Here is a 72,089-nt window from a genome sequence, read left to right as displayed (position 1 = left end):
TTGCAAGAAAGCTTGTTTTCCACTTCATTAACGCTGTTTTAGAAAGGCAAGTCAAGGCAAGAAGGAAGCAAATGCAGACTCTTTTTCTTTGGGGGTATTGCAAATTATCTCTTATTCCAATTTCTACTACAGAGACCGTCAGTGTGCTATGGAGATAGTACTGTGCACCACCTTGTGTATACAAGTCATGGGACATATAGAAGACAATCTCCCAGAAAAATCCAGCTTTGCAACTGTTCAGTAATACTAGTATCACCTGATTGAAGGCTGTTCTTTTTTGTTTGGTTTTGAATGAAATGTTTTGCAGGTTGTTACCTGGGCACATTTTGGTGAGGTTACTGCAAGATTTTTCAATGAAAAATCGTGAGTTTTCTTTCTAGAAGCCCAAGCCACCATTATAGAAGCTCTGCCACCATTGTTAAGATTTGTATCCATGTCTGTATAGTGCAGATAAAAATGCACAACCCTTCAGGGAGTCTTTATGTTGGTCTGTTGTTTGCCATGCAATATACTGACAAAAATCTTTAAATGAGAGAGCTTTATTAGTGGTTATATTACCTTATATCTTTACCTATATATTACCATATATATATTTTTATATATTACCCTATATATATACCTTTATATTATTTTTTATTACCTTACCACAGAGAAGACATTTAAACTTCAGTTTGGATAATGAATTTGGTAAAGTATGGTGTCCTGCTAAAAGGTATGTAAGGACCAGCCTTCCTTCCTGTCCACAGTGAGTAGCAGTTCCTGGTGAGACAAGTAGTCATATATTGCTGAGTCCAGAGAGTACATGGCAATATTCAGTACTGTCAAAAGTTTGTCAAATTATGTCTAGGTTATCAGAGAATTATAAGAGAGGGGGAAGAAAAATGAAGACATCACAATTGGGAGTAAGGACAGCTAGACAAGAGATCAATTTGGATATATTCATTGCCTGTCAAGAGAATAACAAAAACTAGAAATCTATTTATGGAGAGGAATACTGTGTCTTGTTTTATGCCTGCATGCAGTGGACAAATCTGGTGGACACACATTTCATACCTGCCAAGGATTGCAATGCGTACAAGACTACTGCTTAGTTTTCTCTCTTCCTTGGGGAGCCAAAGGAAGAACAAATCTTCCTGGAAGGTTTTGATCATGTGTTCAAGCACTTAAAGCTTGAACCTAAAATTACAGTGACATTTTGTTCATGGGTAGTTGTCTCAGCTCAATATTATTAACACTATGATATTCAAAGCACTTCTGTTCATAAACGTCATAATTGCTGGTAGCTTTTTAATGGTGGATCCATCGCCTCATTTGTTAGCATAGATATTAACTTGGATAGCCTGGCAGCATCCTAGTGCATTCAGAAAAGGAAAGAACATCAAGGCATCTGTGTAATTAAGAGTGATGGTCTTATATTGCAGGAGGGCTACTATTCCAGTCAGTTTGCTAAAGACTGGATAGGGAGTGCAGCTCTGTGTTTGTTTACCCAATGAACATCTGCAGAGAAATCTGATGTCATGGTTTGCCAAGAATTTTTACTGGAAGGGAGCTGAAATATTTAGCAGTTTGATCAGTCTGTTCCTCTGCCCCAAACAGTATATGAAAGTGTGTCAGTTCTTGTTGTTTCGGTTATGGTTCTTGTATATCCTTATCTAAGTGCTGATTTGGCAATTCAGACAAACTTCTATGTAGCCTAAATAAGGTGCTGATTTGGCAGTTCAAACTCATACATATGGTAAATGGGACCCTGAGAATGTCCTAAAGTTTACTGATGGTTAAAAGCTTAGCTGCTAGTAAAGGGGTTTAGAAAAAACTCTCTTCCCACAAAAGCCACTGGCAATTTTGCCACAAAATTCAATCAGCAGAAAACTGAAAACTGTCTCTGTTGGTGTATGTTCCTGTATGGCCTTACATTATCTAGATCAATGATGTTTGTTTCTGATTTAAGTCACTGAGAAGGGTCTTCATACATCAAAAGGTTATTTGCTTATTCAAATCCATGTATATTTTTGGTAGATGAATCCTGAAGAAACACCACTTTTGGCTTCCTTCTCTCACTTCTCTCACTTTTTAAGGGAGGCGAGCATGTCTCTGCACAGTTCATCACTGGCTTAAGCACATAAAATCCTCAGGAATGGATATGTCTCCATTTGTGAAGAAGGACAGCGCAAAAACACCACCACCACACTACAGCACTGAGGATATAGCATTTGTGATGTCCCTTTCTACTATTTCACCTCTCCCCAGATTGAGGTTTGTCACTGTGACCATGGTGTAAATCCATGTAGATCTTCCGTTCTGCTTTTGCACCAGCTCTGTGTCTGGCCCAGGGATCAGTGTTGGGACTTGATCAGGGAAGTGGGAGAAAAAAGCATCAGACAATTTTATCTTCACAGAACACAACAATCTTCAGCTGTTCAGCCAGCTACAAGGAAAACATCTGTAATTGTGTAGGATTTCAGCACAAAGTATTTGTCACGTCCTTCAAGTGCAATGTCATTTTAACAAGCCTCAGTAACTCTTTTCTAATACAAATCAAAGCAGTTAGTTAGAAAAGCAAGCAGAACGATACTGGAAACTGTAAATGTTTACAACTCCTACTTACTAACACACAAGGAGACCCTCCAGTTTCCATGCTGGTTGGAAAACACTTGCTACTGCTGTCCCCAGATCTCATAAACCACATGGTAACAGTTAGGTTTCATGGTGGACAGAATCTATCTGAAACTTCAAAACAGGCAGATGGAGCTTAGTTCCCCGCAGCGAAAATTAATATAATTATGTTGACTTTAAAGTTATTTACTCTAGCTAAGCATTTTGCCCTACACTAATCTTGGTAATACTTTTTTTTAAAGTTATATATATCAGTACAGAATAAAAAAACAAGATCTCATCACAATCTTTCTAAGTTTAAACCAAAATGTTCATGATCATGGAAAAACTAATCCTAGAGCCATTTTCTGGATTACCAGGGCTCCACATCAGCCCAACAAATTGGTTGCCAACCCAATTTGAATAGGGATCACTGGAACACCTGTCATCAGGTAACTGACCCAAAAATTTTTATTAGTCATATTTTTAGCTATTTGATACAGTTTTGTCACATTTCAGAGATGTTTTCTCTTTCAGATTATCCATCTGGTTTACAGTAGTGGACCTTGTATATTGGTATTGCATGGGAAAGACTGGAGGGATGGTGGTGCCACCTGGAAAAGAAAACACAAGACATTAACTGGCAAACCATGCCCTTCCCTGAGAGGTTTGTGCTGACCCGTCTCTGTTGGAAATGTGACCGAGGCCCACCGAGCCATTAGGATATAAGCACGCTATTACAAATTAAAAGATTCCATCTTGCCATTTCATCTTGATTCTGACTTTCGTTTTAAATTACTTTGTCTCTTGTGCCCTGTTAAATTGATTTGTTATGCTAAATTTGTGCCAAATAAATAATGAGCTTCCTAATTAACTTATGCTGAAGCAAGGCAAGGATGAAATTATATCCAACTGTCTTAGTGTCTGGGGCCCTATGAAAAAAACACACTGAAGATACTAGAAACTGTGCAACTCCTCAACACATTAGTTGCCACCATGTTGATTTCCAGTGCTTTGATGCTGTAGGGAAGCAATTGCTTTGAATGCTTCTGAGAGCACAGAGCTTAGCTCTCATCACAGCAGTCTTACAGATAGCTGCAAACTACAATTGAACATTCTGGTAAGTAGTGGAAGAAAAATGTGCCTTCATATATATCTCATGAATAAATAACTGACACACCCCTCTGAATTAATAATTATTACTTTATTTTATTTTTACCCTGAATAATCCATAACCTAAGCCTAAGCCAATAAATAACCTAGGAACTCTGACACTTTTTCAAGCTTTGAGGGGGACCTGAGCTCCTATCCCATTTTTGACATAGGGTCTCAGCCTTGTATAGCACATAAACAGATTGGAAAATTTTGCCTAAAAAGATCAAGAGGGAATCTCTGCCTCCACCTAAGCCAATGGCAAAATCCTTGTTAACCACAATCAGACCAGTCTTTAGCCCTAAGTTGAAGATCCCATAGATCACCTAACAGAGGAAAGAACCAAAACCAAGACTCCAGTCTGTCTGTCTGCTGTCCTAGGCAAAATGAAACCTGTCATACTGGCTGTTACTATTGTTATCACTAGTATTACTACTTTTCACTATTATTATTACTATTAAAATTGTTAATAAATATTACTGTCAGTATTGACTTCCTAAAGGATTACTGCTCTGTCCAGACAACTTTTGGTATTTTTACATGGTAATATTTCTGACCAGATGTACATACATCTTCTGCTGCTATTTTCAAACATTGTGTTTAATGAGAAATTCAGGAACAACATAAATTTTTGTCAGGAGTTAGATGCTGAAAATAGTGCAGATGAAGCAGAGTAAGTACCAGTAACTTTAATAACTAACCAAAGAACACATCTCATCTATCAGCCATGGCAAGTAGTTTCTTCCTGCATCGGAGAAGTGTCATGGAAATACATTATGAAATGTAATTAGACACATGCATTAACTCTTTTGTCAAGAAAGAGAAATATTTCTTAGCTGTTAGAGTTCACCAAGAGATAAATAACCATATGGCATAGTTAGCAGCAGAATGAATCATAAGAAATGGGACTTGTTCACCAGATTTAGCTAGAAGCTAGTGATGTCTTGCTAATATAAAGAAGACTTCATATTTAAACAGCATCTCTATTCGCACCAGATGAAACAAAGAGAGAAGCACGAATTGTTTACCTAGATAGTAAATACTTTAGTATAAGACTATAAACCTAAGATGCAAGGATTGCCTTGCTAGCCCAGACCAAATGTCCATCTAGTTCAGTGTCACATGTCCAACACATGCCAGAAACAGACCCCAAGGTAAAGAGTAAAAAAAATCAAGGCATGTGGTTTAGATCAGATATTAGAAAAAATTTCTTCACCAGAAGCGTTCCTATCAAGCACTGGAACAGGCTGCCCAGGGAAAAAGTTGAGGTACCCCTAGAAGGTATTTAAAAGACGTGTAGACGTGGTGCTTAGGGACATGGTTTAGTGGGGAACTCAGTAGTGTTATGTTAACAGTTGGAATGGATGATCTTAAGGGTCTTTTCCAACCTAAATGATTCTATGATTCTATTATTTACAATGGTGGATCACCCAGGAGTAAGATACACCTTTCCCCTGTCATACTGAGGCATGATGCCTCAAAATGTGCAATCCTAGCTGGAGCTAGTCCTTGAGGAGCCCTACCTGATGCTATTAACTCTCACATTCAGTGGGATTAACGAAGTCCATTTAAAAATATATTGCTTACAAGTGACGCATCTTTGAGTTAAATTCAGCATAATCTACCAAATATACATATATATGTATGTGTGTGTATATATATATATATAGGGCAATGCCAATGCCACTCAGCTGAGAGAACTCAGACAGCTTCCAGTTTCCTCTTAAGTATGTAATGTTGATGGAGCGTGATAAAAACATGTTTTGAAATATAATTAAACAGGTGCATTTTATGCTTTGTCAAGACAGAAATATGCTGCAGAGCATGATCACAGCACAGCAGGTCCAATAGCAAACTGAAAAAGTTTATACATGTATTAATGCTACGACACAAAGCAGTTTTCTGTGGCACCAATTTCCCTAATGTATTTATTATTATTTTAAAGAAAAAAATCCCAAACAACAATATGTCTCGATGGTTAAATTAGTTTTCTCAAAACAAAAGGAAAAAAGCAGTGGAAGAAAATGCATCTCATCATAAAAATATAAATTACCTCACAACAAATATTCAGCATGTAGTCTTGAGAAATTAACTCATTCCAGGAAGACTAAGACCAAGACCTTGTGTTTAGCTGAAGGAAGATCAACTTTAAATCTATATAAACTAATTTATTTTAACTCAACATGTGTTCATATGTTTGCTGCAATGTTAATATGTAATGTGATTCAGAAAATAAATTGGTATCATTTACAAGTGGGTGCTATGTAAGCCACTTTGCTGTTACTAACCTGGTGTAAAGGAGTCCACTATTCTCAAGGAATTTAGTCACAGTCAAGTCATATTTTTTACTTTTATTTGAATTATTTCTTTCAAGACATAATTTGGACAGTGTCTGGGAATGGGGAAGAAGGGGTGAAATAGAGAACTACAGGAAAGGCAACTTAAGTTTGAAAAAACAGGTGTGCAGAAATCAGAGTCAGAATCAGGTCAGCTGCAAAGATTTAGTTGGGTCCCTTGGTGTGTAAAGCTGTTTGGCTGATAGACAAGGACTGTGTAACAAGACAGATGACCATACGTATAACAGGGAGGTTTCTTCATTTATACTGTTAAACACTGCCCTGAAGAGTTGGATTCCAGCTCTGGCATCTACGTCAGAGTTTGTGCGTGACAGGAGTTACAGATCACTAAGTGTATGACACATTTTTTCAAATGCCACTGAGCAAGGGGGAATGTAGAAGAGCTGAGCCCTCAGAGCTGCAGCTGAAGGCAATAAGAACTGGTCTTTGACATCTTCATGTGGCATATGACAGTGAACCACTTTGTATCATCAAACATTTTAACAGACATATTTTTCCAGTTGCTCTTAAAATCATCCTTCTATCAGTGAAACAGGTATAAATACTCCTTTTAATTCACAGAAATACACGAAGTTTTGTGTTTAAGGCACTCAGACAGTATAGTGACAAACATCTTTAGAAAGCCTGTGAAGAAATTAATTATTCTGTCTTCACAGTAGGGTTTGAAGTGTGTATGATAAAGAAGGAAGATAAAATAAATGTCATATAACTGCTCATATAACCAAGCACCAAACGGGCATGGGTCACTTTAGAGAAAAACAAGTGTGCACGCAATTCCAGTATCAGAAGATATAAAGTGGCAGCTCAAATGAGATTGGAGACATAATTCCAGCACTCTACTGTTTAAGTGCTTGGCTTTGGAACCCTCTAATCATGGTCTTTCATCACCAAGGGTGGAATGAGTTCATTTTTCAAATCAACAGAAGGTCACTATTCAAAATAAAGCTACTGTTTGTCACTGATTAGATATAAAACTACTTTACTCTCACGAAATGTTCATGAAGCTCTTCAGGTGCCTCACAGATAATCTCAAAACACTTCATAATAACACCAGGGTGGTTAAACACAAAATCACCTCACCCCAGCTCAACAGGTGAGATTTGCTAAGAAAACATAAATGTTTCTGCTGCTCTGTTGAGCTGTTTGTGTGTCTTTTGTGAATAAATGGAGATTTCTGCCTGCACCAGGATTCTCTCAGAAACACTGTCTCATGTGCAGGGTCATATTTTTGAACAAAATATTAGAAAACTGGCAAGCAACTGGCTACACTCTGTAAAAAGCTGAACTTGTCTGTTTCTGAGATACAGTTTAGGTTAAGACATATTAGGAGATGATGAAAGACATTCAGGTCTCTTTTTAAAGCTCTGTCCTCCTTTCCCTCTTCCAGCTCTTTTGGAAGCACCAAGCAACATTTTCAGTATCCAGAAGTGAATTACACCCTTTGAAGATGCTGCATGCAAGGCAAGACTATTGATATTTCACTTGAGCTCAGGTCAGTCCCTGCCCCCAGGCAGGATAAGAGAGGGTTTTACAGAAACTTTCAGAATTGCTACTGAGACAGCTGACCCCAGTGCATCCCCCAGTCACCATCCATCGTTGTCCTGGTGACATGACAAGACTCTGCACAGACTATCCTTCAGCCACCTGCATCACCATTGCTCCCACTGTCAGCTGAAAGAAGTTGGTGTCCGTCTCAGCTGGGAGGGCTCAGGCCCTCTGCAGAGCAGGATGCTAGTTTGGAGAGATAGCGGATGGGGTTTTTTTTTGTTTTCTGGCTGTTTTTATCAACAGCATGGGTCCTTGTAAGAATAGCATCTCATTTTCTTGGAGGGTGGCTAACTATAACAACAGTAAAAGGGCTGAAGAATTTAACATGACTCTTTTTCTCCCCCTCATTTCTTATAAAATTACCGTCATTGGGAAAGCTTTTGGCCTTGCCTTCTCTAACACAAAATCTACAGAAAGATCTTAGTTATGAAGTAAAGGAGTGGGGGCAGGGAGGGTGGAGGAAGCCACTCCTTCTAGAGCCTTGTAATTTCTTTCATGAACTACATCAGCTTTGTACACTTCATTGTGTCAGGAGAGCCATGATGTCTGAAAGTATCAGTACTAGGTTAAGGTGAAAAAATGGAAGACTCAGACCTAAGGGCTGTTGCACAGGTACTCACAGACAGTCTGCTGAGAAGGAAAACAAATTTGTTGGGATCTTGGCATGGGGTGATGCTCATGTCTGGAATCAAATCTTTTGAATAGGGTGGTAGCTTGCTATTTGGATGGTGATGGGTGTCTTTGCTGCAAGAATTTTTACAGTAGCACCTCAAGCTGGATAGGGTAATACTTCTGCCCTTCTTAGTCCTTATAGCCCAGATGGCTATAGTCCTATGTGACCACTCAAGCACATGTATAATACATCACTATGTATTATATAAACCAGATACAAAATGACTTAAATATCTCACCGATGTACAAAAGACTGTACTGCATGACCCCTTCTGCATGAGTGGCTTAAAATGCCTATTTACAAGTGTTTTAACTATGTACTATTTGATCAGTTCTGCAGCCAGGACCACCTAGGGTAGTCTTTGGAAGGAAGGATCAGATTGTCCAACCGAGATATTGAGTGAACTTTTAAGCATATGAACTGGACAACACCAAAGTTACCACCGGGAGGGTTCCTGCGCCATACAGTTAAATACCTAATTGTGAAGGTGGCCAGGAGTTTAGTCTATTACCTGTTTCCAAGTGACTCCATTATTTTCAGCCAGTCCATTTTCTCCCTTCTGATGACAACTAGCTGGGGAGTTCTTGCGTCATCCCTGAATTAATGACTCAGGAGCACTGGGTTCACACACGGGCACAGTCCTGACATCCAGCTGCACTATGGTAGATGGGTAGATGGATGGATGGATTTGTTTTATCTCCAGAAAAATTCAAGGTCGGAATTTCAGCATCTCTTAGAAAAATGTCCATTTCATAAATTCAAGTCAGAGCACTTGAGAAGTTCCTGATTGTCTCCAATGTGCTACTTATTGTGGGCTACATCCTTTTTACCCTCTTTCCCATGTGGGCCGTCAAGTTGTGAATGGCATAAAACAAGTTCTGCTACACCCCTATAGCAGACCATTGCAAGGCCTCTGGGCAGACATAGACACAGGTCATGTGAGGGAAATGGCAGGTAGGAAATAACTGGTTTACACAGGGACTGATGCTGAAATTGTAGCAGCAGGCTTAAGCAAAGTCTATTGCTGCTCCACTGTCTCACAACATCTACCGCACGTGTCCTCTTAATAGGAAGCAGGAATGGGGTTTTGCACAAGAAAAAAATCACATCTGAGTGTGCAAGAGTATACTCTACTGCCAAGATAAGATTGCTCAAACTATTTGCACTGAAAGACGGTTCACATTTCCTAAGAGAAGTTTTGTCCTGACAGGAGAAATGAAAATTCAAAACACACTTTTCCTGCAGACTAAATTCAGCTTTGTAAGCCAAAAAACATCACACAGTAACAGTCCACATACAGTGCATGCAACAAAAGAAAGTAGATGCTTTTTACCCATTATTTGGGTTATTTCTAATATTCAGCTTTCCAAGCAAAAGTTGAGTGTTGAGCACTTTTGCTGCCCAGTGGTGAGAAACCCAGTACAGGCCTCTTAGTCAAGAACCATAGCTACTCAGTAGTGCTGGACTATCAGTACAAAAGTTCATCAGTCATATCTTCCGTTTGCCACAGGATCATGAATCAGGACTCTGCAAAAATTTGATAGTCTCCCTAAATCCTCTTCAAACAAGTCTTTCCAGTTTGTCATTTGCTGTGCAAGGGCTCAGGAAGTACAAACCTAGAAGGCAACTGATTTCTGAAAGGGGGAAGTTTATTAATGTGAAAGTTGCCAGAAAGCATATTGTGTTTGTTTACTGCAGGGGCAGACCAAGCACCTTCTGCTAGTTGACGGTAAATAGCTCTAAAAGGTACCAAGAAAATAATTAATGCCTATGCATCAGATATCATGAAATGAGAGGAAGCAAGAGCTAGGCAAGGGGAGAAAAAAGCAAAGGGATGTCAGTGTACCTCTGCAGGTCACTTGTTTTCCACAGATCACTTTTCAAATAGCTTATGATCTCTCCCGTGCAGGAGGAACAATCCTCACAGGCACTGTTGGTAAGGAGCAGGGTGACACGGTTTTGCAGACATAGCATGAGGGAGGCTGTGAGAATCCCCCATACCAACCCTACCATGTGTTTCTGCTCCCTACAGAGCCTTGCCCAGATGCCTCCCCAGCAGGGACTGTTTCCTCTCTCTGGTCCTTTAACAACACTACATGAGACCGAATCTGGAGGTGTCAGCCGTGATAAGGATTTTTGCTGGGATAATGAGAAGTGGCATGTCCTTTCCCGAAGAGGGGGCAAACTGAATAGCTCAGAGAGGTCAGCAACGGAGGAGAGCTCAGATACCTATTTGCTAAGTGGAATAGCAGACAGACTAAAAGGTTTCTCTAAGATGTTGCAGAATATCTGCAAAACATAAGAATTTCATACAAATCTGAGTCTTAGTCAAGTTCTTCACTCCCAACTTCTTAAAGTGACAGAGTGGGACAAAATCTGGCACGCTGAGAGAAAACCGGTTTGCAAAAATACCAGGGGAAGAGCTAGCTTTTCAAATCCCTATTTCTACTCCCTATTTTATGAGACAATCTTCTCTCCAGATGAGCACCTGGAATTTTCCATGACTAGCATTCACATGCAATGACAGTCATTAAAAAGGTCTAATCATTATGCTGACTGTATTCAATAAGTTGTGAGTGTTACCTGCTCCTGGAGTGTTTCCTCTCCAGTGATTCCTTTTTTCTTTTCATTAACTGTCACTATTATTTTATTTTCTCAGTCCCAGGGAAAAGGTGTACAGAATTAAAGTGTTAGATGAAAAGCTTTCATTCTAGTAAGTGCTTAAGGGGAAGCTTGCATAAGCACCAGGAGAAAATAGAAATAACTCATTTCCATTCCTTTATTTCTGAGGAGTGACTGATTTCTCTGTCAACAGCTTAACAAGACTGGACCAGAATTTGTTCCTCAAGTGAATAATAATGAGAAAAGAATGTAATCTGGGGTGTCTATTTAATTCTGAGCTATGTATTGGCCTTTGCTTTAGATCAAGTAGCTTTTACACTAAATAAAAATAATAAATAATAATAAAATTGATAATAATAAAACAGAGGCTTGGCCCAAACAAGTCAGTAGAAAAGTTCCAGCTTTGACTCAGGCCTTAAAAAGACTATATTATTATAGGAAATGGTGAAAAGAGGCTGCTGCTATTTTTCCATCTCGTTAACTTTTCTTATAATCACGATTTTCACTTCAAAGTTTTCTTCTGTCCTTCTAGTAATGACTTTAAAGAACTCAGTATAGCATTTGCAGCATATAAATTTGCAACCAGACAGTGTAACTGAGAAGATTTATTTTCTGTTTTCAAGTTACCAGCATTTCACCTCAAAGACACCTCTCAGGCTTACAGGCTGTCAGTAAAGAGCTGTGACTCTGCTCATAAATCAGTGCAGAAATTAGTAACGATATGTAGTATTGGAGTTGCTATGAATGCTGTTTCTGCCAGTCAGGCACTCTTGATGTCCCCACAGGCCAGACAGTCCATCAGCAGAAGACCCTGCAATCCTCACACCAGCAGGATGGCTAGAAGGCTGTGATATACCACTTATACCTCTTTTTTTTCTGTTAGACTAACAGGAAAAGGCTATAGACATGTCTTAAATACATATATATTTCAAACAAGGGAGAAAAGTCAATGGGCAGCAACCTGACCCAAGATTTATGAAAGGCAAAGTAAGCATGAAGTGAGGCAAAGGATTACCTCATTGCAGTGGATATTTCTTATGGGATATAAAAGATCTGTCTAAAAACTGCTTTGTGGTTACCAGCCAAGAGGTACTGAAAAGATACAGGCAGCATCCCTCACCATCTTGCTTCACACAAGTACCCTAGCCAGACCACCTGAACACAGAACATATCTGAACATACAATTTGGCACTCATGAGTGTGAAAGCCTGAAAGGCTAAAATCAAACTGCTTAAAGATTTTGTATAATAAAATCAGCTTCCTCTTCCTTAAGAACATGCACTAAATTTTGTGACCCTAATTTTGCGCTGAAGTCCTGATCATGGAAGGAAAGAATGCACAGCATCTTGTAGAGGTGAAATCATCCAAGGACTATTGTGATAAGGACAACCTTACAGTGGTTACTATAAATCACAGAAACTCAAGCCTCAAAATCCCAGGTACAGGAGATCAGGGGAGCAACTCAAGGCAGCAGCCGAAGCTGTCAGGGCCCTGGCCTAGAAATAAAAGACAAAAGCCTTTTCCTTCGGATAATATGAACCTGTGGGATACAAAAAAAGATGGAAAAATAAACCCTCACAGTCACACATGTGGACAAGAGCTATGCATAGTTTGCCTTGGACAGAAAAAGCTATCTGGCTGTAAAGATGATGGTTGTCTGCAGGGTCGGCCCAGGCCACTTCACCTCCTCTGAATCTGAACAAGAGCCTCCAGCTCCTCCTTCTTCTGGTTTTAACTGGCCACCTCTGAAGACCAGACTGCAACAACAGGACAATGTGAGTTATAGTGGGAAGCAGTATGTGGAAGTACAGAGCAGCTCTCCCCTGAATCCAGAGCTAAATTTAAAACAATAAAAATTAAAAAATCATGACAGCTCTTCTGAAAGATGAGTAATAGCTTCTTTTTGACTATGTAAATATCACATATTGTATCATGCAAGGAAAAATACCCAGCAAAAAGGACATGTAAATCACCATTAAGGTTGCCAAAGAGTAGACTGAGGTGACAGCCAGCCTGGACCAGTAAAGGGGCAACACTGACCTTTTTTGGTTTTGCTTAAAGTCCCTTCAAATAATTCTTATGGGCTTTTTTTCTGCAGAATTATTTATTTTGAGATAAAATACATTATAATCTATTTGTTTATGGGTTTGTGTTTGTTTATTTTTTACAACCTATTAGGTTTATAAACTCTCTTTTATCTGCCTGTTTCATTTATTTGAACTACAATAGATCAGACAGGATTAGTTGCTTAGCAACTTTTCAGTGGCAGAATCTATTTTGGAGAATTTGCAACGCTCATACTAGAGGTCAGAAAAATTTATAATATCATAATCCAACCAGAAAATGTGTTTCAACAACAAAGATTTCTTACAGGGCTTCTATTTCAGTCAGAGAGGATTGCAGATTGCCACCAGAAAGTTCTACTGACAAAGGGATAATGTATAGTTAAAATGGAGAAAGTAATAGCAAGGCAGGAAAATATGGGTAGATTTGGATGAAGTAATATTATATGTTTCTTAAGTATATTCAAGTTCTTCCTGCACTGCAGCTGTGCTCTCTGCTCCTACACAGGCTGGTCTCCTGTATTTGAAGAAAGGATAAACAGAATTAAACCTCTAGCTTTAAGTGAAGGTCTAATAAATATTATTTGTTTCCTACCTGCTAATAACTGCAAAGGAGGCTAACGTATAATGGCACAATTAAACAAATTAAATGTATTCAGGAAATATGGCATCTGTCACAAAATATTTTACGCTGTGCTGAGGATACTGTAGATTGCTTGAAAACAAATTCCCTTAGATGGCAGAATAGATGGTGTCACTTCTGTGATCCTCCCTGAAAACATTCTCAAATATAAGTTTCAACACAACACTTACACTACTGTACTTCGGCACATGTAAACCACACTCTCCTCTAGTCTTTCTCCAGACATATTTTTAACTTTCTCGCTGTGATTACACCATGCAGTGTGTCCCACCTGGATTCTTAAAACCTGGAAATGAATGGCAGCATCTTTTGAGTTGTTTTGTGTTGTTTTTGGTTTTTTTAATGCTTACATTAATATTCTTGGGATCTCTACACTTAACAGAATGAGCTAACACTTGACTGGGTCTCAGCAGCACCCAAGATGTAAGCATATAACATGAACCCAAAATGCTTTATGCACTGGCATTCAGCATACAAAATATATGTTTTAGACATGCTTTTTCCCCCCTCCTCTAAGTATCCTTATGGAAATTATGTACGGTTCTTCCCTTTTAGGACTTTAGAGAACTGAACACCAAAATCAAAAAAATGCAAGCCTTTTTTTAAAAGAGAATTTGCCCAAGTGAAAAGTACAAAGCCTGACCTAAGATTTTTCAGTGACCTTTTTACCTGAATATATCAACAGTAGACTGCATTCCAGACCATTTGGGGGTTAATCTGTTTGCCAAGAGCCTTTGCCTTTCCCTCTGTACTTTAAACCAAATGCAAGTCTTTGTTCTCTTACAGCATGCATTTGCCCCTTCATGAAAAGCCTCTCCCTTAGAGCAGGTAGGTAAATGACTCATGCAATGACCTCTTCTATCACTTTTAACATTTGCAAGGAGCTGTTTTAACTGGACATTTTGTTTGGATACATGCACCCAAGCTGGTTATCTTGGGGCAGAAGAGGATACACACTGATTGAAAATCTGAAAATTGCAGGCAAAATTTAAGAAAATTTTTGTTACTGGAATCAGATATGCTCAGCACAAGCTAAAAAAATATCCCATGCTTTTTTTTTAATTAAAAAAAAATAAAATAGGAGGTTACTTTTCAATATCTCCTATTCCCTATAAATTCTTGCAAACTTTGAAAGTTAATCACCTCCCAGCCAACTTTACAAAACACTGTTCATTTTTCACTGCTTCCTGCTTTATATAATCATTTCCCTTGGGTCAGACAGTTTAATACTTTTTTTGGACTAACATGAATGACTACACAAGACCTCAAGTAAGGGAGAAGACAATCAGTTCTCTTTCGTCTCGTTTTCCAGTATTATCTGCAAAACTTGTTTTAAGGAAGGAAAGGGAACGTCACTGCATTAATACAATGGTCAGATAAAGCCACCAGGCACTGTTTGTCTGCTAACAGGGTATTGAGTAGCAATAGAGAAAAATGAGGTTTAGACATAATTAATTTCCAGGGATATCACACTCTTTATGAATAATAGAATTTACCCCATCTCTCCCAGGCAGCATTTTAGATTGAGATTTACATTATTCAAGGTTTTCTGAGGGAGAGTTCATAGTAATTTTTCAGTAAGAAAACTAGTAATTTCTTCAAAGTAATCACTCATAAGAATAAAAGCCCAAGTTTGATGTTTCACTATTTTAAGTTTAGCTAGCTTTTTGATGACTATTATAACAGAATAAAATAATATGACTGTTGCGTGGTATTAGTGCATTGGCTAGATAGCAAATGCTCTAGTTAACGTTCCAGTGCAGTTTCACATCCTTAAAAATTAATGAAACATTCATCTTTGCAAGTGGAGCTTTCCATGCAGAATGTCACAATTATAGTTTTTGAAAAACTGAGCCAGTTTTCATCTACTGCTTTCAAGTCAGCTAAAGGTGACTCTTACCTTTCCTTCCATTACAGAAGAAAAATTTAAATACACTGCAGCGGTCTTAATGGTGGGCCAATGCCCCTGAGAGGTCTGACAGCAAAACTGCACTTCAGTTGCAGGCTTCATGCCGCTAGTGGCACAGAGGCTGAAGAGACCTTGAGAAGCAAGTATGTCAGGGAAATGGGAAGGCATTGCAGCCCTCCTATCAGGCACTACAAGACAAAAACCTACACTGTCACCTCAAAAACAGTTCAGGTCAATGCCAAGTCCACCTGATGCAGCTGATGGAGAGCTGGCTCTGCAGAGGCTCTGACGTGGCAGGAGGTGAGCCAGCTGTCTTCCAAGAGCTGCATTAAACCAATGAGCATAAGTGGTACCTAAGCAGAAAAGCTGCACAACAAAAAAGCATTTGGACCAGCTTGAAATGATCTGCACTAGACTGTATAGAGAACAGGAGCTTCAGGATGCTCAAGCACAAAGCATATGTGATATCCTCAGAAACAGACAGGTTCATAAGCTGGGAGAGATGGAAATGGACATTGTAAGAGCTTCTTATCTTTACTCTAATGTCATGATTTTCTTCAACTTCTTCAGTTCCTGTCCAATGCAGTAAGTGTAAGTTGGCAATGATAAAAATGCTCAGAAGGTGCCTTATGTGATTTCATAGGCAAACAGTTGGGGTATTTAATGGCTATATTTGTGAACACTCCCTTTTTCTGTGTCCAAAATGCACTGACTGAACAAACCTCATGTTCTTGCCATCTGGTAATCACCCTTGCTCAAAATGTTGTCAAATCGTTATTTCCTTTCATTTATTTGCCAGAACCATTCAAAATTACTAACTGAAACAATAAATAAAAGAAACTGAAAACTTTCAGGCTGACACTTTTTTTCATATGCTTAAATCAAAAGCCAAAGGAGCTCAAAGCCAGTGAAGAGTCTTCTTAAATCCAATGAGTTCAGTGTTTGCCACACTCATGGAGCATGGTCTGAACCAGCACATTCAAGCTTCCAGAAGAATAGTGCCACCTTGGAGCTACATGATCATTTTACCAGCTGGAGGCAGATTTCTAAACACTGACTGATCTGGAAAAGCAACAACCATGCACACCCAAATTGACAAAGTACCTTCTCCAGTAGTTCTCTCAGTTCAGCCCACTGCCTCATTACAATTGCCAAAAACCTGGGAACTTCAGAAATTTGTCCCCCAAAACTTTTTCCAAGCACTACTTTTATTATTTGGTTCATGTTTTAGCAACATCCAGTGAATTCAGCTCAACTTAGCAAATAGTTTTTCTCACCCATATATATTTTCAGCACATGGTGATTTACCAAAAAAGTGGGCAGACACATTAGCAAACCAAAATAAGAACAGTATGATTTTAGATGCATAAATGAAGGAGAAAAAACTCTTTGAGACTGTCAACAAGCTGTTATATAAGTCTAGGGGGAGAAACTTTTTTTCATTATTCACAGCCATTCCTGCCTTTTTCCAGAGTAGCAAGAATTTGTACCTTGTTTCTGCTCACTAGCTTGATGTAAATTGGCATAAGTTCATGGAAGCAGATGGCGTAATATGTGTAGAGGCTGAGGAACTACTGACTTCTCTCTGAACTGTACAGAGACTTACAGTTCTAAAAAGTGATGACACTGACTGTAGTCCTCAGTTACTAACATGTTGCATTCATGCAAGGCCTAAAAAATGCGACAAGAATGAGTTAGAGGGACTTTAGGGCAATATTAAGTCGGTAAAAAAGAGGCTTTGAATTGACATTAATTGCACTTGTCACAAACAATAAAAAGGTGAAAAGAAGAAAACTGCATAAATAAATGGCAGAAAATTGGTATAGCAGTAGTGCTTTCATCTGGAAAAGCTGATCACATCCTGGTCCCACTCAATGAATGTACATGGTCAAAGCATGTTGCTTGATCCTCAGTATGAGCCTTCATTCAGATTTGGCATACGATTGTTGAGGAAATGCATTAAACTCAGAGACACAAGACAAAGACACACATGATCTTTCAGAAGCAAGGTCAGATCCAGGGCTGCTCCAGGCAAGGTCAGACTTTGTTTTGTGTTGTCTGTGCAGCATACAGCACCTGTCTACACCTGCATTACTGAAGTTGCAAGACTCATGCATAGGTCCCAGAAAAAGCATAGTCTGACTATTTTTTATCTCATCTTGGCTCAGGGAAGACAGGATGCCAACTTTTAATCTCCCTTGGCATTAGTTGATATCCCGATAGAAATTAAGTAAGAATCTGTCCCATGGACACTTAACTAAAATTAAGCTATCACAGCAAACTTCAGATTTTATTTAGAGTTGACATAATGTCTGGATAATTCTTGAGCATACTGAAGGCCATGTTAACAGCATTTAATAGTTGCACTATTTTGTTTAACTTCTCAAACTGAACTGTAGCAACCAGTGAGGAAAAGGAGTATTTCCCAATAGTGAGATGCTGGGTTAAGAAATGGTAAAAGTCCTAGACTGCTATAGACACCCTACAGGATCTAGCCTTAGCCTCGTCATCCATCAGAGCTGGTGGTGATAGAAGGTCCCCATCTCCTTTGAGCAGAAACATAATTAAGAATGTGAGGCAGAAAAATAATTAAGACATGTCATTTCTAACATGGGGCGAGATGTAAAGAAGAGGTAGGTAAAGGAAGTGATCAAGATTGGTGTTGCAAAGGAAAACAGAGCTCCATGGAATGGGGTCCTATGTCCTGCCTCCTTGGAAAATTTGGAGTGTTATCAACAAAATTTTGTAAACCATAGAGTGTCTGGGGATTTTCATTCATCTGGGAAGTTTTGAATTGGTGGAGAAGGAAAAAAGAGATTTGACAACTGGCAACCACACAGGTCATTCATTAGGAGATGGCACACCCTGCATTGCCTGTGAGTAGTACTGCTATACTTGGGTTGACTGTGCCTGGACAGACGATGCATATCTGGAGCCACTGGGCTGAACCAGCTGAATGAGGAGACGCTATGGCAGAACGTGATTCCCTACTGAGAGCAGAGATCTGTGCTAAGACCAGGGGTTTAAACGAGAAACTGAAATGGCATCATGCTTCAGTCATCTATGCCTTTTAATTGTATGTATGCTTCCTTTCAAGATCTATTATGTTTTTCATGTCTGAAAGGTTTTGGCAGCTATTACTGATATTTCTCCATTCCCATAAGCCTGTAGTTCCCACTCAGACAAAATTTCCCATTTAATAAATTTGAAGTACATGTAATATTTGATCCAGTGTAAACAAGTGAAAATAAACTTCCAAGGGTTCAGAGGTAGAGAGTCTTCCTGTGTTTTTCCAAGAGTGTTACTGAGGTGTAAAACAGCTTGAAGTCACCACATTGTCACTAGAAAACTATCTTTGCTGTGTTTTGAAGAAGATGGAAGCAGTACACTAATTATCAGCCATCTGTGATGGGAGCTAGGGACTCTCCATCTCTCTCTCTTCCCTTCCTGCTTTTATACATAGACAGATTCAGATCAGAATCCCTGGAGCATCAGCCAAGGGATAAAAGCACATGCGGAAGATCCCTGTTGTGAGCTGATATGTGTCCCACAAATGAACATCAAAAAAAGGATTGGCTAATCATCATTTTCTTTTAAATAATAAGGACAGCAAAAGAGAAAAAGCCTGCCTGCCTGATCCTATGATGCTTATACTGAACAAACAGTATAATCCAGCCACAGGCCAAATACCCAACTCTCACACAGCGTAACACTGAAACCCACTTCGCATCTGCAGGAACCAAGGAGGCTTGTGCAGGGCTGCCGACATGCTGACACCTCCAGCCACCAACATGACTGTGGGCTACAGTCAGGCTGTGCACGCAGATGTTTTCCAACCCTGCGTGCTCTGGGGTGGTCAGAGATGGGGCCCGCTGTTTAGACAACCCTTGTCACCAAAGCAGGGACTGTCCTTCCTGGTAGGTGGACAGAAATCAGAAGAAACCCAGAAGAACACACGTCAGCTGAATTCTCCTAGCAGCAGGAACATCCCTTTGCCAGACATTGCTCTACCTAGGACCTCCTAATCTCTGCAGATTTACATAAGATAAAAATTGTCCTGGACTCATAAGTCACACACCGAATGTTACTGCACTACTAGACAGAAAACCTGAAGAAGAAATTCTCCTCTGGAAAATGCCAGACTCTTAAGCTATAGACATTATGAAATGACATTTCGGTACCTGTAATGTTTGGAGAAGCTAACTTCATCTATGAACTGTCTTGCGTCATGTGCCTTTGCCTTTAGGAATAACTTGAACTGATTTTTTTGAGATTATTGCTGATGCAGCTCAGCAGCATTTGGCCTTAGTGCAGAACTGGCTGTGATACACACAGCAACTTTCTCTCTTTTCCAGATTAAACAAGCTGAAAATAATTACTTCTACAAGATAAAGTAGAAATTACACTGATTGTTTCAATAAAATATTTCCAAACTAAAATGTCATTAAAGACTAGACTCCCCAAAAGTTTTAAGCATTTACATTTTCCTAGATAATAAAAGGTGCCGGTGATGGGCAATTTTAGGAAAGAAGAATGACAGAAGAAATGGGAGAAAGATAGCATATAACATTAATTGTCTGAATTTGTTTCCCAGCAAAAAGTAACCTGAAGAAAATCATAAGAGTAGCAGTAAAAGCTTCTTTTTCCAGCAATAACTTTGTGATTTGATGTTTGGGGAACTCAGCTTAGTTTCAAGTTCATTGGGAACAGCCTTTCCAAGGTAGATTTATCAGATGATGTAAGGGAAATTGGGGCACCCTCTCCACCTTTTCCTCTATCAGCATGAATTATCACAGAACAAACTTCCATGCTGTGTGATAGTTAGTCCACACATGCACAAACTCACATTTCTTTCTGCTTCATCTGCTTCTATTCTGATCCTGAATTCTACTGGAACCAGTAAGATTTTGCCTGGAAAAAACGTAAGATTAGGTCCACTGCGTTTCTGCAAGGCAGGTGGAACATCAGGCTCCAGGGCACCATATTTCAGCATCATGCTGCTGAACAAAAGCAAGGAATTTTGGTATGTGGAAAGAAAAAAAAAAAAAAAAACAACAATCAAGCTCTCTGCATTGCTGGAACCTGAAAAATAGTCTCTTTGGGAGTTGTGAGGGATGAAAAGAGATATAGATCTTCTCTAACTTTTTTTCTAAGCTGATTCACTCCTCAGAGGTATAAATTGTGTTGGGAAGTGCAATTGCTATCTCTTAAATAGATCTTGCTGTGGATATAATAGGAAACTTTAACTTGCTTCTAAAAACATAATTACGGGTGAGAATGCAGTGAGCAGCCTGATATTACAAACTGATAATGCCATTCCCTGTCCCTACCCTAGTGCTATAAATCACAGTTAATGACATAAAAATCAGTAAAAATTCAGTGACATAAAACAAGTTAGAGGAGTATCAGGATCACTGCAGTTTGAGAGTACTGACACTACTGCGTGCTTAACTTTGAGACAGTGTTTTTATTTTTTGTGTTCAGTTTCCTCTTGACATTCTTTGTTCCAGAATGACATTGCTTCTCATAAGAAGAGGAATCCATGGAAAGTTGGAAGCTGTTCCATTTCACCCTTGTTTTAGGCACACCATCCTACCTAGTCCTGCCCAGAGTCCTAGGGAGCCAAGTTTGCGCTTTGCTATAAGGAGATGGCTTATGCTGAGACAGTGCCCTGCTGTAAAATTCTGGTTTTGCAGCCAACTGTACCAACTCTCAATATAAGACAAGTCATTGTTGGGAAAAAAAAAACTTTGAATTGCAAGAAAATTAAAAGCAAACAAATCAACACATACCAAAACAAACCACCCAACTTCACTGAACTTGTTCTTTGTGTAACAGCTACTCTCTTTCGGTAAATTAACAAGGAAAACAAAAAAATTCTCCTTAAATTTTGCGTTAAGCTCTTCCTTCCCTGGAATCCAAGCATTGGCTCAGAATTATTTACACTCTTGATTTTCTTTTGCTTCTGTTTCTTATAACTGCCTTTCCTCTGTTCCCATACTGAGCTTTCATCTTTTGTACTATTTTCCAGAGAACAATTCTGTCCAACAGAGGGAGGCCAAGATTTAGTGACACGGGTAATGATTTCATCAGCCCTCCCTATGGAAGCTTGAATGAAAATATAAAAGGTTGTATGGCAACAAGGGAGAGACAAGTCCCAAACCTGCCACTGCCTACCAGGTAGCTTTAGGGAGGTCAGTTCACCTGTCTGGTCTGTCTCAGCTTTCTGTCTGTAAAATAAGAATGAAGACATGTCCCTACTCTCAAAAGATCCTGATTTTTAAAGTGATTTCTGAAACTTGTGCCATTTATCAGATATTCAAGGACAGAAACCAGTGAAGAGGGGTTTTCAGAAACCACTAGATGCTTTGCCTGATGGAAAAGAATGTCATATAGTAAATCTCAAAAAAAGAGCTGGTTGGCTGAGACAGTATTCGTCCAGGTCTTTGCCACTGAAGTCAATACCAATTCTGCCATGGTTTTCAATATTAATATGTCTTGAAATGATGCTTGTAATAAGGACAGCAGCATACAGTTGAATCTGCATGGTTCTCCATTGGATCTTTGAAAGTATGTTGGAGAAATATTTAAATAACTGACTGGTTTATTTGGGGGCTTACCTTCCTATACAACACCCGAGAAAATGCAGATAGAAGAGAAAATTTATTCAAGAAATTATCATTTTGTTCCACAAATATGGATTCAAAAATGCTAGGAAGGACAATATTTTATCACGTGAAGCAAAAGCTGTAGCAGGTTTTTTGAACACAATGTCCCCTTAAATATTTGAAAGGGCCCTGCATTTTTAACTTCTGAAATACATGTTTTTAAGTATGGAAATTTAGAAACCTACTAAGAAGTCTGTCTGCTGACCTCTTTTCTGCACTGCACACATTTCACCCCCAGTCTTCCCAAAGAGAAGTCAATGTAAAGCTGTCATTGGCTGTGGCAGATGCAATGCTGTCCTCTTCCAGTTGGTCTCTGCCAACCTGAATCCATGCAATTTTGCAATCTAAGTACCTTACGAGGGCACATTCTACCAGGCAGTGAAACACTGCAGAGGCACCCTGAGCCTGCAGAATAGGTACACACAGACAAGGCTGGGTACAGCTGCTTCCGGGGGAACAAGGGCACAGCCACTCCAGACACAGAATGTGGTAGGAATGTACTAATATAACAATATAGCAGGTGTGGTTTCCTTGCAGAGGGGAGAAATCTTGGTCCTGTGAGATGCCCTGCAGTCTCCTCCCTGAGAGCTGAACTTGTCAGATCTATCCAGAGTCTTTCCCCACCAGGAGGTACAACCATGGTTGACTTCCCAAGCAGAAAAGCTATAAAAACCTAATGGGGGAGCTGGAGGAAAGGAGAGGTGACAGCACTGTTAGCGGAGCTTAATTGCAGGGAATTTTGCCCTCCAGCCCTCATACACTTTTCTGCATCACTGCCACTATGATGTGGGAATGTTCTTGAGAGAAGAAGCAAAGCTCTAAATGCATGTTTTTATATATATATATGCATAGATATACCTTTTTAAATATGTGTGTGTGTGTGTGTGACTGTGTAAAATTATTCTTATTAAAAAATGCAACCACATCCTGCAGTCTGAGAGGTTCAGCATATCTAATTTCTCTTCAGAGCAAACACACAGAGGCACAGAGCAATGAACATCCCCTGCTGTTAGCTGTTTTTTAAAAGAGCCCCACTTTGCTTTTCAGGCAGCTCTTCCTCACAGCAGTATTGCCATGTAATTTCAAGTCATAAAGCTAATACCAAGCGCAAGCTAGAGTAAATACAGCTGTCACAATTTCCCCCCACCCCAGCCATACCCCCTCCACCTTTCTGGAGTGAGTCCCTTTAGGGGCTCGCCCATGCGTACTTCATCTGCCTCCATCCTGCCTGACACAGCTGTGGGATTATTTTCCTCAGGCAGGGATGAGGAGGGTTCAGAAGAGCTGGTGTACTACCTGCATTGCTGGTTTCCACCTCGTGTCAACTATCTGGTTTTGTACATTGAAAAGGCCCTGGTAATGTCCCAATTAAATGATGCAGTCACAGCAAGGGCCTTTGTATGCTTGGGAAGGAACATTACAATGGAGGAGGTGGGAGGAAAAAATCCATCAGGTTGGCTGGAGGGGCTATATAAGCACTTTTGTAAGAGGTCTGGTCTGGTGTGAAACCCAGGGCAAGCAAAGCAAGAAGATGGCTGGGCCACTGTATCACTGCCCAGATGCATCCTCCCAGGAGCAGGGAGGAAAGGGCAGCATTGCAGCTCTGCACAGCATGGGTCTGCTTCTTCCCTCTGGCTCACACTGCTAACAGCAACAATGCAGGGGAAGAGGATTATTTACCTGTATGTAGCTCTGCCAACAGCCACAGAGGAGGGCAAAGAGAAGAGGAAAATAAGAGGGACAGTGGCTTTATGCACTGTGACAGAGAGTGATCCACTAAATCAGAAAGGAGGGAGCAGCTACCCTATCTGTCCCAAGTAAGTGGGAACCAGTGGTGATGAATGCACCAACAGAAGACGTACCTGCATGGTCCCCAGTAACACAGCATCAGCTGGAGCCTTGTGGCTGGCGCCACTGGTGTCTGCAGCAAGTGCATGCAGGTGGCCCTGACTTCCAGCAAGTCCCTGAATGTCAGGGGACCTGTGAGCTGCTGAAATGCAATCTCCTTTGGAAGGGGCAAACCCTATCCAATGAGACCAGCTCAGGGGAATGCTCCTAGAGGAGCCACCATGTACCACAGGTATCTTCATGGGCTCTCCCAATGGTCAGAGCAATTCAAAGCATGAGGGTAAATCTCTGTGGCTTGCTCAGGAGGAACTTGAAAATTTAGTGAAAGGAAAGGGTGAGTTTACTGTAGGTCTTTCTGCCTGCTAAGTGTGAGTCAGCATCGCTGTGGATCTTTATATGGGGCAGGCCTTTTGTGTTTTTTATTTCTCCATTTTCTACAAAACACAGACACAGACGCCAGAGTCATAATCCAGCTACCACCAGTACTGGGTGCCCAGTTTCTATGTTATCCATGAATGTGAATGTCTGCCTAAAAGATGCTGGTGCCTCATGTAAGAATAATGCAGGCTCAACCAAAAGGAATCAATTCTAAATGGAAGCAAATGAACTGGACTGGTAGATATATAAGGTGAAAAGTGAATTTATATACACAAAACAAGCAAAAGAAGAGTTAAATTGCAGACAAAGTCCACTCTTTTTAAATGGGTCATACTGATTTTGTCCAGTCCTTCCAAAAAAAAAAGGAAAGTAGAAAGCAGTACAGTTCTAGAATAAGTTACACAGAGGTGCTGTGGCATCTCGTCCTTGGAGGTTTTGAAGGCTCGGCTAGACAAAGACACAGACATCATGCTGGCAGCAGTCCTGCTTTGAGCGGGAGGCTATACTGCAGAGCTTCAGAGGTCTCTTTCCACCACCATTTCTATGATTTTATGAAAAACACTGCAAGCTTCTCCCTGAAGAGGGCTGAATGAGCATCCTAAAATCACATGGATTTGAGAGTATTCAGCCGTCTTGATATCAGACCTGAAATTCAATGTTTATTTAGCATAACCTTCTCAAACTATGCCTGCTAGTAAAGCTGCCATTCTCAGCCAACTAGTGTTAACTAAAAATCCATGAAAACCAACTATCTTAACTTGTTATACCACTAATCTTCTATAGGTAAAAAAGAGACTCATGTGCTGATGCCCTTAAATGACCACTTCCAGGGAGCTGATCGGTTCAGCATGAAGCAAAGGAACACCTTTAAAAATGGACAATTATTTCTGCAATCAATAGCTGTCAGTAATAGATTGAGTACTCTCTAAATGCGTAATTTAATTTCACAGTCCATTAATTTTCCCCCTTCTTAGCCTGCCATTGTACTGGCATCATGTTGTAATCTTTAATCCAGTGTGGGAATACTTCAACCTTTAACCTTTAGGTTTCTTATTATTTCTTACCTGATACTTTATGTTCTCTGTGCTTGAATAAAATGAAGCTGAAAAGAAAAATCAAATTAATCTATTCTTTTTGATTGACAGCCAAAAAATAACTGAACTTTGAGAGCAGGAAGAAAACATTCTGTATCAAAGCCCATAGGTTTCCCAGAAAGACTGTAATTAAATTGCAGTTCATAGAACCATATGAACACAAGATTTGTCAAAATGGCTCTCACTAGCATCCTAAATTCTGTAAGAACCAAAGAATGCTGCTTCAGAGGAAAAGAAAAATTACACTACAACAAAATATGTGATTATATGTACTACGATGAGGAACAAGCTAGTTCCTCACCTAACTGATGGTCAACACACATTTCCATAAAACAAGAATAATAAAATAAATAAATGCAAATAGATAAAAGCAAACTCTATAAAAAGCTTTTTAGAAAGAGATAGTATAAAGGGCTTTAATTGGGGGAAAAAATAAAGTTGTCTTTGGCACCTCTTTTCTCAGATATTATGCCCCAGATGAAGTTTGTCTCTCATAGCTGATGGCACTGAATTTGGGCATACTTGTCCGCTTCAGCCATGAGTCTGGTTTTCCATTCTTGGTCACAGGGTAGGTCATGTCACTACAAAGCTGGCTACAGACTGAAGCTGTATGGGTCCTTCCTACACTGGTTGTGAAAAAATGGCCCCCAAACAACTTTTCCTTGGATGGCAACTAACAATCTTGCCAATTTTTGTTTCTTGTCCAGGGATCTCTCTTTGATTTCTGCTCAGGAGTTTGACTTTTTCTGGGTTTTAGGGTGTCAATGGGAGGGGTCTAAAATAGACCTGTAACCAAAGCAGCAGGGCCCCATTCAGAAAATATGTAGTGCAGAACATTGCTGCTGTCGTATTCCCTAGCCTCAGTTTAAAGCTGTTGAGCAGCTTATTAATTTCTGACTGATGCTGCAAATTGAGCAGACGTCTTCATTGAGCTTCCACAATGCAACCTATAGTTTATTTTTTCTGAAGGATGACAACTAATTCAGAAGCCATCGATGTATATAAGGAGATTAATTTGTTCCATCCGATTTGTATTCCCTTGCAGCCATCAACAATGAATGTAATTTACCATCATGTTGCCCAACTGTCTCCAGCTACCTGCAGTAGTCTTTTCATCCAAGTTTGGCCACTTTGCTATTTAAACGCCTTCACTCAGTAATAGCATAAACCATTGTAAATTTAGGAAGCAAATTCCCCTCCAGGTAAATTAATCCAGAGCTCCTGGTAGCAGCCAGTACATGAAATGGGGCATAGGAGATAAATTATTATGTGGGTTGCATATGGCATTCTTACATATTTATGCACATGAAATTAACTGTGACTGCCTTCTTCCCCATCAACGTAGCAACACATTTCTAAGGTGCAGGACTGTTATTATCCTTTTCTTACTGTTGGGTGAGCAAACAGATTAAGGACTCAAATGCCTGAACATGCTTCTGCTATTCTGTGGTATTGACAAGTCAAGTGTTTGCTTTTACCATGTGGAAACGAGGAGGTCTTTCAGGTTCAACTAGCCCTTAGCGAAGAAAAATCAATGTCAGCTGATCAGTCAGTTAAGACTGACTCACATTCATGGCCAGGAAATTATTGTGGACAGGCAAATGTCCCGTAACTCAGTGATGAGCTGTGTGACCTGCCCAGGGCCAAACAAGGATTCAGCAATGGAACTCATAGCATGACTCAGACCTACAATAATTCTCTAAGTATCCTTCTGCTCAGGAAGGGAACTAGTCTGTAAAGTGATATGAAGTACTCCCAGTGCCTTTTGTAATCCATGTATTGTATGTATACTCTGCCTTCCAGAAGATTTACCCCATCCTTAAGGATCTGAACTGCACTAATGCACCCTACACGGGGTCACTGCTCAAGATCATGCTGGTACCACAGTCACCATTACAATGGCTGCACTTTCCAAAGGCATGCAGAGCATGATAGATTAGACAGTTAAAATTAAACCTAAGCAAATGGTTAATATGGAACATCTGAAAGCCTCAGGATTCTGCTGTGAGTGTGATTTATAAATATGGTATTGCAATAATGTCAGAAAACATACCAACCTGCCAATTTCATTTCAGAAAGTCAGTGAACTTCATAATCCTCTTAATTCCAACTTCCCTCTGCTTCTGTCCAGCTCCCTTTCAGCTTTTAACACACCACAGTTCAAGTCACTCTGCAAGGAAGCAGAATGAATCAGGCAGCGAGTGTCACTTGTGATTGACTTTAACAAGCTTCTCCCAAGAGGAGCTCAGAGAGGCCCCCAGGACGAGTCTGTAGTCCCACCAGGAACAGGAGAATGAGTGAGAGAAAGGGCAAGGGGCAGGTGGGAGGCTATTGTGGGGAGGTTTACTTACTGATGTGAGCATGACAAGAAAAAAGAAAACAGGGGTTGTGCCTCCAAACCACTCTACACCAATAGCATCCCAACACTTAAAAATTAAGAGAATTTCATATTCCTGAAGGCTGTCAGTCAATTCACAGGTTGGAGATGTATGTCCAAATGTCTGTAGCCACAGCTGATAGCTACAAGGCCCACATTGTCTTTACTACAGGTCTTGCCAGTGTGCCTCAGTCCTGACTTAAAGTGTTACCTCTAGGTGTGTCAAGGTCACCTACTCTGTAGCAATAAGTCTTTATTTTCAATGTCTGCTTCAAGGAGTAACCCTCTGAAGCACAAGGCACAGCAGCGTTTAAGGAGGCATCAACCACTTTGGTTTGAAGTGACAACAGGAGCTGACAGAGGAGCTGTCTAGCACCTCCCCATGGGTTTTTTTGGCTAGAGGAGAAGGGCATAGCTGCACACAACTTTGTGATGACCAGCAGAGTAGCAACAGTGAACCAGCTGTGTGTCTTTTGTGCTCCTATATAATGATTCCAAGACAAGAGAGTCTGATGCTGAGAATTTATCAAACTACTCGGAGGGATCAGAAGGGACACAAGGATGACTGACTGCAAAATAAAGTTATTAAATTTGCAGGGGCTGAAAGAAGACCTGCTACAATCTTGCCCATGCATGAAAGAGGATGTATATGACTAAAACTCATCATGAAGTATATCCAAACTTTGTCTACACTTAAAGTATATTCTGTCCTAATATGCATGAAAAAACAGCAAACACTTCCCCCAGTGCAGTGCTCTTTGTGTGAAATGCAGCACTAGGCTGGCAGATGACATTCAAGAAGCAACGGAGAAGGAGAATTTCATGCTCTGTGGGATCTCTGGCTTTCATAGTCAGTATTAGCTTTGATTTACCTAGAAAAACTGCACATCAATTCTCTCAGGCCATCAGCAAGTTATCTACTAATAGGGAAGAGACACAAAAACAATTTCCTGAATCTTAAAAGGAACAAAGTCACTGTAGGAAGGAGGTCAGAGTGGTGAGGAACAGAGACGCAACCAAGTATGCTGCTGTCGCACACCACCATGCCTTCAGGAATTAGCAGCCCAGCTAGGTTTCCTAAACAACCTCATGCTCAGAAAAGTACAAACAATAATTGTACAAAGGTAAGTCACCACGGCCAAATAAAATTCACCAGAAAGAATAAGAACAGACTGAAACAGAAACCCACAGACTGATCATCCTGGAGAACTCAGTCAATTCCAAGGAGGTCTCTAGAGTTTTCCCACATTAATATTCAAAAGTCATTACTTTGAGGCTTCAAGCTTTGTGAAATGATGAATACCTGCAGGCAAGACAGAGAAGACACTGCAGTGATGGACAGTATATACCTCTAAATTATATACTTTGACCTCCTTTTGAGGAGCAGAGAGTTAAGGCTGGAGAGGCAACGAACAGGTATCATCTGCCAGGACTTCAGAAAGTTGCACCATGAATGGGTTTTGCTTCCTGCAGTAATCCAAAGTGCACTAAATGAGTCAAAAACCTAAGGTTACTATATGGGACAGCAGGTTTTCATGGAGGTAGGAATCCAGTGACCACAGCCATGGTCTTACCAAGCTGTCTGGGCTGCAGCCACAGGAGACAAATACTCCATGAATGTCCTGTGCAACACAAGACTGAGTAACACTCCTCTTCCAGCAGACAGAGGGATCTAACAGATAACCTGTTCTTGTCTCCACTGCACCAGAGCCACTGCTGCCCTTCAGTTTCCACAGTTTCTATTTAAAGAGTCTATGAGTTAATACTTGCACTGTACTTGCAAGTCATCAGAGAAAGAGGATTAGGTCTGATGTGTCTGTAAAGGATATAAAGACAAAGTGTGTCCCTTAAGAAAAGATGTTAAAGGCGCATAAGGTGAAAAACAAACCAGGCTTTTTAGTAAAGATAAAGAATTATTTACCTTCTGGCAGATTAGAAGCAAACTGTATTGCTGACTGGGGTATGTCTATGCAAACAGTGTCTTTCCTTGTTCTCAGACTCTCAGACTAATTACTGTGTCCAATACCTGCATTTTTGTTAGGTGAAATACACACTTAAATAGAGATAGAAGTTCATAACAAGATACAGGTATCATTTATGTCACATTTAGATAAAGCCTTCATCCAAATAACAAATTATTCACTGCAGCTGTGAAATCAAAACAACACAGTTAAAGATGAGTTTGCCTTGCACTGAGGTAAATGTATATTTTCCAGCAGTCTTTTCCCCATATATATCTGAAATACAACAATCATTCATTATGCTTTTGATACTGGTAAGGCTATGAAGAGTTAAATGCACAGTTCTGTCCTCTTATGCAAGAATACCAAGAATGTGGCTACTTTTCTTCTTGTGTGCAAGATGGTTTCCCAGCCTGACCACCACAAGCATATCAGTCTCAGCATACTTTTCTGACTCTTGTTTAAAATATACTACACAGTAATGATATAAACCCCTTCATACACCCATGTCCTGAAATGTTTTATGTGGTATAAAGAAAGGAGGTACAATATCATTACTGAGGAAAATGACATAATACATTCTCCATAAATCATTTCAAAACCAATTGCCACAGTTTTGAACCTGTCTTAATTTTGTGGATTAATCTTAATCTTGTAATACAAATGCCATCCTGCAGCCTGTAACACAAGCTATCAGCACTTACGTGACCTGAACTGTACATTTAGCATTGCAAAATACGTTATATAATTAACTGGCTATATGCACATGCAGTAGACCGATATCTGCCAAATTACATACTGTGGTTTGCCCTTTAGTGCCTTAAGTATAAATATAATGAGTAAAAATGATCAACACCCCATTTTGGCATGAAATTGATTTTCAAGGTATGCCATTTTCATACATAAAGTTGCATTCATGTATTACACTGAAATGTCTCACCTCAACAGCTACACAGCATGAGATTGATTTATTTTGTAGCTGGAAAAGACAAACTTGGAATCAACAAATAAGATTCTGTCCCTCCAGAAAGACTCTATTTCAGCAGTTGCCATTCTTGCCCATACGAAAGATTTCTCCTCATATCCACCCAGTTACTGAAACGCACTCCCAGGGAGGGAAGGGGGCAGGCAAGAACACACAGATGAAAGAAAAGAAGTGGGTTTTTAAACAGATAAGGTAAAAAGGAAGGTCCTAGCTTTTTATGTACAAGCCACTGTCAGAGTAACATGATTTCCCTAAGATGTTCCCAGCCACCCCTGGAAGAATTAATAAGCACAGTCAGATGTGCTGTTCCTGGCACAGCTTGTCCAGGTAAAGAAGTTTCTCCCCAGCTGCTTGTGCCTCCCACACATCACAGACTATTGCCCCCTCACAGCTACAGCATAACATCACATATGATCACTGCCTTTTTCAGTTCAACCAGGTTTGAGCATTAGCAGAAGTACTTAGTAGCAGTCCTCTTCCAAACCACTTTCACCAGCCTGGTCATAAATTATACTGCAACAACAAACTATTGCTACTGCTAAGCAGAGAAGCTTGCTCATTCTCAGACTCCACAGAGTGCTTCAGCGTGGTTTGCACCCACCTTCAAGGGCTCTGACTTTTGTGAAGACCATTTCCAATGCCTCAGGGAACATCAGGCTAGTGTTCAAGACAGGGATCCTGCCATATCACATAGGGATCCTTAAATATAAAATGTAAGCCAAGATTCAGATTCATAATCCAAAGCATCTCTTGCTGATACTATGCTCAAAAAAGGGAGAGGGGCAAATAAACTCTGCTGGGTTTTCCCCCTCAAATACAAGAGGCTAAGCATTTCAAGATCTATACCTCCCCATTGCTGCTCCTTTCTCCCTCCCTTCCACCACAGGAGCCCTGGTGTAAGAAGGTTCACCTACTTATAGAGTGTACTCTGCAGTCTCAAGGGTGAGCAGGCAAAACTGCTTGCAACTACAGTGCCATGAGTCTGCTGCAGACTAAAGATGCAGAATAATTTTTTAAGTGCTTGGGTTTTTTAAGTAAGTTGATGTATTTTTCTTTTTTCCACTCTCCCACTAGCATATCAACATGAATTGAAAGCTGCTTCATGGGAAGATGTGAAGGGAAGGCATAAAGGTTGGCATCTATAGAGTACCACCTGCCAGGCTTAATACAGGAAGACATCAGGTTTGCATGCAGATTTTGGGTGCCTAACCTTCACAGCCCAGTCTCAGCTATGACTGGTGTCCTCTGGACACAGCCAAGGAGATGCAGAACAGCTGATGATAGCATCAGTTGCAGGAGTGTGCCAGCTAGTCTGGTAGCTAATCCTGTGTACATCACCCAACTCTTTCTCCTTTTCATAAGCAGCTCTGCCCATTTTCTCAGTCCCTGTTCATATGCCAGAATATAGCAGTGATCTATCTATTTGCACTTTAGACATCCTCATACTTCCTGCTGGGGCTGCAAGGGCTTGATGGGGTTATTTATGGATCAGAGAAATTAAATCCTGTTTTCCAGCCCTTTATGCACTTGGAATGAACCGGGAAATTTTACCTGTGATGTTCTGGACAATAACTGTGAAATTTCATAGAGTGTAGTATTTTCTTAAGATCTAGGGATGGAATTTTTTATTATTGCTTTTGAAATAAAATTCTTGTTGGTGCCTCAGAAAGCCTTCCTATATCTATCAATGACATCAGGAAGAAAGTATTAGCCTTCTGTGCAGTAGCAATTCTCTGTTGAATTAACCACTAGGTGGGAAAATCATTGTGCTGGGGAGCAGGGAAATTTCCACAGATGTCAGGGTTGTTCCTACTGAAATACTCCATAGCTGTTCTTTGAAGTGAATGTAGTCAGCAACTTGAGATTAATACGCTACTAATGACACTATGAACATGAAATACAATGAAAGAGGTTTCTGTGTTTTCTGAACCATATAGTTGCTGTTTGAAAGGTAGCATTCAATATGGAAATGTAACTAGCAGTCCTTGTCCATGGCAGGGATTTTCTTGTAATCTGTTTTGCAATCCATTATTAAGAGCTTTCCTAGGGACTTCATGCAATATAGATTTTAGTGCATGTTTTAGTGTTAGCAAGGGTGAGGTCTTGTTGTTTTACAAGTCCCTGATATCCCTATGACAAATTTCCAATAACGTGTAAGAAGATGGCCATTTCTTGATGACTGACCCCCACATTACCATCATTTCATATGACAGATCAGAGACAATCCCTTCTGTTGCTTACTTTTAATACTGCTCTCTTGTTCTCAGTTGCTTTAACCCCAATTTGCTTTTGTGGAAACAGAAGCCATCCCACTCCCTGCAGAGTGAGAAGTCATCTTCTCTGCTGTTTTCACAAACAACTCAGTGACATTTCAAGCCCAGGTGATGAGGGGAATTTACCAGTATCTGATTAATAACGTGGTGGCCATTTCCCACTGTGTTTAATTGCAGCCTGGCCTCCTTAGTCTGTTGAGAGCTCATAGGATGCACATGAGTTTAACCACCATACAGCTCATGTTTTGGGTCTCTCTTCGCACACGGTTCCTAGGCACTCTCCCTACCTGAAAAAAACCTGTCATTTCAGGTATGATGTTCCTTTCCCACCACTGCCAGGAAACAGCCTTCTCCAACACATCATGTCTAAATGAAAAGCTCTTACCACCCATGCAGCTGCACAGGCGTGAAAGCATTTGGTTGGTGCTTGGTGGCCATCTCCACCTCACCCAGGTTTCTTCCCAGTGTTCCCAGCCTATTTCTCATCTTAGAACAGTAAAGACACTGTATAACAGAGCCATCAAACAAGGCGGTTGGGAAGAGACCTCTAGAGGGCATCTGGGCTAGCCCTCTCAAAAGCAGCATCAACTTTGGAGACAGATCCAGGATAGGGGGAAAGAAGAGAGAGGGGGAAAAAAGCTGTGAAGAAAAAAGGGCAAGGAGGGACAGACACGACAAACACAGAGAAAAGCTCACTTCCATTCCTATTTCTAGACACACCTCTAAGAAACAAAAAGTTTAAATAGAAGAGCAAGAAAAATCTCAAATATCCCTAGTCTTTTTATTAGCTCAAATTTTCTGACAATGACCTGTAACCTCTGGCCTGACAGCCAGTCAGGCAGAACCCTTCCAGTTCCCACAGCAGATGCGCTCTTTCTCAAACACATGTTTAAGATTCACAGTACCACTTCTGCTTAAACATAGACAGCTTCTAGAAACTGCCACTGACTTTCCCTACTGCCCCACTGCTGCTTTTTCCCTCTGGCAAGGTGTAACTTCATGGCTGTCTCTTGTATGCCCCTTAATGCATGGTCTTACAAAGGCAGCTGTGAAACTCAAGATTTCTGTTTGTATGCTGGATTCATCACACCAAGCAGAAGAGAGCACTGCATGCTCTTATTTGCAGCGCAGAATGGGAGATCTAAGGTGAGAAAAACACTGAAGGCAGAGATACACAGATATGCAGGTCCAGCCTTGCAGGGCGGACTACCATCCATGCAGAGGGCCAAAACATGACCTTTTCTGAATTTGAATCAGTCTTCTACAAACCTACTAATAGCTTAATGGGTTGAGAATTAGATCGAACTTTGTATCCTGTGGGTTTCTGTATTGTTGTTGGGCTGTTAAGTGCAAACTCCACTTAAAGAGGTTTATTTTCTTATTTTCTTTTTCTTAAGGAATTGATTTGCTTTGTTACCAGTATCTGTCTGTCAACTCAAAGTTCCTTAATGAGTCTAAAGTTACTGGGGAAAGGACGGACAAACAGCTCATTATACCTATTTGCATAAGACAAAAGACAAACAACTTTAAACTGAAGGTATTTTGTAGTGCTCAGTAAGTGTCAAAATAAAATAACTGCCTGAGAGTAAACTACTGCAACACTATGACTATTCAAAATGAATCAGTGCACTATCATGCAACTATTTTCTTCAAGTAATACTGAGGAGGATGCCCTCACCCACAACATGGCTTACACCTAATCAGCCAGAAATTCAATGTGACAGGTAACTCTAGTTCACGACAAAATCCTCAGGCCTAGATAGGATCTATAACTTACACATACATCTATTTATAAAACTCTTAATTAGTAATGTTAATGATAATTACTGATGATATTTCTGTGGAGAATACCACATCTGCAGAAATGTATTGCAAATGTGATAATAATTTGCGTTGTTTGGACACGTCGAGAGAAGACTAGTTTTCTTCCTTGCCCAGCTGTTCTTCAGTTTCCTAAGTCAAAACAGAGCCTGCATGTGATCTAAATTAATCTGGAGATTTTTTTCAATGTGAAAGGTTGAAAGGTGAGACCAGGTGGTTATATTCTGCACATAGGAAGATTTGGTAGTTTGTAAGACAAAGAAATTGGTTTTCTTTTCCCCAAGATTACTAAGAAGTATTTAACTTAAAGAAAATGCAATCTGCAAAAACACAAGCCTCTTTGGAATATCTCTTCAAAGTAATTTTACTAGTTTTACTTCAGAAAGAGCCTTCTAAGTAAAAACAAAGAAAGTGAAGTTTACAGATTTGGATAGCCAAAGCTATTCTCCTTTTAAAGGCTAATTCCTAAATTCTTTCAGTAAGAAACATTAGGAAGTGAGATAACAGGGATGCCAGACAAAGTCTGGGGATTAAGTTATTTTCCTTTCCCTTCTTACATGAATAAATATTAGCCATCCAGTATATTCCTCTCAGCATATTGCACTCTCCGTCGTTAATAATAAGATACCAATTAAAATACAAAGTCAATGGGAGACAAGAATCATCCTGTGACTAGACTGTGAGGGGGTGCAGGATCACCCAGGTTAATCTGGGTTTGGAGCTTTGACAGAGCTAAATGCTAGGCAAGATCAGATGGCACATGAGATAATTAAAAAACATTAGAAGGAAGGTTTCGCATTTCTGCATTTTGCAAGAAGCTTTAATGACTCCCAGGGCATTAGAACAGAACACGTATCTTGTTGAGAGAATACAAACCCAGTGTTACAACAAAATAATTGTTTGATTAGACAGTGGGGATGAGTGAAGAGGGAGAAGGGGGATTAATATTCATTTTGCTTTGTCTGAATAGCCTAAGGGAAATATAATTTAATTAGGTCTATGTATATTTTTAAGACACACCATGTTCATAGCTAAAGAAGAAAATGTCTGTGTTCTCAGGCAGCTAAGCAAGAAGAGTGCTGACCTTCAGTGTGTTTTCACCAAAATAAATAAATAAAGAGGACCATATAACTGATTTCCTAAAGGCAGCTGAGATCAGTCTGAATGAATTATATGGCGAATAGTAGTTGGAAATGCAAAATAATGAGAATGTAACATCCTGGAGTTAAAGAACATACAGACAATGGGCACAGGAAAATTGATTACACCGGCTTAAATGCATTGAGAAGAGGGACTTCTACTAGAAATTTTTACATCACGTTTTAGAATATATTTGTATGCATTTGTATGTAGATAATGATCTTCAAATTGGCACTGAGGCCCTGCTATAGGAGTAGCTGATGCCCATGCTGTTTTCTTCTCATCCCAGTAGAACACCTTGATGGGATCAGCAGAATAATGCTGAGCACACAGCACGGTCCTAGCAAGATCACAGCCTTGCAGAAGGACAACCACAGAGAGAAAGGTGTGAAGGCTTAGGGTTAAAAATCCATGGGCCCATATCCCCTGTGGATACAGCTGTGCAAACCAAAGCTGCAACTGCCTTGAGGTGCCTGCCCAGTGGCTAACACAAACACTTTCCTGGCCTTTCCAGGTGAGCCACAGAGACCTGAAGTCCTGCAAAGGACTTGGCTCTTTTTCACTGAAAAAAAGCATCTCTGAGACAGAGATATCTTCCTGTGAAAAAGTGGTGAAAAACTAGAGACAACCTGTTAATTAGCTGAGAGAAAACCATGGATGGATGCTTATGGAAGGAGAAAGGGAGGATGCTCAGGAAAAGTGGGTTTTATTCAAAAGTGTATATATGCATCTATGTCTGTATGCATGATGAAAATAAGAAGATTGAGCTAGGACAAGAATGAAAACAATGGCAATTATGTATTTCCTCTCAGAAGGCGAATGCAAGAAAGAAGATGGATGTTTGTATGTCTGCTCAATATATTTTGCCATGAATATTTTGAAGGGCATACATTTCTGTAATGAAAGTTCAGATCTGCTTTACTGGTTTTGTAGGGCAGAGGTTACTAAATAATATGTTGGAAACTAGAAAAAGGTCTCTTTCTGGATTTCTTTGATATTTGAAACAAATAACTGTTTTCCTTTTGCCACATCACTATGAAGATGTCTTAACAAGGGAACTAAGCAGCTTGTTTTGTTTATTCTGCAAAAAACTTATAAATAATCACTTCTTGATGAAGGTGATGATCACAATTAAAACACAGGTCCCTGTAGTCCTTGATCTAAGGGTGATGGTTTGTACACTCAGCCCTGACAGACACCTTAGTGCCTGTGGAGGCTTCTGGGCCATCCTGAAGAACACACTGAATGATGTCAACTACAAATGGACAAAAGTTTCAGCTTCATTTATATCACCTGCCAAAGTTAATTCTCTGCAGATTACTCTCCCATGCACACGTAGACAGACACAGACATTTTTCTGCTGTCACAAGAAAGGGATATTTGAGAGTGCTGTGAGGCAATGGGTTCAGATCCAGGCTTGTTTTCTTCTGGAGGGAAGACAGGGAAGCCAGTTAGTGGAAGGAGAAAAGGCCAAAATTTATCTGGGTGAAAAAAAAAAAAAGGTGTTCCCCATTTCTAAGCCTTATAATAGTATTGTTGTATGACACTAACCCACACCTTCTATGTGTATGTAGACTATCTTTCCTCCGAGAGCAACTCCAAAACTCATGTCTTACTAATCAACTTCACCACTAAGCTTCTCATCTGTACACCATGGTCTTGTCTTTACTCCTAGACGCTCAGCTTCAGGCTTCTCCAACATGACATCCATGGTATCTCCGGAGCTTATTCAGCCTGCCATCATCATCCAAAAGCCACTTTCTGCATCAGCCTGTACCAGCCATTGTGCATGACTGTACATGGTTTTCCCTGAAAGATCCATGTTTCTCCACCAACGACACTTTCCTATCTAACCCATGTGTTGCATAAATATGCTGGGATGCCAGACTGGTGCATCCTGAGGCACTTCCCACCTACTGCATTTGTGAACAGGCTGATATTCCTGGCCAGAAAAGAAAAAATTTGAATTGTGCCTAGTTTCTGCCTTTCTCCATTTATGCTGCAACAACTGCAGAGAAGCAGAAAGGTGCTGTCATGGCTTCTTCTTGGTTTTGATGCCACTGTCTGTCCCAGTTCATGGTATTTTGCTTCACAAACAGAACTAGCTATTTTTTACCTACTAAAACCCTGTATAAACACTGCAGTTGCTAATCCTCATGTTTGTGGAAAGAAAAAACATTGAAGTCTCAGAAATTAAGCCTGAATCTTCCTGAAGTTTTGCAACTTCTGGGAGGTACTGTGGGGGCAGTTCATCCCAGTCCCATTTATAGGGAGCCTGATGCATGATTATTAAGTGCTTGGCCTCAATAACATGCATTGCAAAGTCCCACCTAGCACTAGTGCTCTGAAACGTCTCATGTTAGCTGGTCAAAGAGTGAACTGTGTTCCAAAATCCTTTACAGTCCCCTTTGACAGATGGCCCTTCCCTTATTTTTCCCAGCCTTTCTTGTTTTTCCTACAGGAGCAGAAGATACCAGCTTTATGGATAGTTGGATCTTGATAGGACTAACACAGAGTAGACGTGGTCTGTCAGAAAGAACCTCATGACATTTCTGTGCCTTAGCAACAATTTAAATTACAGATTCAGACAAAGCAGCCTGTTGTCTCTGGTTTAGAATTTATTTGCATTGAAGAGGCAACTTTCAGGAATGAATTATGCATACAAAATAGAAAGCAAAGGGAGGAAAATGGGAGGTTGATCAATATGCAAGTGAATATATATGTCAATACCACACTGCTTTGCCTTAATATATGCTCACCATGGCACATTGGCATGCTGCAATGATCAGCTCACTAAGCTGCTCCAGCCATGTAGGAGGTGCATTTGCTACCCTCTGGCCATGGCCTGCCCCTCAGCCTGTGCTGGGACCTCTCAGAGACAGGCAGTTCAGCAGGTGTAGCACACACACCACAAACAGCAGGTAAGCCTGGCAATCGTTTCACAAACATAAATGTTGTTATTCCCACTTCTGTCAAATTTTGGAAAGGATTTTAGCTTTTTTTCTAATAACTGTGAAATCCTCTTTCCCTTAAGGGAGAATGGGAGAGCAGCAGGACAACCAAACCAGATTTTTTGGCTCTTGTTATAGCCTTTTTCTCCCTGCAGGCAGCAAAAGAAATGGCTAAGAGCCCTCCACGTAGGCAGAGCAAAAGCTGTCATTTTGATTTCTCTCGGATGCGCAACTCAAAATGCTCAGCAAAATGCAGTTTCTCTGTGGCTAACCCCTCCCACCACTCCCTCCCCATTGAATAAAGTCTGCTGACATCCTTCCCAATGATGATGTTTTTCTGGCCAAGGGAGAGACTGGTCACAGCCTCATGGATACCAGGGGACCTGAGACAGGGACCGCCCTGAATCTGGTGGGGAACTTTGCAGGATGGCAGAGAAGTAGCTCCTTCAGGGACACTACATCCTGCCACATCCGCTGCTATTCCAGGCCCTCCATATTCAGAAAAGGGCAGCAGCACAATCCTGTAAGGAGACACAGACTCCTTAGAAGTTAACTTCAGAAGAAGACTTCTTAGAGGACTCCTTAGAAGAAGACTTCATCATTGCTTCTTCCTCTACTACCACCACAATTGCTTCAGTATGGCTGGCTGTCACACAGCAGTCACATAGCAAAAGCCAGCAAGCCAGCCCCAGTGAGCTGACCCACTAAGGCAAACCACGGGATCATAGTAACCCAAGATCCTTCATTCTCTCCAGGCTCAACACGCAGAGGATCAAATACATATCAGGTTCATGGCTCACTCCATGCTCCATCCAACTGCCAAGGAAGATGTGTCTCATAATCGTTCATTGTCTAACTCATGGCTGCACAGCAGGACCTCCTTTGAAAGATATACACAATCCTCACTATAGACAAATAATAACTTTATTAAAGAAGGCAGTTAGAAATGGAGAACGAACCTTGCAGTGTATGGGATATGCTTCACACGGGAAGAGTTACATCCCACGTGCGCAGTGCATTCACCTTCCTCCACAAAACGGGCTCCAATATAAAGTATCAGGATATCTGTGTTCAGATTTCCCTGGAAACAATGGTTTCCAAATAAATTGGATGCTGCATTACATTTCTTTTCCATTGGGGAAGAGGGGGAGACAAATTTAGAAACAACAAATTTAGAAATAAACCAAGAGTGACCCAGAGCACAAAAGAAAATGAAATCAGGGGAGAGCAGGGAAGGTTCATAATAAAAGCATATCCCTTTGAAGACACCTTCACATACATACTTTTCCCTCTAGCTGCAGCCATTTTACAGAGCTTTATTAAAATAGCATCTCTGCAGAGGAATTTCTTAAAAGAGAGAAGTAATAGATTTTTCAGAACCAATGAAAACAAACCCCCTAGAAACAAGAGCGATTTAGTTTCCCAGACAGGAGTTCTTTAATTCCTTTCTCATCTTCATCCATTGTGGGGATGAGGTGGATCAAAACACAGCAGAGGTGTGTGATGACGCTGCCAGTTGTCTTGGGAATGCACTGGCCAGTCAACAACCTAGTTAAACAACTAAAGATACTACTGCTAATGCCCTGCAACACTGAACCAGGAGGTAATAAATATCCTTTTCGAAGTGGGTAACAGGGCCACGCTGAAAAAGCGCTTCAATGACAATTTTCTGTTGTTGGGTTTGGGCAGCATTTCAGCAACTTGAACAGGAGGAGGAGTGGGAGGAGGTGTGGTCTCTATGGGCAGCTTTCTGTCTGTGGGAATAAAGCAGAGCAGGTGCAACCCTTGTATGCAGCCGATCACATTTCCTGGCACGTTTTGATACTTGATTTGCAGATTTATGCTCTTCCAGGTTCTTTTTTTATTTTTTTAGAGTGACAATTCTGGGGAAGGTTTTTTTACTATTTTTTTAATATACTATATAAAAAGGAGGAATGAGATGTAATTATACTGGAGAAGAATGGGGATACTACCTCTGCTTCCAAATATCAGTAAAAATTACAGTTAGTACCTTATAGGGTAACTTCTGCAGGTTTCCTTGCTCTATGAGGCTGTGCATGAAGGAATTTACCTTGTTTCTCCAATGATGAAGTGTTCCATCAGTTGATAGCTATGGCCTTGGCTCTCCATAAACTAAATGCCTTCAAGACCTCTAGGAGCAATGAGGGGATCTCAGCAAAAGCAAAAGTGATCTTAATTCATTGTCTCTCACTCTTTGTGGGCTTTCTCGGAAAAAAAAAAAAAAAAAAAGTTTTGTTTGGTGTTTTTGTTTGTGTGGCGGCATTTTGAGAGGCGGCTACAGGGGTGGCTCCTGTGAGAAGCTGCCAGAAGCTTCCCTGGCTCCAAGTCAGGCCCACCTCTGGCCAAGGCTGAGCCCATCAGTGATGGTGGTAGTGCCTCTGGGAGAACAGATTTCAGAAGGGGAACCTGCAGTGAGTAGCTGGATTGGAATGTGAGAGGAACCCCTCTGCAGATATTGAGGTCAGTTCGGAAGGAGGGGAGGAGGTGTGCCGGAGGAGGTTGATGCCCCCCCAGCCCTGGTGAGACGGCAGGCTGTTCCCCCCCAGCCCGTGGAGGGGAGCGGGGGGGCAGATGCCCACCTGCAGCCCGGGGAGAGCCCACACCAGAGCAGTGCGATGCCCCCGAAGATGGCTGTGACTCCATGGGAAGGCCCACGCTGGAGCAGTCTGTGACTGAAGGACGGCAGTATGCAGAAAGGACCCACACTGGAGCAGTTCATGAAGGACTGCAGCCCGTGGGAAGGACTCACGCTGGAGCAGTTCATGAAGGACTGTCTCCCGCGGGAGGGACCCTGCACTGGAGCAGGGGACGGGTGAGGAGTCCTCCCCCCGAGGAGGAAGGAGCGGCAGAGACAAGGTGTGGGGAGCTGACCCCAACCCCATCCACTGTTTCCCTGTGCTGCTGGGGGGGAGGAGGTAGAGAGAACCCAGAGTGAAGCTGGGCCCGGGAAGGAGGAAGAGGTGGGGGGAAGGTGTTTTAAGATTTGGTTTTATTTCCCAGTATCCTTGTTTTGATTTGATTTGTAACAAATTAAATTGATTTTGTTTCTTCCCCAAGTTGAGTCTGTCTTTAGACTGTGACTGTAACTGGTGAGTGATTCCCTCCCTGTCCTTGTCTCAACCCATGAGGTTTTTTTTATATTTTCTCCTCATCCCACCGGGGCTGGGGGCAGGGGAGTGAGTGAGTGGCTTTGTGGTGCTCTGTTGCTGACTGGGCTCAAACCACAACATTTGGCAATCAGCATTTTCTCTCAGCTTGACATCTGGTTGCCAGACATCAAGACTAGCTGCCCTTTTCAATACCAAAGCAAAGTCCTAACCCCCTGCTATGACTGTACCAATAAACCTATATCCTTGGAAGCTGGGTCCAGTCCTGTACAGTAGATGACCTCTGAGACACAACTCAACAAGCTAGCATGCAAGTCTGGTTTTCTGCCTTTACTGATAAAAAACTTGATATCAGTTCCAGTGATGTATTTGGTCAGAGATTTACTGCTTGAGTTTTCCTTCCCAAAACTGTCTGTCCAAAATCAATGTGAATAACAAGAAGGCATGAAATTTTCTAACACTTTCCAGCTGGACTTTCAGGTTAGGTTTCTGGGAACAGGTACGCGGATATCTAGGGAAAAAGGAACTCTTGCTGAAGGCTGGAGCTGTTGTAGTGTGGTCAGTTAGCACTACTGCTCTGTGCTGCCCCATGACCCTTCATGGGTGTGACAGGCAAAATATAAAATATACCAGCTATTGCTTATCTACAAAATTTAACACATAGGGTGATCTGCAAATGATCTGAGACTGCTTCTAGTCTATTAGGGCCATTAGGGACCACTAGAGACAGGACAGGCTGAGCCTGTAGGACATACTGTGTAGCAGGTCTGTGGGAGCACTTTGAAGACCTTCTGCACCATTTCTTGGGATTGTGAAGAAAGTGATCCCTGAGTGAGACCCCAGTCCTTGACATGCTTATGCCACATGTACACCCCGGGGCACGGGAATGAACTTGAGAACGGAGAAGATCCAAAAAGAGGAAAGCAATTTAGTAAGGCAATTCAGAGTTTCATTTAGTGTTGTCTAGAACTGCTTGGCTGCGGCAGGGACATCAGCCTTAACTTTCCCTGGGGGTGAAAACGGAATTCTTTTGCTCAGAAGCCTGGAGTCAGAGAGGACCCATGGGTTTGCTGTTGACAAGGAGCTCTCCTATCTGAAGAACATACTAAAAATATCCCAGGCAAAAGAGCCTCTGACAAGAGCAAAAAATAGGGAAAAAAATTAAAAAAAAAAAAAAAAAAAAAAAGGACACAGAGCAGCTAGCTATGGTTCAAGCTGAATAACAGAAGCATCAAAACTGAATGTTAAATCTGACATTAATGTTCAATGCAACGCTCATTACTGTAAACAAATTTGTTGTTCTGCTAAATTGGGATACTACATCTTTGAAAGGAAATCTCTTTGCTGGAGTTTCTGGCATTCTGCAAGAGCTCCTTCTAAAAGGTAGTTCATTCCAACATCCTTTGGAAAAAGATTAAGGGATCAGAAAGCAACCTCTGTAACTTTATAACTAAATCCCTTTACCCTAAGTAACAAGCTTTCTACACTGAGCCTGGCTTGTTTGACTTCTGGTCCTGAAAGCTAGAGTCTTGAACTACTTTAAATCTTGTAAGCAGAAGAAAACATATTATTCTTATATTTCCCCTTTATATAATGCCTCCAGACAATCTCTGGGACAGCACTGCACCATGTCTCTGGCTTCACACAATTTAACTAGACAATTACCGATTTTCCTGCAGCTCTCTGGCTAAAAGTACTCACTGCAGGCAGAAGATAAATGCTTTATTGGGGTGGATGGAGGGGGAGAAGAGGAAAGGAAGAAAACAGATAATTTGTCCTGATGAGCTTAATTCTCCCAGCTACCTTTCTGGGTCTGCTTCTCTGCTACCTCCTTTCCTGTGCCATTAACATCTTGCAGCAAGCAGGAGATAATGTACTACAGGAACACATGGACATAGTTTTCACCCTTTTCCACTGAGAAAAATTCTGGCTCCAAATCTGAATGAATGAATCTGCCTCATTAATTATAGCACATAAGAGTGTTGAGAGCTGTTGTAGGCATAGCTGTAATAAATGCTATTCCTGACCAGGAATAGCAGGACTGTAGAAGTACAACATGTAACTGCAGTAACATCTTTCTTATATCTGTATACACACCCGGTAAAGCTATTTATTTATGAACCATGAAAAATATCAGTTCTTGCCTTCATCAAAATGAGCACTCTGAGCTAAGATGAAGCTAAGAAAGCAATAACTATGTCATAGCAAACCACATTCTGTTATCTGTCTGTGTAGAAGTTACTGGCCCAACACATCCATTTTATCTTGAGATTTGACTGGCTGCAACAGAGTTAATCCTGCCTTACAATGGCATAAGTGATAATGATCCCCAGAGTTCTCATAAAAGCTGGTGGTTTAAATTCTGCACATTTTTTTTTAGTACACAGCTGGGACACTCCCAACTGCATTATATCCTAGGCTTTTTATTCCACTTAAGATAGATACCTCTCATGATCTAAAACTGCTCTGAATTGTCCAGGAATGCATTTATTTACCAAGAACAGAATTTCTTTACTCTGTTAAATACCCAAGATATAGAAATAACAAAATATTCTCATATAAAAACATTTCCATAAGACTGTACAAACCCAATTAAAATTAAACTAATAATTTGATAAAATTATTAGTTGATAAAATACTCCAGTTATTAAATAAATATAATTTGTGGAAGCTAGAGGGTTGTTAAATAAGGATCAGCAGCTTAGCCTTAGATTTGGCCCGGCCTTGTATGTGTAATCTACCTATCCCTGATATGATGTCCTGTGAGAAGACACAACACATGATTCAAGCCACATTGTACAAGGCTTAACTTTCATATCCCAGGATGAGTTTTCAAAACTGTCAGGAAATATACATATATATATATATATGTAAAATTATAAATTTATATATATAAAAATATATACATATAGGGGTGGTGTAAATAAATAACACAATGAGCACAGAAAACTGTGGAAGTACAGCCTGACTTTCACGCAACAAAGGCAATGGTCCCCTTGAAAACTACATCACTTGCTTCAGTAGTTTCATGGCTGGATGCCTTTACCTCCCCAGGATGCTCGGCCCCGCATGAAGTGGGAATAGCTGTCACTTCCTGGCACACAAACAGGTTTACAGGCTTAATTAACACTAGAAAGTTTGTTAAGCTAAAGGGCTAATTATAAATGCAGCACAAACTGCTCACACCCATACCCTCCCACTGTCCTTCCCACCAGCTGGATAGTCCATTCCAGCAGAAACTGCTTTTGAAGCTGACACAAATCTGACACTCAGCAAAATACAGTAGTAAAGCTGCTTGTTCACCATGATGTATCCTACAGAAACAATTCCAACCTCTGCAGCCCACCCCCCTTTTAGGATTTCTCAAGGTCCAAAGACAAGAAAGAGGTCCACGACTCAGCAGAATCAATGTGGTGGGTGGAAGGCTGCCCCCACCTACATCCCATGAGTACAGAAACAATGCCAAAGCAGCATCCACACTGCTCTACACAGAGCAAATCCTATGTAAGGAGGAAACCTGAAGAGAGTTACGCTCCCCATTGCTGTCACTTACAGTTAGTGCCACCATTTTTCTATAGGGTTTTTTCACTTTTTTATAAAATATGTCTTTTTAATTCCACTGGATCTCAGACTCTTCAGTAATCAAATGTTTTTGGATTTGGAGAGTGTTATGTCACTTTTTTTTTAAACTTTTCTTCTCTCAGTATAAACACTGAGGAGGTATTTTCTGGCCTCAAGACGCTTCTGTTGTCCTGATGCCTTAGCAGAAGTTAGGCACAGCAGGGACCCCCAAACACCAAGTGAGTAAAGCCCATAAACAGTTGTACAGCACGGAAACCCTTACTGAAAAGTAAAGACAAGAGCTGTGAACATCTGGTATCAGAAGCAGTGCTCTGAATACTCCGCATTTGTATTGCATATATGCACAGCTGTGATTGCTTAACATCCTCCACAGCCTCCTGCCAAGAGCAGTAAAGGGCTTTTGTTGGAGTTTTCCAGGCTGACACTCCCCATGCAAAGGAGCGTTGTTATGGGCAGCTTTTCATCCTGCTCCCCCTGCTTTACTGGTGGGGTCATATTCCTCTCCTCTGGAGAGTACCTCTGGAGCCTGCTTTGGGAATGGAGAGGAGCTGTAGAGGGGATGCAAACAGCCATTCCCATTTCAAGGCTCTTTTCCTGCTGCTACAACAGGAGAGAGAGGTGTTACGGCTGCCCCAGTCCGCTTCCTCAGCTCCCACTCCCTGGAGTGTTATGGGGTGCTCTCCACTCATACCCAACCACAGGGGAGCACCCACTGGGGAGGCGTCTGCCATCGCACACTCATCCTTCAGCTAGGCCAAACAAACACGTATTCCAGCTGGGCATTCAGCTCAGCTGCCTTTCAGCTACCTCCTGTGACTGCCACATGCTCCGCCTGCAGAGAAAATTATGCAAGCAAGCCTGAGAGAGAACACAACAATGATTTTCATATATATATGTAATATTCATTTAATTATAACAAGCACTTTGTTAAATAGCCTGAATTTGAAAACAAGGAGAGAGGAGGCAATCAGCAGATGTTGTGGGATTTTCATCATCTTTATTTAGTTATTTATTTGTTTGAAATATCAACTAAAATTTGAAATCTTTCATGCACTTTGCTGGGATCTGAACTTCTTTTGTATTTGACATACATATTTTTGCTATTGGTTTCCAACCCTTGACTTGGGAAGCCTGTGAATAGATGGCTCAAGGATAAATTTTTATTTTGTTGTTGTTCATGCTGCATGAACATTAGTACCATATCAGCCTATTTCTCTAATATTCCACGCCTGTGTAAAAACCACAAGAAGACACTGCAAAACAAAATTTAATACCCAGAATGTCAGTGGTATGTAGGTACTTCACTTCCACTGATTTCTTTGGAAAATAGGTCATTAATACTTTGGGGATTAGTTCTTACAGTGCAGACTTGAATCCAGTCTAATTTTCTAGTGGTTCAGATGATTTTTTTTCCTTTTATTTTAGACTATAAGCTACAGCTCAGACAGAGTTTGGATGAATGCAAGAGAATTGGAAAGCTTGTTCAAATTTCTCAAATGTGGCAAAGTGAACTTAAAAATGTAATTTGTGCAGGGTCTCCTGTAGGCTTTCCACCCGGGCCTAAGTTAACATAAGAACATCCATATTCACCTCACAGTATTTCTGTGCTGTAATTATATCTTTGCTGAACCTAGCTAGTACAGCAGAGTAATGCCAAAAGTGGGACAGATAAGTAAAAATCTATTTAAAAATATGTAATACACAAGTTATAAATAAGATTTGTTGGTGTTTATGAGGAATTGTCAGATATCCCAGTAAAAAATGTTATTTCAATTTAAATGAAAACACAACTAGGCTGATATTAGAAATTCTGTCTTCATATTTGTCTAGAAGTTTTGGCAAATTCTTGGCAGGAGAAGCATGGAAAAAAGGTTTCCCCCTTTGAGAATAAGGCTGTTGTCATGGTGTGGCCCTTTCTGTTTCTAATAAGGATCAAGGCTGCACTTTCACTGGATCTTGTATAATCTGAAACACTTCTTGAGAGGTGTTTACAGGTGTAAAGCACAGGGGAAAGTCCTTTCTTTCCTTCCTTGGAACAGCTCTTTGACATTAAAAAGATTTGACATTTTTATACTGTTGACTGCCAAATTTACCTGTAGGCTTCTTCTGGGAACTGAATGGATTCTGGGCCTGCAACCCCAAAACACTGCCTCATTCTACACCCTCCCTCCCGTCCTCAGACAGACATCAGCACTAAGACACCTGCTCCGCAAAGGCTGTTAGATAGTAACAGGCTCATCATAATCTACAGTCATCATCATGCAGTTGGGGCCTTCAGGCTCTGCCAGAGAGCAGCATCAAAGCCACAGTGACCATAAAACTTTAAAGCTGAAAAGTTACCCCCCTCCAGAGCTCATGCTCATTTCTGGGACACCTTGAGCCATGTGACTTAATTTAAAGGTGGCGGTGCCCAAGGATTCAGTAGTGAAAGATATTAATTGTAAATTGCTAGTTGAAACCCTTCTGCAGTGCTAGTGTCAGACCAGCGTTGCGATCCAGTGGGTGTTTCACAACCAGGCAGATGTACATTGGTGCTCCCAATGCACAAGCCAATGCTCAAAATGAAGGAGAAAAGTAGCAATGTTTGGTTTTCTTGCTGTGCAGGATGCTGCATCAGAGCAGGCAGTTGTTGCCTACAATCTACACAGCTGTGCCCCACATCTAAAAACAATAAAGTAATGCAGACTTTTTTTTCTGTTGGTTAAAAGGATCTGTGTGATTCAGAGTGAGGATGACACTGTCTCTGTGCCAGACTATCATCTCCTTTGTCATGGGACCATGAAGATGCAGCTTCTCTACAGGGACAAGTACTGATGTCAATGTATTACTGAAGAAAAGCATAGTGTTTTGGCTCAGATGTTGATTCCCATTATAAGGAAAGGCTGTGACAATTTTCTGGTAATACAATGCATTTTGGTAGTGTTTTGCTTCATTGCCCTTTTTAATAAAATAAGGGAAAAAATAGTAATGGCAAATCTGCTTAGTGAATTAACTCAGGTGACAGTCCTGTTTCTCATATCATGACCACAGCAGAGCCCTCTTGACCACCAGACCTTGCATCTGCTCCTACTTTGTGACTTCTGTTCCCTGAGAGACAATCTGATCTGCATTGCAGATGATTCTTTAGTCCTCAGGTCCTACTAGAGCACAGCATTGCTTACAGCTGGCTTGACAGAGGCATGGCCGTTCAGCATGATTTCAGGCTGTGAATGCACATCATCTCCTGGCTATAAGTGTGCCTACATGTTGCTGCCCCTCTGCCACCCCTGCTCTGTGTCACTGCTTTCTTGGACTCTGCCATGTGAGGTATTGTGTGAGCACTTTTTATTTTAAACAAAATTAGCAAAGATCTACTGCTTACACTTGATAACTCTCTTTACTGAACTGCAATAGCTGGGAGGGTGTCTGAAAGTGGCAGAGCCAGCAGAGCTGGGGGAAAAGTCACCTCCCACAGAGAGGTGTACGCAGCAACCCAGGAGAGATGGGCTCCATTCTGCAACAGCATGCACTGCCTGATTGGGAGGAAGGTCTATGTCCCCTTTGTTGGCTGTCTTGGAGTTATCTGGTGAGAAAAGCTGGCCTGTTCAACACTGCAAGCATTTACTACAACTGAGGAGCAAAGTCAGCCCAGAAGACAGAGGCAGAGCCCCACTAATCTGTAGGTGTGGGATTACCACCTGCCATAGAAGAGCACTCCCTCCTTTTCATTTTGGAGTCCCATGTTATGACACTTCTCAAACTGCACAAGAGTTTGGTGCCAACTGCCACTGGGGTCGCTAGTAAGCCTCTGATGCTCAGGCAACAGGGCTTCTGCCCAGTTTATGCCAATACAAATTTAATCCTTATCTATGGCATGTCAGCTAGCATTCCCCCTCAGATGAAGTTCTTAAACAAGAAAAAAAGTGACAGGTCTAAGCCACTCTAAAGAAAAACACCAGATTATATACTCTCAGTTGATTTCAACACCTGCTCTTTTTGCCTCAAACCAATTCATTAAGTTGTTAGTTAAACTGAGTTAGTTCCCCTGCCTAGTAGCTATCCCTGGTGCAAGGCTTTTTTAAAAATCGGGGCACACAGGCAAATTCAACAGCCATTTGTCACTCAGCTGTCCCTCTAGAAAGACAAAACAGGGCTTTGACTTTCTTCCCAGTTTTATGATCTTGTCTTTCCGCTGAAATGGAATTAGACCTCTGGAGGTCAGGACAACAAAAAGCTCACTGAGTCAGTATTTTGGTTCTGCTTCTCTTTGTCACGTATTAGCCCTTTTTTGCAGCTAAGCTCCTGCTCTCCTGTATTCTTTGTCCAGTGGTTGGAGATTTGGCAGTGTAAATTATTTCCTTCCCAGTTCTGAAAGAAGTGCAGAAAAATTTCTTATGCTTTTAGAAAAAACTTGCATATGAATGAAACCCATCTCTAACCACCTGGTTCTCTTGTTTGTGGTCAAATGTACAAGAGAAGGAAAATTAGCAGAGAGATTTTGCATGGATCACCTAGCAACCAAGCACTGAGCACAAAATCAATTTCCATTTGGGACCAAAGTTCAGGTGTTGGAGAAGGAACATGGAAAGAAAGATCCTTTCAAAATTGGGGCAGTTTGGGTTAAAATTGTTGCAGTATGTTCCTGAGATGAAAGAAGGAAAGGGTATTTTTCCCACTTTCTTTTTTTTAAACTTGTGTTAGATTCTGAAATTAGTCCCAGCAGGAAGAACAAAACGCACATCTGAGAAAGAGACAGGTTTCTATACTAACATGGTATTTCTGTTGGTTGTTATGGCTGGGGACTTTGGGTTAGGGTTTTTTTCTGAGAGTCCCAGCATCTTTTCTTGATCTTGGCATTTGGGGCTCACAAGTGGAGCCTCTGTTTGAAGAAAATAAAATTTTAAAAAGCATGGAAGCAGATTTGGTTAGTAAGATGGATAGTAGAGAACAAGAAATGAGAAACATTGTGAGGAGGGGGCACATTCAGAATGCAAAAGGTCCCTCAGAGGAGTTCCTGTGAGCTCCAGGAGATACAGGGCTGCTTCATCCATCCCTGCCTCTCTGCACCCCTGGTGTAGTTCACAAACATCTCTCCCCACTGAAATTTCTGCATTAGTAATTCACACAATATCAAGTGAAGTATGTGAGTGGCACTGCCCTGAAGAGGGGTGGAATATCAGAGGTTGCTCAGTCACACTGAAAAGTTATTTAAAAATGCTGCACATTCACACTTTCTGAATTGCCTTCAAACAGCTACAGCAAGTTGACTTTGGCACTAGCTGTTTTTGAGACCCTGGATGAACCAAAACATCAGCTCTGGGGAAAAAAAGAGATTATATTTACTTCATAGTGACACTTTAACTCACCACTCCCTTGGAAGAAAGCTGATGTGTGTGCTCCGATTCAAATGCCCACCACCATTTTTTAAGATCCACATATCTCTTACTCTGTGTTGTGAAAGAGGAGGATGGGCACTAAAAGAAAAGCTACTTTTAATTCAGTTTTACCAAGATATTCTCATCATCTTTTTAAGCGGCTGTCTGAGTAACTCCTTCCTTTCCATAATCCAAAAGGTCATTTTAATTCATGGCCCCTTTAACATTATTAAGAGGTTTTTCCCTGAAGGAAAATTTTTCCCCCCCCCCCCCCATCATTTATTCCAAAACAAATGGAACTCTTTATACTGAGATTATACTTTGTCATTGGCCTTGCTCTGGTATGGCATTCAACTATACTCTCCATCCCTAATACCCTTAATAAAACTCCTATTTCTGCATTTATTAATACATTTCATTTAGTACTTCCCAAAAAGAGAAGAAAAAGGGGGAGAAAAAAGAAAAATTATTCAGAGAAATGAATGTTAGGGAAAGGCATTTAATTAATATTTTTCAATGTTAATGATACAGAGCCAGTTGAAATTCAGTTAACAACAGGGAATTATTTCTGCCTCACATGATTATCTCCGAGCATAACTTTTATAATTGTGATTGCCAGGAATGTGATTATTAAATCCACAGATCTCATCACCATATCTGAATGAATGAATGAACGTATTACACTGCCAACTTTTAAATACATTTAGCTGTACAATATCCTGCCAACAAATGTATTCGGTTTCTGTAAATATGGTCAAAACCTCACAGACTACTGTGGGTTATAAAACCTGAAGACACTTATAGGATTACTCGTAGCTTATATCTAGGTTTCTACTACTTCTGACTTCAAAGTTTTGTGTGGATTATAGAGAAGCATTGTTTTTAATCACCCTTTTTAAGAGAGATCGCTCCACCATTATCACACCGCTCAGGATTTACCCCAATTATTTTAAAATTTAAGTGTTTCCTTAAAATTAGTTTCACGTAATTCTGCAGTGCCATAAATAGCCTGGATCCTCAAAAAGCACAACATACTCATGTAGTATGCAGGCTGCAGATCACTCAGTCTCACCAAATGCAAACTATTCATTGGAGTCTTAAAAGGGGAATTCAAAAGAAAGATTTGCACTGGCTGTCTCTGAGCATTAATTTAGGTGCAGGATGAAATTATAAATATTTGTAGGGTGCCTCAGTTTAACAAATGTCATTATTAAACACCACCTATCCTAGAACTGCCATTCCCTAGGACAGGAGCAGTAACTTTTTTTCTTTGGCAAAACTTACAGGTGTGTTACCAGCTAAAAAGTTCTGCTTGGAAGATACCCCTTGGCATCCTCAAGTTGTCCATTCTGGAACATCAAAACTTTCAAAGTGAAGTGACCTCATGTCTTCTCCTCTACTTTTACCAGGAAGGTTAACAGCTAGGTAGCAGTTCTCTGGGAAAAAATCAAAATGTTGTAGATTATGCATTTTGACTGATTTTTCCTCTTTTAAATAAAATCCAGCTCTGTTTCAAAGCCAGCAGGTCTTCTGAAATGGCAAGTCTGAACACTGACTTTTCTAGTCTTTTCCTTTTTTTTTTTCCTTCCCAATAACTTCATCCACATAAAATAATTTGACTCAGTTTAGGTCATCCCAAAACTGCTTCTCAGAAAAAGCCAACTGTCTGCAAATTTTTCTCTGGTTCTTTACCAGATCCGACATGAACTTCAGCGTGTTTCTCATTTTCTATCACAACATAACTGCTTGTACATAACTGCTTGCACACTTCAGTAGAGATAGATCGTTCTGTGCATATTTCGCACCTTTGTACAGCCAGTTTTATTTTATATCCCGTAATGAACATGGTGGCAGGTGATGCTTTTAAATGGCAATCCAAATAAACCCCATCAGTTTATGTTTGATTGCGTATGTGCTCTCCCATACCTCTTCTTGTAAATAGAGAAGGAACTATGCAAGCTGGTTCAGGTAACTTTAGCCAGTTACTCTGGGCTAACTCCAGCCAGGGTTTCTTCTATTAAAAATAGATTGATAGAGTTCAGTGTCCCATAGGATCAGCCATTAATTCAAAAGAAATACTTGTTAGGGGAACAAGGAGCAGAATGTAAGACAATATTTTTATGACAGAGGTATGATCAAGAGGTCTGAGTTCAGGGTGGGTAGCCAGACTCTCATGGTAGCCAGTTCAACTTCTTGTGTGGCCAAAACCCCTTTGCTTCAATTTCCCAGCCTTTGAAGCAGAGGTGATACTTGCTCACTGCATCTACCTTACAGGTTTGCTCTGAGATTAATCAATACCTGTAAAGTCCTTTGAAGATCAAAAGAGCCATGAGAAAACTAACAGCTAGAATGACAAACAGACCTTTTCAAATACAGCATTGCAGCTGAAGGTATGCTTGCTGGACCTGGTGGCATTCTTGTTTTCCTCCCCAAATCCATTTCAAGGAGTCAAAGCAACCATTATCATTTAACAGTGGCACTGAGATCAGTGGCACTACAACAGAGATGAGCTTTGCCCAGTGTGTAAATTCCTGGATAAGTCCTCTGAAACAATGTGTAAATCCTATTTTATCAATGTTATCTTTCCTTCGCAGGCACAACCTTAAAGCTTAAGTTTTCTGAGCTTGTGTTTTATGATCTCTCCCTGCCTGGCTTTAAAGCAATAATTTATGCAGCCTTCTCCTATGAGCGGTCTCCGCACCACGCACCTTCCCTGGCTGGAGCTCGCAGCGGGCCTCGTCATGCATTGCCCCATCGTCTAACAAGAGCCCAGACGTGTGAATGTCAGACAACACTGGACAGGAGGTGGCAAGGCAACTGGCAAGTCATCACCCAAAATGGCCATCAACACTGCCATCAAACAGGAACCGAGGAGCTCAGCCTGCTTATTCTGCATTTTGAGTGCCCAGGTCTGCAGTTTTCATTACCGATAGAGACCCAGCACCAGGTGAGAACTGTTTGCTGCTTGGACTGAGTCACGGTCACAGTGCTGGACGTTACATTTGAGAGCCTAACCAGGAAGGCCTAAAATGAAGACAAACCCCAAAAAGCATTTCTGGATCGATTCTCGAAGCAGGGTGAAGCCCTCTCTCTGCTCCTTGCTCCTGTGGCTCATCGCTGCTCACCACCCTCCCAGCTGTGCTCCGCACGGCTCCCCCTGCCCGCCAGCCCCTAGCCCTGCCTGCCACCGCTCTCCTGCCAGCTGCAGCTGCCTCCAGCAGCCCCTGGAAGAGTACGTGCAACGCTGAAACAAGACACAGCCATTTGCTCACAGGAGGCTCTTTGAAAGCTTTTGGTATGTATCTCTCACAAAGCTTGAAGAAGACTCCAACTGCTTTTTCCCCCAGACTTGAAGGTTTGCACTTCAGTTGCTACCAGTTAAGGTGTCCGCTCTCCCCAAGCCCATTCAGAATTAATTGACCAGGATTTGTGTATGCTACTAAAACCACAAACTTTCTCTTTTCTACCGCAACACTTTTCAAATGTAGCAGTACAACACACACAACACAGAGCAGCTGTGCCTTATGCCCATGTTTCTCACCATGGTCTTCTCCCTTTCTCTCCACTTTGCTTTAATCAGGCTGAGCCAAGTGCCGTTTGAGATATGGGACCTGATCCCTGTAGACTGAAAATCTCAGAATGAAGAGAAAAAAAGGGATATTTTTGCCTGTAGTCCTCTGGCATCAGACTTATAAATGTCATGAACTTTTTCAATGGTAAAGCAACAGGGCAGCGTTTTTAATTCAAGACATTAGTCATACAGTTTAGGTGACAAAACAGTGAGCAAATTGTATTTTGCAGAAGAAATGAGGGCATTGGACAACTGATAATGGTGAAATAAATGCTAGCTATTATATCCAGATACCAGATTTAACATTGGTAAGGAAGTCCTTCACTAATCAGTGGAAAACTATTTTATCGCAGTATCCTCATAAAAAGAAAAAGGTTTCTTGCTGCAATGAAATTCCCCATCTCAAAGCCTAACTGAACTGTGCATTTCACTGGCAATGTGAGGAAACTGATCTCTGATTATCCATGACAATAATTTGGCTAATGTTAGCACTTTTAGGAGCCCTCCTGCAAATGGTTTGCCAGCTGCTGACATGCCATACACAGTGAGAAAATTAGCCTAATTGCTTTGTCTGCAGCTGACATAATTCCTGGTTAGTCTATGCAGTTGTGTGAAATGCATGTGTAATTTAGACCATCCAGATAACTGTGAGCACAAGTTCTCTGTCTGTCCAGGCTGACACCCAGGACTTGTGCCCCCTTTGCATATCAAGTCTGTTAACCTTGAGCCTGGGCTCAAGAAGACCAGGCCTTTGCCACACTTCACCCCCTTCGGCAAAAGATCATACCACCTCAGCTAAGACCCTGCAACATAAATTCTGCACAACGTTTACTCCTGGTATTGTGGCAAGCTTGAAGGTGACCTTGTTTCCTTTTTAATTTACTCATTACAAACTTATTATAGAAGGTATTGGTATGCAAGCACAGGCAACTGTCCCTATGCACTGAGGAATGCAAAGAGCTTTATAACATTTTTCAAATAAAAATCTGCACTGTAAATAAATCTGTACTTGGCAAAGGAAAGATATATAGAACAACATGCACAGTGTCCAATATGTATTCTCTTGATGAATGGATAAGCAATTATCAAACACTTTGAAAGCATTACAAACGCTATAAGCAACCCTACCTAACTAGTGAATTTGCTTTCAAATAATGCAGACTACTAATCATGAAGGGTCCCAATCTCCCTCTAGACCAAGGATCTCTGTAAGAAGAGGTCCTGTCACTTGACATATCACACACTTTGTTTTTCCTCCAAGCTCTTTACTGAGCCAGTGACTCAGCATGATGTCAGAGGGCAAATGCTTTCCTGATGAGATTTAAAACTGAGGTCCCGACCTGCTGTGATAATTAAAGATCCTCAAGTGCCTTTTGTAAGTGCAGGTTTGTTTCCTGGCTAAATTGCACTTCAGGTAATGACACAGTACTGGCTTAAATCACCTCTCTGGCTCAAATAGGACAGAATTTCCATCCCAGGCATAGTTCCAATTGGATACAGACACCTTTTCTTTCTGTACCACTGGGCCAAACAGCATCAACATGTTCAGCTTTACACAACACAGCACTTCACCTCACAGGCTGCAAAATTTCAAGCCACCTGGCGCCAATCCCATTTCACAGCTTGTGTATTAATTAATAAGACAGTTTTACTCAGGCCAGACACTGAAGGGTTAGGGGTGGCACTGAGGTGATTCAAAGCTGCATGGACTGCGGGAAGGTCGAGCCAGGCTCTGAATTTCAGGTGACCAGGGAGAAGATCATTTTGTCTTTTTAAGCAGCCAGGAAATTGTATTGTAACACCTACATTAAACTAACTTGGAAGGCTGCAGAGACAAAGTAAATGCCAGAATAAGGTCAGATGATCAGCCCTAACTTCCTGCCACCAGCCCCAAACTATTCTGGGAAGAACAAAATGTAGGATTAATCTCATGATCATACACTGGGCTCCTACAGAGGCCCCCAGCAGTGTCACAAGCAGGGTGAGGGTCTGGAGAGCTATTGTGCAGACTCACATTAATAGAACGCAAAGGGGTATCTGTAGCAGGCTCTGCCATCCATGTCAGCCAACTACTCCAAGACACCAGGGTGTTTAGCTCCCTCTTGTTTCACGCTACAGGGATGCTGGGACTCTGCGTTTCATTCTAGTCTCTACCAATAAGTGCATTATAACAGCTCAATACCACCCCTGCTCCTGTGCCACCAGCATATCTCTGTTTATCTTAATTCCTGCCCTTTCTCTGTCTGGTATCCTTCCTCTCTTCCCTGCCAATCCTCTGCCATGCCATACTTTTTCCTCGGTATCCCTAGGATTTTGTACTTCTGTTCCTCCCCTGCTATGTCCCACATCTACTTGATTTCTTTTCTCAGCATTAAGATTTCCACTAAGCACACTAAATTCCTCCCAGACATTAGCATAGGAAGCATTTCAAAGCACAAAACAATACTTCCACTTCCACAAAGACATGTCCAGAGACTGCCCAGTACAATAAGTATGCTGTCTCTGTATGAATAGCAGAGGACAACACTATCGAAATCCACGGAGGTGATGGACCGTAGAGATCCACTTGTGGCAGAAAGCAGGTCAACCTGCTCCTAAAGGTGGTGCTAACAACCTTTTCTGGCAGCCCTTACAGTAGTTTGCCTGGTATTGCAGATATGAAGGTAACAGCCCTTTCTGTTGAACTCCATGGCCAGCACTGGGGTACATAGGTACAGGCCCTCTCAGTTGCCCCAGTAATGAATAAAAACTACAGTCAACCATCAGTCTATGGCCACTCCTAGCTCTAAATATGAATATCATTTCTTAGCAGTGTTTGTCAGCCAAAAGCTGCAAGTGTGGTCTCACCATTCACTCTTAGCTGGCAAAACTGAAGTGGTAACTTGCTAAACAATTTGGTGCCAGATGAAATAAATCTAGGAAATGTGTCCTTTCGATGTCATCTTCTTTCTCCTTGTTGACTACTTTTACTGTCCTGCCTCATGAAGCCCAGGCAAAAAGATGAATCACAAGGAGAAAACAGAAGAAAATACAGAATTACTCCATTTGATCCTACTCTCCCCATCCCACAGAACTACTTCATTTGCCAGTAGTCTAGAGTGCATTGAGCCAAAAATCTCCAAAGGAAAGTATCAGAGCAGTCTGCCATAGAAAACACACAGCTCATATGTCAAAACATCGCAGGGTGATGTGAGGCTTAAGGAGGAGGGAACAGTGCTGCTGCTTGTGTAAGAGCTGCACGAAACCACTTCATGTAAACAAAGCCAACAAGGAGTTTCAAAAAAGCAAACATGCCTTCATTCACCTGATGTGGGATGCAGGTATTTTCCACTGAAGCTACATCTACAGGAGCATCTCTTACCTGGTGGGAGACAACTGAGCCCAAACAGTGCAGAATGTGCTCTAACTTTGAGATACAGCATTTCTTTCATCTTGTCTCAAATAGCATTCCTTTCTGATTTATGTCCTATATATTAAATAATTTACAACCAGGGGACCTACTGGGCTGTCTGACACTCTCAGGTTTCGTGCCAGGCAAATAGCATAAATTATTTGAGGGTGTTTTCTTCTTTTTAATATTCCGAAAAGAAAGGAGTTGGATTCACTTGAAGATGTTGCACGGTTTCCTGCTTGTGCTTTCATTTGTTTGGAGTATTTGTTTTGTGTTTTTTCTTGTAATTAGGGTAACACAGTTTATATTGCCTTTAATCACAGCATACGCACTCTGTAATTACTCTGTAAATACATGCATATGAACTGTTTATATGTGTGGAGGTGGGAGAGCAAGAAAGTGGATGTAATTATGTGTATAGGGAAATGTAATGATTAATTATCTGGAGTACATAATCTTACCAAGAGGCTTGATAAAGTGCAAGCACAACTGTCTCTCCTGTGTGTTAATTACTTACAGTGAGCTTGATCCAGCTGTTTCTACTCATGCAAATTCCCATTCCAGTCTATCTGAAGGGGAGTCCATAGGCTGAAACATGTGAGTGCTTTTCCTGAGCAAACAGCTCTCATACATACATATTCACCCAGAACACATTAAGTTGTCTTTAGGTTGTGGGGCTCAATCTGCATTTAGACCAGTTTAACCCTTCAGCCTTGAGCCAGCATGAATAAAATAAGGGGTGTCATTGTTGCAGCTGTTCAGGTTCAAAGGAGGCAGAAGAGAGCTGCACCCAGCTGGGAAGAACGGTTTCCCGTGCTGCCTAACCCAGAATATCTGAATCAGCACAGCATTTATGAACTGTCTGTAATAACCAAGTTTGTGAAAGAAATCCTTTTTCTGCAGTGATGACAGAGAGGACAGAGCCAGATTTTCACACCCTCCATAAAAAGCATCAAGGCAGCTTTCCAAAAAAGCCCAGCAGGCAGCAGGGTGTGTGGAGGAAAAGTCTGCTTTTTCCTTCCAGAGTTCAATGCATTAACAAACAATACCTTGCAAAAATTGCAGCAGAACCTAACTTTTGAAATTCTCAAGGGAAATGCCATTGTGTTGATGAACCAGTGTCATGGTTTAACCCCAGCGAGCAACTAAGCACCACACAGCCGCTCACTCACTCCCCCCACCACCCAGTGAGATGGGGGAGAAAATCGGGAAAAGTAAAACTCGTGGGTTGAGATAAGAACGGTTTAATAGAACAGAAAAGAAGAAACTAGTAATGATAATGATAACACTAATAAAATGACAACAGTAATAATAAACGGATTGGAATATACAAATGATGCACAGTGCAATTGCTCACTACCCACCGACCGACACCCAGGTAGTCCCCAAGTGGCAATCCCCCCGTCCCCACTCCCCCCAGTTTATACACTAGAGGTGACGTCCCATGGTATGGAATACCCCTTTGGCCAGTTTGGGTCAGGTGTCCTGGCTGTGTCCCCTCCCAACTTCTTGTGCCCCCTCCAGCCTTCTTGCTGGCTGGGCACGAGAAACTGAAAAATCCTTGACGTTAGTCTAAACACTACCTGGCAACAACTGAAAACATCAATGTTATCAACATTCTTCTCATACCTAACTCAAAAACACAGCACTATACCAGCTACTAGGAAGACAATTAAGTCTATCCCAGCTGAAACCAGGACAACCAGCCACCACTTCACTTGCTCAGGGCAGCTGCAGCAGCAGCATCTGGTCTCCTCTGCCTGGTGACGAGACAAGCAGCACGACTAAACACAGTCTGCAGGTGCTCTGCAGCAGAGAGCAGAGAAGGAGCAGAGAAAGAACCCCTAAACTCACTGAATATAAGGTTGTGCCACCCAGGCATGGTGCAGTGATACCAGACCGACGTGTATGATTTCTTACTACACATGAAAACTACTACAGAGCTTTTCTTTTTGGTTAACTATTTTTAGTGCAAAAGTTTTTCTTTTCCAGTGTTGTGAAAAATGCATTTCCTGAGTCCTCAGATAAGGGTCTCAGGCAGCAATACCTTTTTCTTTCTCGTCCTTGCTGACACCAGAGGCCTCAGTTTGCTACTAGTTGTGGTGACAAGCAGAGCTGGCATGAGGGTGCTTTGACGTGAGCAGAGGAAGTAAGCCCTGGCTTAGTTCATCACTCTTGTAGCTCCTGCTTCTAATGACTCTGGAGTCAATAAGTGGCCATTCATATTGGCCTTTTTTCTCTCCCACTACAGACCTCCAGATTTCCTCTCCAGACGTACTGGTCCCTACGCACCAGCCACACAGCATTGTAAGCCTGCCTCGTCTGCATGCACACGCTTCTTCTGTTTTTCCTTTCAGAGACTAAGCCTGTCTGTCATTTCTTGTATGAACAGATGACATTGGAAAGTATGTTCAAAAAGTTCCACTGATTACTGCAAACCTAGATCTGTGGGGAGGCAAGTGTGAATAACACAGCTTTACCTAACACTCTGCTCCTACTTGCTCATCCTAACATTTTAAGAAAGAGAAAAGACCTGGCAGAAAAAAAAAATGTCATGGGACTTGTCTTGCACAAGGACAGATGTAAGCACGTGCTTGCTGCACCAAGGACATGCTTCTGCACTGCTGCTGCACTGCAGCAGTCTGGTTCAGGAAACACAGTACAGATATTCGGCTTTCTATCACCAATTCTGGATACTAGTGTTTTGTATGAAGATGTCATTGTTTGCTTTGCCTGACTGAATGCAGCTGTCATTTTACAGTGAACTTATTTCACTGGATCACAATTATCTCATTTTGTTGTTTATACTACTCCATTTCTCTCTTAAAACATTCCAGCCTGGCCTAGCTCTTGCAGCTTGTGTACCAGGACACAGTGCAATGCTTGTATGTTTAAAAAGCAACTTGGCATAAAACTGAGATAGAAAATTTTCTTATTTTATTACAATCCCGAGCACAAGTTAATTTCAGTCAAAACTGCTCACCAGACACAAAAGGCTCCCAGAGAAGGTAATCTGAGAACGGTTTGTAAAACAGCAACAGCGATTTGGCTAAGTACAGCTGAAGCTACATTAATCCTTATAATTTCATTCAAATTCTGTATGAAGAGGAACAATTCAATGTCTCAGTCAAGCTGTACTGCAGTATTGCCCTGCCTTTTCATCATTTCATATCTCTCTTGTAGCAGAAAATATGTGGGAAGTTATAGTCTAAGACTTCCATAGTTCTCAGTTAGCTATTGATTACATTGAGGCTAATGACTCTTTTTAAATGTTTCTTCCTTCTTGACAATCTGTCCTGTAAGTCAATAATATGAACATTGGAAAATATCAATAACTATTAAATATTTGAGAGCAATGCTACCCCCTTTTCTTCACAGTGTTAGAGAAGTCATTCATCCTAATGCTGCTGGTGGCATTCAGAGCAATCTCAATCAATAGGTGGAATCTAATTTCACAGCCCTGATACCTCCACGGCCAGATTGTCTCTGCTGCAGTGACACCTATCAAAATGGCGTGAGGACCAGTCTTTGATCAGATGTTCTTTTGCTGAAACCAAGCAGGGCACAACTTCTCTATGCTCCCGCCTCAGAAAAGAGCTACGGGAACACGCACATCTCTGAAAAACACAGCAACATTGATACCAGACTCTCTGTAACTCGCTGAAGTTTGTCTCAGCCTTACAGCAGCAAAAAAAATTGCTGTAAGTTAGTGGTTTGAAGTGAAAGTTGCTGGCACTGTTACCTCGCTTATGCTAAGTACATACCTACACTTCAAGGAACTGGACCACAGTGACAACCATATGCAAAGTGTCCAAATACCTGTGAAACAGATTATCTAAAAGATAGTGTGGCAACAAAATATAAACTAAATTTTACTTTACTTTTCTATAAAAAATAGCTAACTGCAATTCTTCCATAATCGGTGATAATTCATGGTATCTTTGCCATGATGTAAGTTACAGGACTCAAACATAGTACAATCACTCAGGCTTTAGGGGTGAAAGATAGCAGAACTACATCAGGAACACTTGAAAAATGCAGATAACTTGTACAAACATGACAAGTTCTTCAAGTGGAAATTTAGAAACTTTACCTTCACCAAGGACTTCCTTCCACTCCCAGAAGAGTACACTAGATAAAGATATGGTAAGGGTCTACAGATATTGTCACCAGATTTTCAAATTTCCCCTTCCCCAGTCAGAGAGCACAGGCAGCTCACAGGGTAAACAGGTACTAGGTATGAAAGTCTTTCAGGCTTTTTGCAACAGTGTGCAAAAACACATTGCAAAAATCGAAGTACAAGCTTTAATTGTGTGAGTCCAAGTGAAAGTTTGTTCAACTAGCCATCATTAGAGTTCAGGCTTCATAACTCCCCCTGCTACCAAAGACTTGGCACACAAAGCCAACACAAAGGTACAGTGTTCTTTGTTCCTTAGTGTTATTGCATTAAAAAGTAGCACCATTTTTTAAAGAAACTTGGATTATTTAATGAATTCAGTACATCCATCTGATTACTAATAACTTAATACAGTGCATGATTCAATAGATGTCAGAAGCATTGATAGTACTGCAGAAATGTTGAGGCGCTCACAGCAGTCAGAGGCTCACCAGAGATCTCTTGCCTTCAGAGCCAAGCTAGGTATCTCTCTGGGGAAAAAACAGAGGAGACCTCTAACACGGAAAACCATGAAGACTATTCCTCCCATGGCTCCTTCAGTGGGCAAAGGACACATTGATCAGTCCCATTTTTACAAAAACTCCTCAACAGGGAGCAACTGTAGCATTTTGGGGAGCCACACCAATCTCTGGAGTAAAACCAATATTTCCACTGTTACAGTGCCCAACTCTGCACACACCTACAGCTAGTTATGGATCACCAGTCCACGTGCAAAGGTCAAAGCAAGGCTTCCCACACCCATAAGGTAGCATTATACTCATGATTATCCTGTTTACCAATAAGCCAAGAGAAAGGTTTGGAAAATTGACTGGGATCACAGTGCTGTGTTGTCAAAACTAGTCTACTTAATGCCACCTTTCATTGATTGGTCCAGTCTCCTAAACAGGAGTTGAGAGGAAATGAACATGCTACCCAGCCAGAACAGCAGCATCCTGCACCCACTTTCCTCTAGTTTAAATATTTACAGAAGACAGGGGGCAACCGAGAACCATATCCAGCCTTATAACATCTTACAGTTCTGAGATTTTTTTATAAAATGTTTCTGTAAAATGCTCTTCCCTTACTGTTTTCACTGGGGTTACACTGACACACACTAACACACATGCTGAGCATGTGTTCTAAAGAGCAAACCGCAATGCTTTTATGACACTTTTTAATCTGCTGTATGGTTGTACTGTATTATTGAAATAGGATAAATGTAAACCGTAACCAGGATGAAGCATAAAACATAAACAGAATTTACAATAGGGCAGAAGGTAAATAAGCATTATGTTCTGTTGCTAAGTCAATGTAACTTAATTAAAACACATGTGAAATTAACTTTTCAGTTGCTAAAAGCATCTTGTTTTAATTCAGAAGTGCAAGAAATCTACCAATACCTCCTGCAGAATATTTGTGCTTACTCCCACATTTGAATAAATTAAAAGTACTAACCTATTAGATCAAAGAACAAATATTGTAATAGAAAAACAGTATCAAGGAAGGAGAAGACCATAAAATAAAATTGATTAGAAGCATGGTTCCAAATCTTAAGCACTGTTTTACAGAGAATTTTTCCTGTTGTGGAAGATGTATATACATTCAGTAGTCACAGCTTATTTTGGACTCCTCGCGGTCCTTCAAACTCCTTTCATTCAGCTTTAAAGCATTCTTTGACTTTGGTGGGCTTTGAATCAGGCCTCACAAGCTGCAGGCACTGTAATTAAATGCCTTCTAGCCTATAATTGATATGACTATTAGTGAATCAAATCAAGTCATATGTGCATGTCTGCAGTAAAAACAAGTCTGGAGCAGATCTTAGACTAACTACAAAGCGTCCCTGTGGTGGAAAAATAGCATGGCTTTTTCTGTGATAAAAATCACTCCAGATATTCATGATGGTACACTTTTTAAGAATGGGAGTGACTGTGGTAATGAAGTATGGACTAAGGCCATGATCTAGTATTACTCTCTGTTATTATTCTATTACATAGGTGTTGGCACCATGACCCAGGAGGTATATAAAAGCTACTCAGTTATAATGAGAGGGTTTCACATTCAATTTTGTGTTTGGGTAAATGATTGCCCAAGGTACAAGGATCAGATCCCTTGCAAATCCTTGCAAAGAAGATCCCTTGCACCCTGAGCAGTCTGCCAGGAGCCACTACATGTTGCCAGCCTGAACCCTGGAAAGGGGAAATGATGCAGACTGGGCAGTTGTTGGTGCTTTTAGCAAACGCTGTACCTCATCACCTGAAAGCAGATGCTTTAGCATCAATCAAACACTGCAGCTACGGCCTATAGCTCAGTTTGAGGAGGTTCACCCTGGACCTCTCTCGCAGATGATCCCATCTGCTTTAGCAGCGTAAGTTGAGAGAAACACACTGCAGCATTTCATCTCTTGTGTTTGATACTACTCAGCTCTGCAGCAAGCACTGTACAACAGGTACAGATGCAGAGGACAATGCCTAAATGAGTTTTCAAGGTGTTTATGGCTGCTGGAGAAAAAAATCAAAGCACCTACTACATGCTGTTGTTGAATGTTACAATTTGCTCAGATTTACCTTTACTTGCTAGAAGATTTAAGTAACAAGTGTTAATGCACTCTGTGGAGTGACAGCCACGCTGCACGTATATCATGCCCCACAGGTCCCCAGCAATGCAGTGTACAATTCACGCATATGTAGAAATCACTGGAAACAAAGTGAAAATACCAGAGAAGCAGTAGGAGCATTTGAGGATGTAACACCAGATTCAGACAAACTGGTGAAACCATGGAAATATTTTGTTTATTTTCAGTGAAAAGCAGCTGCATCAGGAAACACAGGAGCCATAACTACAAAGTAAAGTCACAGGGCAAGGATCAGTGTCTGTCTCCGCCCAGCTGAGCCACCCATCTCTGCCCTAGGCTCTGGTTGTCATTTCCCTGCTATCCTCCCAAATCTGTGGTTCGCTTCCCATGTGCATGAGTGACCCAGCTTTGGTGGAGGTGGAGGGGGTGTTGACCCCAGCATCTCCTTGTCCCAGTAATTAGGAAATTCCTTTGGCCTGCAGGAGCAATCAATCTAGACCCCACATGCTGAGGAGGAGGATTTCATCTCATGATGAAAAGAAGATATGGAAACATCATATGGAAACACACCATGGAATCTAGCATCTATCTTTAAAGAGAGAGTCTGTATCTGAGGCCTATTCTCTACCTTAGAGAGAGGACATTTATTGGAAATCAGAGCGACTCCAGGCTTGAGTGCAACACATTAAGTGCAACTGCCAAAATTTAGAAAATATTTAATTTTTTTTTTTTAAATCTCTCTTTTTTTTTTATTTTCCTTTGCACAGTAGTTGCTGTCTAAGCAAAAGGCTAGTTCTTTTTTTTTAAGTGTGTGTTGGGGAGTCTCCAAAGCAACTTCCATGTGACAAAATTACTAGAACTGGCTGACGATCTTTGAATTCATGCCATTTCAATTAAAAAGGCTTTCAAAAAAATGTCAGTTTTCACAGGAGCATTGTTCATTGTAACCATGAGACAAAAGACAACATCCACCATGTTAATTAAATAGGAGAGAGGGAAAGAGAGAAAGTAGAAGTTAGGACTTAATTAGCATAACAAAGATAATGGGGGAAAGAAACCCTAGAAATACAAGACAGGAGAAAAGTAGGTCTTGCCAAGGACAGGACAGATAATAACATTTTCTTCTCTGCTGAAAATACACTCTTGGCCATCACATTCTTTCCCCTTTTTCAAAAGTAAGATGGAAATGTGAACTTTTTATTCATTTGTGGACTTCCAGGATTTGAGGGGAAAAAATAAATGGGAGATTAGCTGCTGAGAGCTCTCTAAAGAGTTACAATTTTTTAAAAAGGCTTTCCATGCAAAAGAAAGAAGTCTTACCAGTCTTTTATGTCCTGTCACTGTTGCTTGTCACCATGTACACTTCAGCAGCTACCAGGCAGCTGGATTTCTTTTTCACAGATCACTGTTGCCCCAGTTCCTGCAGGGGCTTCTACTTTTCTGGGCAGCAGGAAAGCCAAACAGAGCAGGAAATTGCTGTAAAATAGTAGAGGAAGAAATATTTAGCAGTGAAGTCAACTGTTTATAGTCAAGCTAGTAAAGAAAAGAAGTTAGAACATCATCCCAATTTATTTTCCCTCCCTTCCCATTAGAGACTGATTTTTCAGGAGAGGAGCATGCAGTGGCAAACTTAACAACCATAAAGTTGCTATTGTTTTAGCTTTGACCAAGGGCTGTGGCTGGTTAGCTATACACTATGTCAAGGTGTGTTACCAGGGTCTGTTGGTTTTGCCTCCCAAGCAGATAGGAAGAGCAACTAACCATGTGTCCGAAACATACTCACAGATTCTTTGTATCATTAGAGTAGAGGAGAAGCCCAGGCTGATACCTATGTGGAAGCTGTGCTGCACCCTTAGTGTGATTAACACTGATTTAATCAACAGCTTCTCCAGTCTAACAATGTGACTGAACAGGGACCGAGGGCCCATTCTTCACAGCTGCGAATTTTTGTGTGTCTTTTATATGCTATTTCATGCATATTCATAAAAGAGCTCATTTGCATGCTAGCCAATAGCTTACAGGTACACACAGATTTTGATTTATTCTTCTAAGGTGGGGTATTTGCCAGGACAGAAAGACTTATTGCACTCCATGCTGTGTTACTGATAATACAAACATAGCACTTGAATTTAACAAAATAATATTAGTCAGGCTATCATTTTTTCTGCACCTGTTTCTTCAACAGTTCGAGGAGCTAAAAGGCAAAGTAGGCTGTAGAGCTGATCCCTCTGCCTAAAGGAGCAAAGCACTTTGAATTGCTTTGACAATGGTTTGGTTCATTTTATTTCATCACAGTAGGGAATAAAGTCCTCTGCACCAGGGAAGACATAACAGCGAATCACAGCCAGGATTATAAGCATCAGTTTATGGAGGGGAAATGATTAGTTTGTCTCATTTCTGTTGAACCTTATTGTTTCTGAGCCATAGAACAGGCTCCGAGTTGAAGCTACATGGGGGAAAAGCGGGGTCTGGAGCCATAGCCCCCAACACCTGTGTTAATAACAGCACAACCCTGTTGAAAAAATACGAAAGTCCTGAGCAGTGATTTCCGTAATATTTGAAGCCAACACTTCACAGGCCGGTGTTTCTCGTCAAAGAATTAGCTTGAGAGCTAGCTGCATCCCACCGAGTTATGTTTTAATCACTAACACTGTAACTACAATAAAAGGGACATTCACTGCCTTTAGCATACCAGTTCTCTCCACTGTGCTTCATTCATTAGGACCAGCATCTCCTGATTAGCTGCAGAGAGACCCCTAGAGTCACATTAATCCTGTCAATTCAGTCAGTTGCTGCGGCTCTGCAGGATACAGCTGCTGACTGCAGGATTACAGAGATGCTCTTCTGCTTGGTTTAAGCTCAGCATGGGTTTGGAGGCGAAAGAGGAGAACACCCCCCCGCTTGCGCTGCGCTCGGAGGGCTGCACAGGGACACGGCGGTGCCCTCACGCACATGGGCAGCCCCTCAGCAGATGGGCAGCAGGGCTGAGGGGCTGCACTCAGGAGCTGGGAATAGTCACCACACACACAGCACTGGTGGGCTCAGCAGCCTTCCAGCACCGAGACCACTTCTCCAGCCAGTCACCTACGGTCCACTCATTTGGCCAGTGGGGTGGAGAGCAGGCGGCACAGTGCGCTGAGCGTGACCGCAATTGGCATTCCAGCACCTGGAGATCCAGGGAAATGGCAGTGGGGCACCTCCTGAGCAACGGTGTGCGTTGAAACTCCAGTGAGCAGCACGCTGAGTGTGTCCCGGGTAGGGGGACCTGCGTGTGCTCGGGAAGCCTGCTCTCTCCTGGCTGTGCCAATGCACCCCTCCTGCAGATCAGCTAGGCATGTGCAAGGGGCCAGTACTGCCTCACACAGCAATGCCAATCAGCTAGATAGTATTTCCTCACCACTCTGCTCTTGCCTGAGGTTTGGTGAAGATAGGAAGTGATATGAAATGTGGCTAGGCAGCTCTCACTTCAAAGACACTTCCAAAGCAGGAAGCCAAGGGACAAGCAAGCCTGTAGAAGTTTCTGTCAGGCTCTAAAACACTTTGAAGAGTGAAAGACTAGTTAGCATTTTGGATAAGCCCAAACTGGCAGCAAGGAAGGCCAGGTTCTGCTTTCCAATTAAAACCCAGTTGATGGGAAGGACATACTGTGAGGCACTGAACAAGGGCCTGAGCATGAGAGCAGTTAACAATTGCTGTTGATTTTATTTTGGTTTTATCTGCATAGTATCCCGGCAGTGAGCCCAGTCCACAGAGACTGTGGGCTCTACTAGAAAGGTTTCCCTAGCACAGCCACGCTGATTTCAGATGGGTTTGTTCACACAGCTGCAAACCCCTGAGGATGGTTCAGTCGAGCGTGCCTGAACCTCCCGCAAACCAGTGCAGGCACAGCATTGCAACGCACCACACCTAAGAGCTCCAGGCACCAACCAGAGCACGCTGGCATCTGTGTGAGTGAGCCTGCCCTCATCCCAGGAAGGTGATGATACGAAAAATATAAAGATGTGGCCACTAAGGAGTGTTAAAGAGAGAGGAAAGCAAATAGGAAGGGAAACGAGTGAGAGAAAGGGCTATGGTAAGGAAGCAGGATGAGCTGGGATTTAAGGGAACTTGCGAGAAAAAAAGTCTGAAAGGGAATGTTGCAGGGGAGAGAAGAAAGAGAGTGAACCCAAAGTCACAGATGAAGACATCAGTTATCTTTAGGGGCTGAGTGTCCACAGTGACCACTCTGATGGAGGTCCCACCTCAGGAGCACTCCTGGATGAAGGACAGTCCTGTCTGCATCTCTTTAGGCACTCAGGGAGGAGATCCTGCCCAGACACCCTTTCTGCCTGTCCTGCTCTGGGAAGTGGCCATCTGGGGCTGCCTTACCAGGCAGACTCACAAGGTGTCTAAGGGTAAGCTCCTCTTTTCTTCTCCACAACACTTGGGAGGCACTCCAAGACCACTGTGATAAATAAATAGATGGCTAAACACTGCTGTGTATTAACAAGCTAGCTGGGTGGGAAAGATTTCCTTGGCAGTTTGCTTTCTTTGCTGCTGTTCAGCTGTGGGAAGCATGAGCTGGGACTTGTATTGATTGTTCTGCTTGTAATTTAGCATAAATGCAAATGCAGGTTGAGACCCAGCATGTTCTGTTTAGTAGAAACCGTAAAAAGAAAAGGAAATTGCTATAAATTAAGTGTTCCTGTCTCCTCAGGCATTGAGATGGGGATACTGATTTATTTTAGCCACGGCAGAGAGAAGCAGTAACAACAAAACACAACATTTATTTGAGGGAGATTCACTAGAAGCTTGCATCAATAGCAAAAGGTTTTTATCTCAGTAAGTATAATTAGAGACGTCACAACATTGTCAATAGATAATATCATAGAAAAACTTTGCAAATACATAACATGAGAGCAGACATACATTTCAGACTGAAGGTTCATCTAGTTCAGGATCCTGCCTCCAGCATGGCTACAAGCTGAAGCCCAGAGAAGAGTGAGGATAAGGCAAGTAGACCCAGAAGTCCCCTCAAAAATTCGATCACACCTCTATTTGCAGTACTGGAATCTTCCTGAGCCTGATGCAGATACATCTTTGGATACATCTTTGTATGCCTGACAGTGTCCATACCTCTGAATCCAAACAGCACATCTGGCTTCAAACTCCTGCCAGGCTGACACTTCTGATGCAAACAGTTCTTTCAATGCAAACTCAGATTTATTTAAGGTAGAAGGATTGTTTCCTCTCCACAAATGACTTGGATCAGTGATCTCAGGTCTCTCTGTACTTGACAGATTAGTGCTTAAACAAATCCTACACATTGCAAAATGCCATTGAGTAAAGCAGTGTTCAGAGAGGAACTGAAAGCAGGGGGTTTTTACTGAGATGCATGACTTTAAAATCCATTCCTACCCTTGAAAAGTTATTATGTGGTTGTGAAATCCTTCACCTTTAGTTGGAATTTTATTACAGACCTTTCTTAGCAGCAAAAAGAAGTTTGATTTCTTTGGTTTATTATGGTTTAGTATTGTCAGTACTGCAGAGCCATCATGAATATAGAAAAGGGATCAGATTTTATTTCGGTTTGCGCATCAACAATTGAATTATAAACCAAAAGGAGAAATTCAGACTCAGCAGAGTTTCACATATGAGACCAATAGTAAAATTAAAACCAAGTAAAATGGGTTAAAAGACATTAATACATCCAAGGTTTTTGTGGGCTTCCACTTTATTACCGTTTGAAAATTTACTGAACACAATGAAATGAAGGAAAAATACTTCTCTACCTGGGCAATCCTGGCATGGTTTTAGTGGTCTTGTGTCAAAATCAGCAGATCAGTCTGATCCCTTGTGTCCTGTCACAAAAGGGAGTAATCTCTAAATCAACTCACAAGGGGGAAACAAAAGCAAAATTCACAGAGCCAAAGCCCACAGCGAGAGCAGGAAGAAAAAAATCTTCCCCTGACTCTCTATACCACTGCAGTAACATTTCTCGGTAGTAGCAGAGAAGTGAGGCTCAGGGTAAAATTAACCTAATGTCCTTACACTGATAAGCATGCTAAGCTGGCACAATAGTGCTCCGGTGCAAACAGCCTGGGTAGGGTACCGGGCTCCCATGTCCCTCAGAGGAGACACTGCCTTAGGAGGCACCAAGCAGTCCCTGCCTGACTTCACTGGCAGCAGCTGCTGTCACCTTGGAGGGATGCTTTCAAAAGCTCCCTTAATTCAAAAGACTACGTGGATAGTAAGATGAGCTGCAGCAAAGCAAGGTGAGATGAGTCATGCTGTCAGTCAGATCTGCATGGCTTTGGAGGGATATTGCATATTACCAGAGAGAAGTGCGTGAGACAGGGATGCTGGAGTCACAGAGAGCACTCACCACTTCCCCAGGCATGCCTGGAGCTCTGGCAGAGACACTGCAGGATTTTGCAGTGCTTCATCCAAAAGCGGGGGGGGGGGGGAAGCCAAACACATAAACAAACTCCAAGCAAAACTCCAAAGCCCATAATCCTCCCCCTGAGAGAAATGAAGCATGAGGTAAGTCCTCAAGGCATGACTACAGAGGCAGACACCCACAGCCTGTCACCTGTATTACTTGGCTACTCCACTTCACTGCAGACTGCACTGCTGCAGCTCTTCAAACTTCATAGTATTATCACTCCTGAGCCTTTTGTAAAGTCTCGGTACTAGGAGTCATGTGATAACAGTAGAATGAGTTCCCATTTTTGGAAAAACAAAGGTTTCCAACCTCCCTTGGTGCTGATAAAAAAATTAAAAACATGAACTAGGAAAGGCAAAAATAGCTAAAATGTATACATATATTTTTGAGTCTCAGAACTGGGGCTCACAAGCTTTGACTACTTACAATCTGCCGTATAATTGTGTTCATTGCACAGATATCCTTCAGGCTCATCTGGCATGATTTTATAAATGTCTGTGGCATTCATTTAATTTCTAGTTTTTCTTTAGAAAGAGCTAAGAAACAGGAGTAAAGACACAGGTAACACTATTTTCAAACTCTTAAAGATTTTTATTATGGAAAAGTAACAGTTTACTTAAACACAGCCTACAGAAAAAAATGGGAACAGTTTTTCTCCAGTCATTAGGTCAGCAAGTGAGATGACATAGGTTTGATTTCCCCACTACCCTTTGAAGTGTTATGTGATGTTAGCCAATCATTTCTCTCCTCCTTTTGAGCAACTGCATACCACTTTTCTACTATGCAGGGATGCACACAGCAACCCCCAGGGCTGCCAAGGTACCCACCTTGCAACAAACCTGGAACCCAGTTACCA

Source organism: Haliaeetus leucocephalus, unplaced genomic scaffold (genome assembly GCF_000737465.1).
Source record: "Haliaeetus leucocephalus isolate CR32 unplaced genomic scaffold, Haliaeetus_leucocephalus-4.0 Scaffold605, whole genome shotgun sequence".
Classification (NCBI taxonomy): domain Eukaryota; kingdom Metazoa; phylum Chordata; class Aves; order Accipitriformes; family Accipitridae; genus Haliaeetus; species Haliaeetus leucocephalus.
This window is presented reverse-complemented; position numbering follows the sequence as displayed.